This window comes from Acanthisitta chloris, unplaced genomic scaffold (assembly GCF_000695815.1).
Source record: "Acanthisitta chloris isolate BGI_N310 unplaced genomic scaffold, ASM69581v1 scaffold13316, whole genome shotgun sequence".
Taxonomy (NCBI): domain Eukaryota; kingdom Metazoa; phylum Chordata; class Aves; order Passeriformes; family Acanthisittidae; genus Acanthisitta; species Acanthisitta chloris.
Genome location: NW_008676552.1, coordinates 1,076 through 73,164, shown reverse-complemented (window position 1 = coordinate 73,164; position 72,089 = coordinate 1,076). Strand labels below are relative to the sequence as shown.

Here is a 72,089-nt window from a genome sequence, read left to right as displayed (position 1 = left end):
CTTAAATAGGAATTCACCCTTTGCTCATGGTCTCTCTATGCTGAGGGATGGAATTTTGCTACACACTTAAGCACTTTTTAAATGTGTTTATATTTTGACTGTAACTTGCTGTGTCTTCTGTGACTTCTTTATGCAGTAGTACTCTAGGATTTTTGACTCAAACATTGATTGGAGATTGGACTTGCAAAATTCACTCAGTGTGTATAACAGGTAGGCCACACCAGGAGAGAAGGCAGTGATGTTGGAGGTGTTAAGATGTGTGATTGATATGGTGGAAGCAGCTCTCTGGCTGCTGCTCAAGAGGAAATACTCCCTGTGAAACTTTCAGCCTGCATTCAGGCTCAAGTTGGGTTTATACCATTTTCAAAAAAAAGAAGTCTCTTCCCGTAGAGAAATATTTGATAATGTAGCAAATTGGCTTTATTTGTGTCTGTAAGGTGGACAAAAAACACCACAGGGTGTCTTGGTGACAGATGTAAGAGAGAAATTCCTGCTTTAAGAAAAATAAGATGAGGGGGATGAAAATAAGTTATGTGCAATGTTGAAGGCAATTCTAAACGTTGGGCATCAGATCAGCACTTGGGGCACAAACTCAAAAGCAAAGAGTATGATCCTAAGCACTCCCTCCTGTAATCCTGGGGAGAGCAGAGACTCATAATTCTTGCAGTTCAGACCAAAACTGTAGCATCTCAAATCTCTATGGCTTCTGATGTAAGTGTAGAACCTGAAAGTACAAGCACCTCTAAGATAAAACAAATCCCTCCCCAAACTAAATGCTACAGCACAGATCATTTCTTTTGAGGGAACAGGACAAGAATTGAGCACAGTTCAGAAATGTACTCAGATAGTACATAGATAAGGCCTATATAAGAACTTCCTTAGCAGAACAGAATACAAAAGTGTTGGACAAACCAGAGTAAATTAATGCATTGCAAAGTGCAGAGAGATTGTTTCTGAATGTTTGATCCACTTGTAGCAATTCCTTACGACATCAGGACTTAAATCTTTAATCTGAAAGAGGTTCAGGACTGTACTTTGAAAATTTGACGTAAGATGTGAGAGGACAGAGAGAAAGAACATGAACCATTCAGCTTAAACCAGAAGGTTACCCCATCTGCTGTCTTGCACAAGGATCTCTATTGTATGCCCTGGCATACAAGAAGAGAGTCTTTAGTTATGTAAACTCACCAGCCAGGTTGGAGGGCAATGCCATGTGGAGGAATTGTCACTTTCTGTATGCTATGAAGCTCAAATAAATTCTGTTATATCTTACTAGTATACATCATGCTGGACAGCAGAAGCAAAAGTAATCTTACCTTCTACCATATAATATATTGCACTGTTCTTGTGCAATATAGTTTTGGGTTACTGCTCACAAATGCACTGTTACATATGAGCAAGACCAGACAAAACTAGCAAAAGAAATCCAATCCTTTTTCAGCTTTGTGGAAGTTAGGAGATGTCAGCCAGGTGATAGCTGAGCTCTCTCAACTTGTATTTTTTTATTTAATGCTTCTCCCAGCTTAGTCTTAAATCTGATACTGAAACTCAACTACTGGATTCAGAACTGAAAGGCTGTTACATTTTTCTGAACATGCCTGGCACAAACAGAAACGGTGTTTTTAATTTCATCTGTCTGAAAACATCCCTTAAACAAGTAATAAATAGTTCTTAAGAAGCACAAGTAAATTGGGCAATAGGCATGTATCTTTAATTACAATTTTAGCCTTAGCAATTGTTCTTGAGTCAGCTGTACTGCATTATTACCATGACAAACCCAGCCTATTTAAAAATCTAATGTCACAGTGCAATTGATTAAGGTAAAATGAGATTATCCAGCAGTAAAAACTCAAGTGACTGCTAAGGAGAGCAGTCAGCATGTATACATGTACGTTTGCCAACACTCCCAGCATAAAACAAATGACTCGTTATATGGTATCTCTGTTGTGCCTGGATTCTGGTTTTCTATGAGTCATCCCTTGATTTACTGAAATAGAATAAGATGAGTAAGAGAGTCAAATTATAGGGAAAAATGTCTGCAAGTTGCATAATGTCCAATACTGTTATAGAGAAGAAGGATTATTCAACTTCTCTGTGCTCTTTATTGGCTCTGAATTTCATACAGAATCCTCTCATTGGATTTCTTGTACAAGGAGGAGTTTTAGAAAAACTTCATGAATAACCAAGGTCAGACTTTATTACTGCATAGACCATAACAGTCTTTTTCCTTTCTGATTACCCTTCTCTATTGAATTTGGATTCATCTATAACTGCATCACATGTAACAGTGTAAAGATATGCATGGTTGTGCAATGAAGGGGATAAAAGCAGTTTTCTATTACCAACACATTAGGTTGGGATTGGATTTGGCATTATGAATTATCATCTTATTTTACATATTGCTAAACAGAAATGCAGTGTTCCATTTAGATGTGACTGAACTGCAATGTTTTTTTTTAGAGGAGGAAGCACATCTAACATTTTTAGTCTTTTAGGCTGCCCTCAGTGTGGAGCATCCTACAGTTATGATACAGATGTTTTCACTTAGAGAGGTAAAAACCTACGAGGTACATTTGATTATGGCTGTCATCAGGGGCAGTTTGAAAAATCCTCAATTGCTGCATTCAGAGAAAGAAATAGCAACAGTGTCCCACAGAGAAGTGTCAAACCTGAGACTTCTCCAACTGTGCAAGGGGTAACCACATACAGCTCCAGTTCTAAAGGGTATAAAGCCATACTACAGAGATATGTTCTTCAGGCTGAAGCTTTAACTCAAGACTTTCTTTTTAAATTATTTAGACCATATGGATCTTCAATAAGATACCAAGTAACTTATCTCCTCAGTTTGAGAACTAATGCTAGAGCTGTAGTTTTACGTTATTTAGTTCAAGATAAGCTAATGTGAAAAGTAATTTTTTTTTAAAAAATACTGGTTAATAATTTACCTTTGCTTTGATTTGTAAAATCTTTGTCTATTTGTGTTTCAACTGTTCATTGTTACATAACTGCTCCCCGTGGCCCATGAGAATCAGGTTCAGGCTGAGGTTAAACTGTACCTTGTCAGAGCAGGGATGTGACCCAGTGCGAACGACTCCTATGACTCCATTTGTTTTCCTGCTCTGTAAATCTTTTGGCTCCGTGTACATGCGTGCGTAGGAGAGGAGAGCAGATGTGAGGGAAAGGTCAGGGATGCTGTGAAGTCTGTGAGGCTTTCCTTTTACTCTCCATGAGATTTAGATGCCTCCGTAGTGCAGATACATAAAACCATTCCTCGGTGAACGTTAGTGCTGTTTATTTTTAGTAGAGTATAAACTAGGAAAGAAAGGAACAGAATAAATCAGGTAGTGTGCACATAGCAAATGGCATCCACATCCAGTGTTGATCCACTGCCAGGCTAATCTTCAACCAACCAGAAGGTTCCCATAGATATATTTTCTATATCTGTATCAAAGAACTGAATATCTAAAGCTGAGAAACGGAAATAATTTGTGTGACTGTGTGTATGCAGTTTTAGTAAATCTCAACCACCGAGTTTTGCCCACGCACTAGAGAACAGAGAATTGCTTCTTTGTGGCTGCACATCTTTTGTTAGATTTTCTGAAGTGGTGCCGAGTTCGACATTGTAAGAAAGAATAATCCTTTGAACAGTTCAAGGTACTATGTTCTATTAGCTATAAACAAGGGATAAACAGTGATCATTTTCCCATTAGAGGAGGGTTAGCTGTGGCTGTAGTGGAGTACACTGAATTTTAAGATCAATGCCAACCACAGATCAACTGTACCATATACTGAGAACACTGAGAAGGATTCCCAGTACTTGTTTTCTTCAGATGTGCCACATTCTGATGACAAGTACCCAGAAACACAGTCCTTGGGCTGAGCCTACAGCTTCTCCCCACAGGTAAAAGAAACCAGCCAGAGTGGATTTGTCTAAGGCATAGCCCAAGGTGACTGCTGTGACTTTTGATCTCTGAGTACTCTTTGTTTCCTTTTTGTTATCTAACCTTTCCCTGTAGATTAGACCTTTACATGGACTTTCAATGAAAGAAAAAAAGAAGAAAAAAAGCCATGCAGTTGGTGACTTTTATTCTGATGTCAAAAGGTTTCCCTAAATTTATTTTCATATTTCCGTGTGTGTTTTAGACATGTTTCTCTATATCTGGCAAACATAGGTGCCTATGGATCATGTTGGAACTGGATATTGTCTACTGCTTCTCTGTCTCTGGTGTCAGGTTTGTGCTTGCCATATATGCATTTTCTTTTATATCTGACTTGCATTGCACATTTGGAAAGCAATTTGTCTGGCTGAGCAGCAGTGCATGCAGTGTGTGCTGGCTGTCTGGCAGTTGGCAAGTCATCTCAAGGATACCTGTTCTGGAAGGAAAACAGCAAAGTTTGCTGTTACTGTACCCTTTGAAAGGAAGGTTGGTGTCAAACCTTTGCATGGTGCTATCATTTTTTGTTAGTGCAAGAACACCAGACTGTGCTTACATGTGGACAGTGAGTAGGAGAGATACTGCCACAGACTCAGAGGCAGTTGGACAGACATTGTTTTGGAAGGAACAGGGAAAGGACAGTGGATGGGTAACTCATGGGACAGATGACATCCAGCCCAAAGTTCATCAAATAAGGTAATTCAAACCTCACCTTTTCAAGAGTATGTTAATTATGAACCTGTAAGGCAGTTTTAATTCTTATTCTCAAGGAAACAGAAAATGTTATGGATGGAGTCTAGTTTTGACCTAATGAAAACTGAAGTACAATTGAGATTTAACAATCCAGAAACATTTAATTGGAAATGGTAAGTGAGGAATCTGAGAAGAGCCACAGTTGTTGCTCGTGTGATGTTCCCTCATTTGCAGATCAGAGATCTCATCACAGTCAATTAGTAGAAGGATGGAAATAAAAGCAAACAAATTTCACTGTTTTTTGGTTTTTAACAAAGCTATGCCTTGAAAAAGAGCCACTGAGACATCCACTGGTGAAATCTGTGCAAACATATTTCTCCTTCAGTAGGCCATTGGCAGAAAGGATTTCCAAGGTATTTCCAAGGAGTTTTAGGAATGAACTCATGTTCTGAGGTTAAGCACACCTGACTTTGAGTGGTTACATACACCCTGTAGTGCATGGCAGCAGACATGAATGGCATGAAAAACAGTAATTCAGGGAGAAAAGTTGTTTATTCAGCAGTCATATGATTCGAGCATGGAGGCCACTGGCATAAATAAATGAAAGCAGTTTATGTATGTACATAAAGAACAGAGTATGAGATTCCCATTTGTAAAGTGGTGTAACATCCTACAGAGGCTTTTTAGTGTGAAAGAAAGGCATCAGAAGCAATTCTGAAACATATAAAGCTGACTGATTGTGTATAATGCTCCCCCAAAAAGAGCCATGTGAGAAAACAAGGCATCAGTAAAGGGCATTGTAAAATATATTAAAGCAGCATAGGAACAGCAAACCTGTTGTGTATTGAGGCCAGGATTTACAAAAGGACTTATGCTGCAGAATTACATTCCAGCAGCACAACTGTGGGGTGTCACTGCTGCCTAATATTCTTAAAGAAGAAATCTTCCTAATTTAAGCTACACTAAAGCCCTTCAAAAAACTTATTCAGGCAGTGAATTCAGGTATTATTCAGACAGTAAGTTATACTCAAAAGCATTCACAGACTACATGAAGCAAAACAGACTTTTCTTCAGCATGAGAAATGGATGTTTCCCCCCAGCAACTATAAAAAGATAAAATCAGGAAGATGCACTTACCTTTCATCTATTTTTTTGTATTCCCCAGGTCACTTTATAAATACAGTTAACACAGTGCTATTTCTTGGTGGAGATTTATAAAAATCAGCTCCATTATTTATTTCTTAAGGTGTTGGTGCAAAGCACATTTGATGTTTCTGCTTGAGATTCTTGCATTTTCATCTTCATGAAACAGGTTTGATTTTTTTTTTTTGCTTTTCATATTAAACAAAATGGCCTATTCAATTTTGAGACAAGTTTGCAGCAAGTAAAATAAATGCATTCAACAGCTGTGTAAATTCTGTAAGATTCAAACATCTGACAAAAATAAAAGCCCTTGTTGTAGAAATACAAAATAGATATATCTTAGAAATAACATAGCTAAAAGTTTTTAGTTTTTAATGTATTATGAAATACAAATCAGATTCACATTGTCCAATATGTAACATTTTGTAACCATATTAAGAACTAGCTTCATGCCAATAGTCTTGAACTATAATTAATTTTTAGTAAAGCAATAGAATGTGTATATTAATATTTTAATATGGTAAATGTTTGGAGAGACAAAGAATTTAACATTGGTAGGCAAAGATATGGAGACCCTACACTTACTGACCAGATCTTAACTCCCTTTGGGGTCCTGATTTTGTAGCCCATTAAGCACATTGTTGATTTTTACTTTACCTATGGAGCAAGGCACATAAACTCAGCCTGAATTTTGAGATAACACTTTCGTGATTTGTTCTCCTTTAAAATTGTTGGTCATTTCACTATGGGTTTATCTGGCTAATGAAGTAATGGATGTGTTTTCAGGCAGTAAAGAGGAGCTCATGATTTACCTAGACTCACATGTTAGTGTGGTGCTGTCCCTCCTTCCCTCAGCCCAAATTGATTTTACACTGGTGGAGTGAAATTTGGCCATAGCTAAAATTTAATCACTTATCCAGAGATCAAGGCAAGACATGATGGCAAATTTGATATCTTTAGTACTGTCAAAAAAACTTCTGCAAGGGTCTGGAAGTGGCAGGAGTAGTCACAGTGGAAGAGCCACATCCCTCTCATTTATATTGGTGTTACAACTTGAGTTACAAACTCAGAAAGTGCCACAGCAGAGTGACTGACAAGCTGTAGGAATGCACAGGACAAGAGGAGCATGTTATAATTATGGCTGGTCTGCATAAAAACTGAGAAAAACTGCTCTGTAGAAATCACTCAGTCTGTTGTGTAAACCAAAAATTGCCTTGAGCAAAAAACCTGGAATAACTTCCACATTAGGGAGCTTAAGCTATAATTTAGCAAAGTTTAAATTCATGTAATCCTATCATCCTTTATAAAACACTGGAATTAATATTGTTTGAGAAAATAAAAAGTTAATCAATATTGCACCTACAAAAATTAATACTGTTCTCACAAATAAGATCAGCCAAAGGCAGCATGTACATCTTAATCAGGGAACACAAAAGCAAGAGCTCTGGGGGGAACCTGGAGTGGTTGTCTAGGAAACAGCAACAAAAAACCTCAGTGTATGAATTCTGCTGTTAACAAGCAGTCAAGGTTCACACAGACGCTCCAACTTTGCAAGGGACAAATTCTGAGAATTAGAATATCTTCTGAGAATTCTCTGCTCACATAAAGTTTTGGAAATGTCACATAATTAGACAGACAGGTGTGATGCAACAAGCAAAGAACATGCAGCATTGTAGACAGTGTGGGCCACTCACCACACCTGGCATACAAGTTTTGCTTTTTTTGTGAGTGGCTGATTTATCTTAAACCATCTTAACATCCACATGTAAATAAACACTGATGAGAGTCTGACAGTGACACATTTATTGTAGGTGTTAAATCTGTGCATGGTACTTGTAAGACAATATTGAGAGCCAGCACTTAGTATTGTACTTTCCCAGTTCTAACAGGCTGGTGGGATGAGGTACTGGCAAAACATTAGTAAAATGTACACATTTCCTTGGTTTTTAATTTCGTGTACATCTTAGCCTTCTGCTGATCAATCTGGAATGTCAGACAACTGAAACACATCATATCCTTTAATATCAGATGCCCTTGGGTTTTGTACCAATCAATTATTGGTTTTACTTGTGAAAGGCAAATTGAGAGTTCATGAACAAAAATTGAATCTGCAAATTATCTTACCATCCTGGATGTCTGCAGTGTCCAGAGGTCAGCATTAAAGGATGAACTTTGTAAATTGCCTGGGCTAACACAAAAAAAAAAAGCCTGGTCTAACAAAAAGAAAGCATAGTGTCTGGGGCTTTTTATCTTCCCCTCCAATTTGCAGCAGGATTACGGAAAGTTGAGAAATTTAAAGTGTTATTGATTGCTACAGTTTTTTTGTCATCTTCTTTGACAGGTATTTTGGAGCCAGGATATCAGTACCTGAAAGGAATCTTTTGACTGTAGTCAAGAAAGAGTTCCCTGTGTGGAATCACAGCCCGTGAGTGGCCTCCTCTCTGAGCAGCAGGTGAGTGTGTTATCTCCATGGCACAGGAGGAAAGGCTCTTCTGATAAGGGGTAATGCCAGTTTCCTTGACACACTTTGTGTCATCCTCCTGAATTTCATCTCCTCTTGGATACCTGTCAACCACCCTGCCTCGTGGAGATAGGTATTGAGCAGGGATGAAATCTGAATAGAGCCACAGCAATATAGATCAGTCCCGGGGCTGGTGAGAGCACACAGGAGGGGCAGTGTTTTCACAGCCCCTGTTAGCAGGCTCTGTGATGAGCTCTGAGGCATTTCTGCCCAGCTGCAGGTGGCATTTGGCTGGTGGGAAGTGGCAGAGCACACAGATGGGTGAGTGGTTTCCAGCCCTGCTCCCACAGCCAGCCGAGCCCTCCCTCAGGTGTCTGGAGCAGGCTCATGTGCCCTTCAGCCACTTTCTTTTCCAGCTGAAATCAAAGTTTCAGGCTTTGTGGACAAGCTTTCCTCCCTGCACAAAGCAGCTGCCACCTTCTTTGCAGCACAGGGATTTTCTCCTCTGAAAGGTCACCTCAGCTCCCAGCCAGCACCGCTGGCTGCTGATCAGGGCTTCTCTGGAAACTTTTCCTCATTCATTAATCTGAAGTCTGCCCATACTTTCTTCCCACAGGGTGCCCTTCTCCGGCAACCTGCTGGAAATTTAAACTGGACTGATTTTTTCCCTGCTCAACAGTAAAGGACAGCACCTCACAGATGTCCTGGGGGGTATGTGTTGGGTGCTGGTGTTTCTCTCCCAGCTGGCTGGGTGCCATCCCAGCCATGCCTGGGTTTCTCTCACAGTGAGCTGTTCCCAGCCCTGGTGGCATCTGGCTGGGCATGGACCCTCAGAGGGATCAGCCAGGCAGACCTGGGAATGGTCTGTAGGCAGTGCTGGGGGCTCAGCCCTGGTCTGGGGGCTCATCCCTTTCCTAAGGGCTCTTCCTTGCCTTGGGGGTCTCAGCTCTGCCCCTGAGGCACCTTTCCCACTCTGCCCACCTCCCCTGACCTCTTCTGCCCTGTAGGACATCACTATTTTTAAACTATTTTTAAACCTCCAGGTTTTATCCCTAAATTTTATGTTGCCCTAGGGTAAGCCCACCAGAGATATGAAGCTATACATGGGAAAACCTGCTTTGGGAGGCTCTGGACATGGGCATGGCTGTTGGGCTGTGCAGAAAGCAGCAGATGTTTAATGTTTGTCTCTTCAATGCAAAATGCCATGAGGCTCTTCCCAGCTCAGCCCTTTCTGGCATTTCCCTTATAGCTGCCTTGCTTCTTTTGTTCTTCCTTGGCAAGCTAAATGAGGAAGGAACTCGTGAATTAATAGAGGAGGAGGTGTCAAAATTTAAATGTTTTTTTTTCCTGCTAGTATTTACTCAATTTGTAACACTTATCTCTGAGGGAAGTAATATAGTTACTCATAAAAGAGAAAGCCTGTGGCTTTTAATGTGAGAATTGGTGAGGCAGAAGGTTCTGGAGGAAACCTGCAGTTTTCACCACCTTGGGAAGATCAACAGTTACTCTTTGTCCCAAGGAGTGGGGAGTCCTCTGCTCTCACCATTAATGTCTTTAGCTCATTTGCAAAGGATTCACCTGCTTTTACAAAAATCCATAGAAGAATACTTGAATTAACTTCATAATTGGTCTTTGAAACTTACAGTCACAACTCATTTCTAAACAGATGTTTGGCTATGGATGGAAACCCCCAATAGCTTGGAGACCAGAAACCTCACAGTTCTTCAAAATTAAGCTAGAAACCTTTGTCCTTTCTCTGTTCAGTCCATGTTATATAGACTTGATGATCTTTTGTCTTTGAGTGCATTCATTTCTCCCTTGGTACTTTATTTCAGCAGCACCCACCTGGCAAATTAATCTAAAGTGAAGTTTACAACCATGTATCTGAAGTTTGCAGGCCTCAGAAGGAACTTGATTTGTGGTATGGGACAGGATTCAATTCAGTTGTAATTCTTAATACAAGTGTAGGTAACAGCCCATGATCATTCTTCAGCCAATTGGGTATTACTGCTCACAGATTACCTATCACATGTGGTCTCAGTTAATTATATAGCACCCCATTAAGTTGGTAAACACAATTGTCCTCAACTTTTGATGGACAAACAGGAATAACTTTCCTGGCATGACAGATGAGACTGCAGGAAGAGTATGGTCTTTATGTTTCAGTTGCACTAATATGGTATGGATCAGCATTACAAAAGAAGCTCCTTGACACTGTGGAGAAATAGGAAGTCATTGGGAGGCAAAAAAAATATTTATGAATACTGTTTCCTAATCCTTCACTCTAACCACTAAATTCTGTTGTCATTAAGGTCTCAAAAATAGAGCATATTGTTATTCCTAAATTGTGATACTGTATTTTTATTCAAGATTTGCATCACATATTGTAATGTATGTTGATAAAACAGAAGTTCTTAAAGGAATGACAACCTATCATGCAAAGGTTGCTTTATTTACAGTGTTTGTGACTCAGTGGACTGATGGTGCTGTCACTTGTTGGAAATTATAAGTGGAAAAGGCTACAAATAAACCAAGTCTCTGGCTTCCCAGTAATACACAGGGAATGTGCTATCTGATAACAGGAAATTATAGAACTACATCAGTATGTAATTTTTTACACAGCCCTGGAAGCAATTTTGCCCCCTGTTGTCCTCTTTACTGGAGCAAGTGAAGTGTGCATCAGATACAGGTAAGTGGATACTTAGTCTGTAAATTTATTTGGGAGAAGTCTGACCCTGACCAGCTTTCATCATGAAGGGTTTTGGACAGCTTCTGTCTTTGAAAAAGGAGTAAAAAAGTCCTCTGATTGTGAAGTGAACAAAAAATAATCTCTGTTTGGACTATAAAGAGTTACTTAATTAGTTCTCAAAGCATGGAACAGAAATTATTTTTCAAATCATGGAACAGAACTCTCCAGTGTCTGCAGTAAAATGGCCTAGAACATTTCATATCTTGTTTTCTGTGGAGGACGAAGATCCTGTGTGGTTCAGGTTCCTGGTGTCTGTTAATAGTGCTGATTAAAAAACCCCAAACAAACAAACAATCAAGAATCCTTGGTTGCTGTGCTAATTAGTGTATGGCATACTGCAAACCAGCAAGAGAACTATGGCTGGTTTAGTTAAGAAAAAAGTGTGGTGAGCGTGCAGAAAAGTCAGCTAGGGAGATAACCCTCACAAAACCCTAGACAATGCATTAACCAAGGACACAGTGAGGGTATTATTGGTCTCTGTTGCTTTTAGATGTGGGAGGATAATTCATCCATTGTGATTCAGGGAGCAGGAGCAGTCACTGGCCATATTTTCGCATTGAGTATTGATGGGCTGTATTTGTACACATTGATTGGGAGTGTTTTGGATCATTACAGCTATGCCTCTTGTGAAGTGTAGGTGTTTGCATTCCTGACTCTCTCAGAGCTGTGAGGGTTTGGAAAAAACAGTCTGAGCTAGCTTGTGTTGAATGTGCGTGTGTGGGACTTTCTTTAGAAGAACCAGGAATCTTTGCCAAGCTCTCGAGTAATGAATGAACTTGCTGAAAGCAGAGGATGTAAAGGTTAAACAGAAGAAGGAAGCTAGATCAGAACGTGTTTCTTGAAGGTTAGCTATAGAGAAGTTTGAGGATTCAAGCATTAGTCATTGGGTTCTGTGCATATTTATCATAGGCAATTATTGGGTACATTGCTGCTACCTTTGAAGTGCTGTGTCCTCTCTCCTGCTTCACAATAACCCAGGCCTGTATGCCTCTTTTCTTCCTCATTCTCCTGTGTGAATAGAAGGGTTGTGCCCTTCCTGTGAAGATCATGAAAAGGGGCAATTTTCCCCTCTGGTTTTCCTTCTGTACCACTAAAGTAGACATTGGGATGACTCCTCTTTAGAAGACACAGCTCCACCTCTTATTTCCACACTTTCTATACATAGAAAATCCACTTTTCTGTTTCTCTGGGAAGCTGGGGAGGTTTCTTTAGTGTTTGAAAATGGGTGCCCCCAACCTGATCTTTCGGCTGCAGTGGGAAGGAAGAAGTGCTGTAAAACAGTCAGGGTTGGCGTCACAGCCTCTTGATGGATGTTTCCCATGCCAACACCACTATTTGGGATCATTGCTTGAACCCAGGTTTGCATGGTTTCATACTTCCAGAGTGACTTGTGAAACTGGTTCTAAAGACACTTAGTATGAATTTTAAAAAATGGGGCATGAACAGAAGACCTGTTAATATCAGAAAAAAAGGTGTAAGTAGACCACAGAGACCAGAAATTGTAATTGTTTCTTTAGCTTTTACATTTATGGAGTCTCTACATATTCATCCTCTTGTAAGGTTTAACTTCCATGTGTTTGGAGTCCATGTGAGTGCAATTTCACCAGTAAATCTGTTGTTACCTTTGGACACCACATTTCTAAGACTTTTCCTTATTGCTGTAGTTACTTGTCACTTTGATCTCTTCCTACACTACCAATGTTTCCAAGCAGTTCTGCAATAGCTAATACCTGTGATTTAATTCTGACACTTGTTAATGGATACTTTGTTTAGGTAGATTATTTGATCATAAAGCTGCATAACAGGAATCTGCACATATTATTTCTTCTAAAAGAAGTTTCAGTTTTTATAGGGTCTTTTAAAAACAAGTGTACACACTTCCAAGTATTAGATTTTCTAAACTATGAGCTGTATGGGTAGCAGGCTTGCCATTTTGGCCGTTTTGTTGTTAGGCTTGCCATTAGCTCTGTTTGCTTGTTTTTCAACAGTAAATAGCAAACTAAATATTAAACTGGAAATGGCAAACAAAAATTGTAAAGGGGGAATATGTGATGCAAACTCTGACTTCTGGGGAGGTGGAAGGAAACAGGGAAGAAAATAAAATATACAGATTTCCCACATGTACATTTCATCCCCTTCTTGTCTGTATTGAATGTCTGAATGTATTTCAGGAAAAGATTTTTTTACTGAGAGAGTAGTCAGACATTGGAATGTGCTGCCCAGGGAGGTGGTGGATTCACCATCCCTGGATTTTTAGGATGAGACTGGATGTGGCACTTAGTGCCATGGTCTGTTAACCACAGTAGGGTTGGACTTGATGATCTTGGAAAAGACCCAGCTGATTCTATGATTCTATGACTGTAGACTGCAAATCTATATTACCTCATATTCCTTTGCCTTTCCAGCTGCCTTGCTTTTTATGGCACATTCTGAATTCAAATGAAGACTAAGCTTTGTGACTTTTCTAATCTTTTATTTCAGATTTGCATATAAACAGTAAGTATACAGTTCCAAAAGGAATGCAAATATTCCATCTGTCATAATTAGTATTAAGGCGTTTAAGAAAAAGGGAAAATGGATTTATGGTTCTGCTATATGAAAAAGCTATTTATCATTATAGATCTTAATTCAAAGTTGTAGTCAGCTGAGTGGTGGTTTTGGAGATTGCGTGCTAGGAATGAAAGGAATTACACCTCCCTTTTGTCATAAGCTTCCCTTGGTCTACTAAGATATCAAATTGGATTTGCTTATTCATCTGTGTGGCAGTTACACTGTAAAATGTTTTAATTCATTTCACAGACCCATTAGTAACAGCAAAGTGTTGATGTGTCTAATACTACAGAGCAGACTGTCTCACAGTGCCTGTTCTCAGAACAGTGTAGGGTCAAGGAGCCTCTTGATGTGTTCTTAACATTATTTCCATATTCTTTAAATGATTTGCAAGTTTATATAAGACTTATTTGGGTTTTACTGACTTGAAAAAAAGAATCTCGTCCTCAAAAAACTACATGTTTTCTTGCAAATTTCTTTAAGACAAAGCAAGAAAAATTAGGTGTCTCCCTCAAGGAATTTCCTTTCACTTTAAAAAAAAACCTTACAAGAATTACCTTTTGATAGGCTTTTCCCCAGGGCTTGGTAGCATACAGAAATCTGAGTAGGTCTGGTTATCTTATGAGGATTGTGTTTCATGTCTTAGACTTGTCAAGCTGCTTACTGCCTGTGATAGACCTTTCAGCCTTTGTATCTTGTAACATTTTTGTGGTAAAGTGTACTGGGAAAATATTCCTGCAAGATACATTTCTTTCGTGCAACTTCAGTACATGCTCACTGGTGAGTATGCTAAATTAATTTGGTTGCTTAGATCTACCACCTGGGGATAATGAAATCCTGCAGTGCAGAAGAGAGGGAATAACACTCTACTGTTTGTCATTTCTCTGTCCATTCCTTGGGAGTTCTGTTGTGGATCATAACACCAATAACAGTAAAAATGCACAGAGAATCTTGTTGGGTGACTAGGCAGCAGCATCCCTGTAGTCTTGGTGCCATTTGTGCCATTGAGATCTCATTTCTCATGGCAATTGTATTAGGATTTGAATGGGAGAATCTTGTGCTGCACTCTACTGTCCTGGTGTTTTCCTTAAGCATCTGCATGCAGTCCCCTTCTGCTAAGTGAATTCTTATGGGGAAAATGACTTCACTCTCCATTGAATCTCTAACTGTTGAATTTTTCTGGGAAGTATCTCTGACATGTAGCAGGGTATGGCTGTAACTGGTGTGAGAGTCTGGAGAGAAGCATTCCCCTCTGATCTTTGCATTACCTGCAGACTTCACATTGACTTTTTTCTCCCTTGGGGTGGAAAGGCACCACCTGTGTCTGTTATTTTGATGGCACATTTTGACTGCTGTGGATGGAGTGAACAGGATTTGACCTAGGAGCATATGGGTGAAAGGTGATACAGTCTCATGACTATTCTTTGGGCAAACTGCTTTACCTCATGATGAACATTCAGCCAGTCACTCTTGATAAGTACTGCTGCAAGTGACCTAGAACTTCAGTTTTTTCATTTCTGTTCCTTTTATAATCAGGCAGGCAGAAACATTTGCTTTGATCATTCATCTTTCTATTTTCTTATCCCTGTACCCCCAGGTAGCAGCTTTTATCATTTCCCACTGCTCTGTGCATACAAACACTATAAACAACTAGTAAAGTGTCTGAGTCATCAGATATAGTTCCTCGGGGAGTCCTGCAGAAGAGAAGTAGATCCTGCTTTTTGCTGCTCTTGCTGTGCTTATGTGAAGAGTCCCATGACACTGCTCTGGTACTCATTTTTAAGAAACAAATTCATAACCAGATGAAGAAGTTCAGGAAAATCAGAATATTAGCCCATGTGTTATTAATTTGAAGAGAGGCAGCTCACATAGTTGTGTGCCCGTTGGGTTTTAAAGCAAAAGTGGGAAATAACTGCTGTCATTAACAACTACTAAATTTGCATATTTATTATATTGCCAATGAAGAGCAGGACTGTGAATAAACTAATGTTATAACTGACAAGGGATGTTTTTTGGCTGGTGCCTTATGTAGAATCTTATTGCTGTGACAATTGCTGATTTGATGCCTTCCCAAGTGCTGCATTTTCAAATAGCTTCTTCCAGGGAAATCTCCTCAAAGAATTCCCTCCAGATTTGGTAGCTCCTGCCATAACACAAATTATGTTTTTGCCTCCATGTCTACCCAGTGTTCCTGGTGTTAGAAAATGATAACCAAAGTCATATATGGATGAAATAAGAAACATTCAAGGAAATGTGCATAAAATGTGTACAGACAATCCTTCTTCCAATCTGTTTCTGAAGATAACCTTGCAAACTTGAGGAGTGAAAAATAAAGCCAGCATTAACCCAATATGATCTTAAAAAAACTACTTTCTGTGTCCAGAAGGCATGAAGACAGATAAAGCACACTGATAAACACACCAGTGCAGGTGAAATCAGATTTAACATCAATATCATATGGTCACCAGAATCTGGTGTACTGTAAATTATTAAACGTAATCTTGACAGTTGCTTGCTGCAGTTTGTGGTCTTAAGGTGATAAGAGCCTTTAGATAGAAGTCCTTGGCTTGTAATAATTTTGCAATGGCTCTGGACATGCGTTGCCTGTGGCAAGGGCATTAGCTTCAAAAGAAATCCAGTGAAATGCAGGACACAGCAAAGAGGAAAAAGTAATTAAGGTATGATAACATTTTTCTGATGCGAGTTGAAATGTACCTGTGGCAAACAGAGTGAGTCCTGATAGATTTACTACAGATTTCAAGAATTGCCAGTGTTGATATTTATATTCTGTCAGAAACCAACCAAAGGACATAGGTGCTTTGGTCACACATTTGTAGTTGACTAATTTCCAGAGGTCAGCACTAATGTGACATCTCCAGACTGTCGTGTGGTGTGTTAAAACTAAAGGAATGTACCTGTGGCAAACAGAGTGAGTCCTGATAGATTTACTACAGATTTCAAGAATTGCCAGTGTTGATATTTATATTCTGTCAGAAACCAACCAAAGGACATAGGTGCTTTGGTCACACATTTGTAGTTGACTAATTTCCAGAGGTCAGCACTAATGTGACATCTCCAGACTGTCGTGTGGTGTGTTAAAACTAAAGGCAACTCAAGCCTCATGAAGAGGAAAAAGTAATTAAGGTATGATAACATTTTTCTGATGCGAGTTGAAATGTACCTGTGGCAAACAGAGTGAGTCCTGATAGATTTACTACAGATTTCAAGAATTGCCAGTGTTGATATTTATATTCTGTCAGAAACCAACCAAAGGACATAGGTGCTTTGGTCACACATTTGTAGTTGACTAATTTCCAGAGGTCAGCACTAATGTGACATCTCCAGACTGTCATGTGGTGTGTTAAAACTAAAGGCAACTCTTTTCAAGCCTCATGTTTTGAGAGAAATGCCACTCTATTGCCATTATTGCACTGTTATGTCCCAGAAACACCTGTTTCAGAGCTTGCACAGCCTGTAGTGCCATCATTGTCCTATAAAAAGAAATCAGTTAAGCCATTGCCTAATGCTATAGCTGATAGTTGTTGGTACTTAGCACCAGTAGCTTAAAAACATACAGACATACCTGATGTGAGCTTTGTAGTCATCTTCAGGACCAACATCCTACTCAGGCTCTTGATAACAGCAATGTTATTTACAAAAAAATCATGTATCTGTATGTGTGTGCACTCCCCAGGCAGAGAAGTTTTTGGTTAGTACTGAATGTCACGATGTAAATTCCCCCAAAGAAGTTCTCACTCATAACTGGGGTGGGGGTGGGGGGAATAAATCTAAAGTAGTGAAATTGTGACATATGCTCTCAAAAAATCCAGGACTTTTCCCTGTTGTTTCCTAGAAGTTTTTTTCTTAACTTTGAGAAGTGTATTTATTTCACATAAAATATATGAAATGGTTTTATTATGTGAAATATGCAGCATGCACCATGAATAATAAATGCCAGAAAACAACCAATCTTAGCAGATTGAGGTTGGCCTTTGCCAATGCTGAGTGGAATCCATGGAACACTGTGCAAGGACTGCTTTGACATTGCAAAGTCAGACACTAGGCAGCTTTGGTGGGCTGTACTAATGAATATGGACCACAGCTCTTTGCTTACAACCTGAGGCAAGAATTCAGCTGGGAGAGCATTAAAGAATACATTACCTTGTAATAATAAGTAGATTATTGACTGTTACAAGAGGTTAATGAGGATAGCAAAAGGAAGATAAGAGGGCTATAGATTGAGATTACTCTTAAGCTTTCTGGTTTTCTCTGCTTGAATTCCTGGTAGTAAAAAGACAGGGTTGATTTCAGGATTGTTAATGAAACAGGGTGAAATGGGAAAGATGGAGAAGAGTGAAACTGAGATTAAAAAAAGTGACAGTCTCAATTATTATATTGGGCCACATATTTTATCTTTAATGGGCTGATTAAAGATTAAGGTTTTTGAAATGCAGCACTATGGACCCATGGATTTGTGTTATAGCTCAGTAAAAAGAAGTTTCATGTACATTTTGGAATTTTGTATGTGTTAGTATTTGTACTGCTGTCAGTGCTGTAGCTTTTGTGCTTTTATACAACTATATATACATAACTGCACAGCAACTAATTTTTGTTGAGAACTTCTATATTAGTTTTACTTTATTTGAATAAGTACCTCAAGTTCCATGAGTTCTGAGCAGAAAACTTCTGAGAACAGGCAAACACAGGAGCTACACTGGAAATAGGCTGAGCTTGACTTGGCAAAAGAAACATTTTTAATGCATGGACAGCATTGCATTGTTAGCTAGGAATGTGTTCCTCTCAATAAATACTGCAGGATACTAAGTTTGACTGGGCAGAAGAAATCTTACCCAATCTTTAGCTGATTCTTATCTCCCAAGAGAAATCTGTTGGCACTCTAGGAGCATCTTGAAAGTGTCTCTGGAGTAAAGACTTGAGTAGAACAGCTATGGAGTACTTATCCATCATGCTGGATTTCAGAAATAAGTGGGAGCAAATCCAAAAACACAATTAGTAGTATGTAAAGAGAGTAAGTGTGTGATATGCCTTGACAGCAAATCCAGCAGGTGAGAAATGTTTATTGAACTAGAAAATTATTGAGCATGAGAATATCCTTCTTGTTTCTATTCAGGTTGACATGATGTGCCTGAGTGTTTGCAAGAAAATTACTTGACATTGCCAAGCCCAAACATGTAAAAATGTGTCAGGTCCCTAGAATCATGATCAACACAACATTTTAAAGAAAGTTCTTGGTGAGTTTTTGCTTTATTTTGGGGGGATGTGAGCTAATGTGCTGCAGAGAGATGACCTCTGTAGGTTATTTCATTTTATTTTCAGCCTATATAGTGAGCAAAAACTTTCAAAAATAAAAGCTGAGATTCTTACTGAATTATTACAAAGTTAATGTAAATTATTTCAATGTTAAGGAACATACCACCCCCAATGAAAAAGAACAGGTCTTGATGTGTGTACAGTGGTTAGCAACAGATAACACTCAACCAATTTTTTTTTCTTTTATACCCTACACCTTGGTAATGTGCCTAGGCTAAAGTTTTTTCATCTAGATTCAAACATCTTCAAACAAAATCTTGTTTGTTTTGTTTTGCATCTCTGGCAATAGAAATTACCCCGGGAAGAGTGTGACAAAGAGCAAGGTCTGAGAATCTCAGCTACAAGTTTGGGTTGATATTAGGGAGTTTCAGTAGCACCCTACATCTGCCTTTGTAGCTTACATGAAACAGGCAAACAAATAAATAAGAAAAAACCCAGAGCTCTTTGATTTATCTTTTTTTTTATGTATATTTTGTGTTTCTGCAAAATTTATTAGAGAAGAAAGCAAGTCAGAATTTCTTAATGTTTGCTTAAGGTAAACACTCAATGGAATATGGTTCTAGCTGTAGCAACTTAATAGATATAAATGACTTTTTCCCAAAGCCTCATCTTGACAAAAAGGTTTGGCAGACAAAATTTTGTATGTCTACAATATTAGGCTTCTAGGAGATGAAATACAGAAACACATCTCCTTTTTTCATGCATGGATTCATGCATTCTAAAAGCTTAAACCCATGGATATTCAAAGGCTGTGATCAGTAAGATCAGACTGGCATTCTCTTTGAACAAATAAGAAAGACAGGTTTTAATGATATGAATAAAAATAACTTGCTAACAAGTAGATTCTTGCAAAATAACCTTGTCCTCATTTGTTGCAAAGGACTTCAAGCTCTGTTTCAAGTGGAATGGAATTTTCAGAGTAAAATTCCAGGTTGCAGCAGATGTCAGGATTTCTGTTTTTTGTGGGACATTATGCTCCAGTTTGCCAACTGAAAGACCAGTAAGAAAATATCTGTGAAATAACATGGCTGCCCAGAGTGGGAAACCAGGTCAGTGAACTTTTCATGTCATTGTATTTTCCTTAACAAAAATGGAGCAATAAGTGGAACTGGGATCAGAGGGTGCCAAAATGAGGTTTTATTTTTCATAAATATCTTACACTGTGTGTCAAGGGAGGAAGTGGTTATGTGCTTATTTCAGCTAAAGTGCATGCTCTGAGCAGGGTTTGGATAGATGACCTCCACAGGTCCCTTTCAAAATAAAATTTCCTCTGTTTCAGTGCTTGATGTATCAACAAAATGTGTTTGTATGTATGAAACAAAGCGAAATCATCTGTCTGATATCTTAGCATACAATATGCACAAGTAGGAATATTGTAGGAATATCAGGGAATGTTTTGTTGCCTCCAGAGATCCTTCTGTACTTGCACATTAATTAATGCATGAGAACTCATTAGCACACCAGAACAGTTCATGGAGCTCCAGAGAGGACACATGTATCTGTGCTCCTTGGTCTAGTTCCCAGCAGTTGTGGTAGGCTGTGTTGGCTTTTGTTCATTCATTAATTGAGCTTTTCCAGGGCCTTCCCACTCCATTAGATGTATAACAAGAATATTATTGACATTCATCTGCTTTCTTATTCCTTACTCCTAGACCAATCCTAGGCACTTCTGCTCAACCTGCTGATGGGCTTTGATAAACCCTTCCCTTGGTAGTTGATGTCCCTGACAATCCCTTGCTTACCTTACTTGTCACAGAGGATGTCAGTCTAGAATCACAGTTTTATGATGACTTATCTTGGACAGGAATATGCATCTTGGAGCCTGAAAGTCTTAGGATTTCTTTTTGTTTGTTTCTACTGAGATTTGGCAAAATGCAGTGACTGACAAATTCTACTTCTCTGAGACTTGAGCATGGGAATATGTTACTGACTAGTAATGTGAATGTGTAACCAGTTGCCATGTGACATAGTTCTCTAGTTGGTATATGAATATGAAATCATTTCAGTGAGCTAAGGTTACTTTCTTTTTTTTCCAGCACGTCAAGAAATAGAAGTATTACATGTGCTTAGAGCTCTAATGTGATTATGTCTCCACAGGATACCAGGATTTAATGTGTTGTGTAGAAACTTTAACATAGAATATTATGCTCTTGCTTACTGTATTTGCAACCACTGTCGGGGTGACATTTGAGCAGACTCTAAAAATAATTTCTCTTGCTTACTGTATTTGCAACCACTGTTGGGGTGACACTTGAGCAGACTCTAAAAATAATTTGTCTTTTACAAGAGAAAAAGGTGTTCATTGATTGTCATGAAAGAGGTCTCACAGTCAATGAGGCACATGGTGGAAGCATAATGAGTTGGATGACGATTTATCACATGCAGGTAGAATCTAACAGATTTCTCAGTGTGTCTGAAGCAAGTTAATTTGGCTGCCTTAATCTATGCTTCATATAATTGTGATGACAAAGAAAGTAACCCAGTTTAATTTTAATGCCCTAGAAGCCAAGAGAAATTGTCATTATTTAAAATTAAGGATAGTTTAAATCAGCCAGATAATATCCAAACAGGGCCTTGAAATATTATTCCTCATTTTTCCAGAATTCAAAGTAGTAAAAATTCCCAGTAATTCTGTAATTTAGTTATGATCCTAAGCACTCTTTAAATTGGATTAGAAGTGAAGCTCCAGATTAATGTTTCCTATTGCACCCCTTAGGCTGCCTCTTTTCACAGCATTCAGCTCTGATAGCCCCATGTACTGACAGTTCTGGTGTGTACAAAGGAGAAAGCTATTTGGAGGGCAGTGATTAGCTTTGTCCTAATGGATGGTTGTCAAAATTACTTTTCCCTGAGTTCTTGCCCTGTAATTCTCAGTGAACTCAGTGATACTCCAGGTCATACCTCTATTCAGATGAAAACCACAGTGGCTGAAGGTGGGCATTTGAAAGCAGCAATGTGTAAATATTTTTGAAACATTTAAGTCTCTAATGCCAGCATTTGCTCTCGGAAGTGTCACCTTTCATATGCAGATCCATTTTCATCTCTCTCCTTGCAATGTAAAAATAACCAATCTTAAATAATTGCAGACACTGTAGGACTTAAGTAAGCTGTAATCAGCAGACAAAATAACTTGCAGTTACTCACTTTGATTCTTTTGCTCTGTAGCACAAGGTGGTTATTACAGTGAGTGACCATCCTGAAGTCGTTATTCTGATCCTCTGCAGCTCTCCTGAGGCTGCTGTAGCTTTTGCAGAGTGGCTGAGGCTGCAGCTGTGTTAGGGTGTGTAGCTCAGTTTTCCATGGTGCATAACATCATCATAGTTTGCAGTGGTCTCTTCCCACAGAGTCCTGTTTTGACTGAAGGACTTCAATGGGATGTAATCCCAGAACTAGTAGGGGTAGCTGGTGCTTAACTGACAAGGAAAGCTTGGTCAGTTATTTAGTAGAACAACATGAAAAAAAATCAAGTTTGTCCTTGGAATTTTGAAAAATTGTTGTAAAAGTACGTGTGAAATCTGTTTTCCTAAGATAGGCAACCATCTTCTACTACTGATCCTCCCAAAAGCTTTTCCTAGGTAGCTGATGTAGAGGACTAAAAGTGAGGGTGGTGTGTTTGTATGCTGAGTAAATGCTACAACAGACACAGAGCTTGAAAAACACTTACTGGAAATGTTCTGGACAAGTCAAATTGTTCTGCTGTCCTTTGAAACCATATATACACACTGTCCTCTGGAGGTGCTTCCCTGTTTCCTCCCTTCAGCCAGATGGAATTACAGAGAGACTTAGAGTACAGCTATTGCCACAGAAATAAATGTGTCAGGCTACAAATTCTTACATCCTATTTAAGAAAACCTTTTTTTTTCACCACAGTGGTTGGACAAAGCTCGTGCAATTCCTCTTGCATGACTGGGATGTACTCTGTAGCATAGAAATGTTAATGCTTCCTGTTGGGTTTAAAATCTGTGCCTCATTTTGACTGTGGGTTTCACTCTTTTGAACAAATGCTTTTGTTCCTCAACTCAATCATACAGATTTCTTTAGTTGTATTATACCACCTGGAATGGAAAGAAATGTTTACTGAAAATTGCTGTCAGCTAGAGGTGAATTATCAGATGTACTTTTCTTGAGACAAATGTTGCAAAGAGCTTCATAAAGATTTTTACAATTTGTAGCTCATTGACAAGTTTAATCAATACTAGTGTGGAGGTTTTCAGCTGGGCAGAAAGATCCTGCAGAGTGTGAATGCTGCTAGAGGTGTCCCTGGCCAGGTGGCAATGCTGAGGAGGCTGCTCTGCCTTAAAGCAGACACTGGTGTGGTTAAAACCAGTGCATGTGCTGAACACAACTATGAAAAGGCCTCTTCCTCATGCTTTCTTCCTCCACATGCATTTATTTTCAGAAGAAATCTCCACTGCTCTTAGGCCAGAGGGTGCTCTGTGCCATGTGGCAGCACAGACAGGAACACTGATCAGTCTCACACTTAACAATCCAACCAGGTGATCCATGTCCTTTATCAACTGCCTTCAGCTGTGGATCTCTCTTGGAGGGCAGGGACTTTGTCTTTCAGCAGTGTTGCAAGCCTGTGGACCAAACAGGTCATCTGTTCAGAGCAGAAGATGGTATGGTGATCTGTATTGGTTTTGGTGTCTCAAAGCAGTGTGCTCAAGTTCCCTTAACAGAATAATCCAGCAGAAAGTGGAAAACATGCTCCTGAGAGTGAAGTCAAAAGCATGTGATGAGTGCAGCTCTGCAATTTGAAGCATACCTCACTGGGAGTTTGTCTTTGTTAGCACTCAGTGTAGTTAATGTGTAAAGATGAGGGGGAGTTCTAATTCTGCATTTACTGAATATAACATGTCATAAGATCATTGACAGCTAATCAGAAACTTCCAAACTTGTTCAGCATTCAAAGACAGTTTGTAACCAAATATAAACTTCAAATTGATGTCTTTGTATCAAACCTTATGTAGATTCTATGCTCAGGGACCTTTAATGAAAAACACAACAGAACTTTAGAGGATTCAAAACGTTGACTGGTTTCCTATTGCACTAATTCCTCTAGAGTAAGCACAAGAGTTTTTAGAAAAGCTTCAGTAATTTAATTCACTAACCAGACATACATACATCTCACTGGTGAGATGCTATGAGAAGCTGATAAGGCATTGTAAGCTCTGCTCAGCAAAAACTGAACCATCAGTGTGCTACCAACATTATTCTCATCCTAAATGCAAAACAAAGTACACTACCAGCTACTAGGAAGAAAAATAACCCTATCCCAGCCCAAACCAGGACAACAGGAAAGGATGTGAAAGCATATCTGTATCTCATGTATGAAGGATAAAATTACTGTCCTTTTATCTCTCTTCTGCAGCTCACATGAGTGAACCTTGCTATCTTCCACTGGTTCTTGATTTTGAGGTGGATATTCCATATTTTCATTAAATAGTACTGCAGGTAAAAACTTTAGAAGTATACAAAGACTGAGTAAATAATTTCTCAGCCCTGCACACCCTACTTTGAGCTTCCAACTAGAACATTTTTGCTGTGTGCATGGCTCCTGTTGTTCAAAAGAGCTCCCACCTTACCTGCTTGTCAGCTGAAGTGTTTTGGAGGATTTTGTCTAATGCCTAGTGGCCTGACTAGGGGGTAAAGGAGACAGTCATGAGTTTTGACCAATTCTAGGTAAAAATGCTTGAATAATTAGTTGGCACCACAAAATTCACAGGATGGTTTTTTGAAGAATGAATTGCCCTCGTCCTGAGGTGAAGCAGCATCACTCAGTATGCAAGACACTCCAGGTAAGTTATTCAGCAATTTGTCCAAAGCATAGTATGAAATGTGTTCAATAATGTGTTCACATAGCATTTGATTTGCCTTCGTTCAGAGCTGTAAAGTTCTAATTTAGAAGCAGGGCAAGGAAATAATATTATTTCCACAGGTTTTAGTTGATGTTAAATATGATTTCCCCAGTACCTTTGCTACTCTTACCCTGTGCTTAGTGAAATTTAACATCCAGGAGCAGAGATGATGACACGGTGACAGTCCAGCCCTTCCAAACAGTTTGATACCAGATCAAGTAATCAAACTGGGCTATTGTGGAGTATCAGTAAGATTTTGATTTCCTCCTCCACTGATGTCACTCAGAAAGGGACTAACAATTCCAGCACATGGGAATGTTTTTGTGTAATGCTTCTGAAGTCTTTTAGAGTCTTAATTTGAGTGAAACCTGGTTCTACTTTGCAAAGACTGTAAGACTATTCAAACCCATAAGGCTTTTTTTACTAAAAAGCTTTCTTTGCTAAATGGTTATTTTTATCAAGACTTTTAAGTGCATTAAAATGCATTAGTCACATGTCTTGTTCAGTGCTCATCACTGAAATATTAGCTACTCAGGGCTGAGGTGATAAAAAGGTGCAATGCACTTGAATATTCAGTAGTACATTACTTGCTGTCATGGTACCAGTTTTCAGGGAGAGTTCAGTCAAGGCAAGTTCAGTCTGGGAAAGAAACCTACCAGTCTTCTTGTCTTCTTATTTTTTTATTAAGTCTCTGAACGTGGAGAGCTGGCTGGACAATTCCCCTCACTATTTCTGGGCATAGGCATTAATTCAAAATAATTTTATTGAATCTGAGGTGCCACCATCAGTGTCTGAATTCACAAGAGCCTCCTGGCTCATCCTTGAGGCAGAAAGTGGCAACAGCCACTGGAGAGTGAGAGGTGTCATGGATAGTAATGCAAAGGATTCTCTCCCCAGGAGAGTTTGGGATCTTTCCATTGTAAATAGACAATTTTACAGCAAAGAAATACTTGGATTGAACAATCAGTTTCTCAAGCTAAAGGACACAACCAATTCCAATAGTGGTTTGTAACTTTACTTAAGAAACATGAGGTCAACTTGTGTCCTCTGCACTGTGGCCTTGGTTATCTGAGATGTGGTTGCAGAGCTGGAGCCTGAACCTGTCAGATCTCAGAGTGTGTCTTAACTATGTTGTCTGGTTTACAGCCAACTACAATTTTTCTGCTCAGCCTGTGCCAGGCTATGTCCTAGTTTCAAAACAATATCTTCACTATGCTTCAATCCCCAAGGGCAGTAGCTACACCAGATTTAATTAAAACTGGGAATGCTAATCAGCAGGTCTTCCTGTAACTGTGAGGTTTCTCACTGTCCCAAAGTTAAGTGGCTTTTGCCTTCTACCATTGTGGGAACATTGAAATAATGTTCCTGGGTCCCACATCTGAGCCTGCAGTGCCAATGTTCTTTACACCTGAAACTTTGGGATAGTGGCAAGTTCAGCTGGGGATAGTTTGTCTTCAAATACCTCAGTGCAGGGGCTGCCTAATTGAATTCTCTAACAGATACCCTTCCTACATTTGCAAATCATAAAACAACAGCAAGACTTCTACTACTGAATATGTGTAAGGAAGATGTAAAGAACCTTGAATAACTTAATGCTCTTCTTTGCAATGAATTGGATCATGTCATGCATTATAGCAGACACCTGTTTCAAGCCCTGAGACCTTGATTGGGCAGGTTGTCCTAATCAGGACATGGCACTGCTGTTGCCCTTGCAGCTTGTGCAACTGGATTTTGTTCCCAGGCTGTGTGTTACAGGAGGATGAGGGAAGTGGCAGCACACTCTAAAGGTAAGAAGTAGGAGAATGTCCTGAAGTGCAGCAGTTGCAACTAATTGTTGAAGTCAACAAGGTGAAGTAATTTACTTTGCTGCTTTAAACAAAGAAAGAGGGGAGTGAGGAGGAGGGAATCGTGTGAAAATAGCAAGCAATAAATGTAAATGCTTAAATTTGCATTGCTATAATGTTGTCTAAGAGTATGGAAATTTCATGGGGTTTCACTTTACTTCCACAGGAAGTTTTGTGTTTATATTTAATTTCTGGGAACCCAAGGGCAAAGTAAAGCAATTAAAATGTTGAAGACTTAAAAATAAACTTCAGAAGCTTCAAGTAAAATACCTTTAGCTGATTAGTAGTACAATGCATCTTTAATGAGAAATAAATGAGGATTGCATTGTTTCTTAGGATAAGGAGAGGCATTAGATATCTGCATTGATAATAGAGAGCTTGGAAATAATCTAACTCTATGAGCTGCTTTTCTAGAAGAAAAATAGGAGACTTCTACATGGCCTAATGCACAGATAAGAAACACAGTGAAACAAATAAATTTGTAAAATTTCTTTCAGTAAAAAGTTTATTGCAAGGTGAATTTTAACACAGTCCTGTCACTCTCTTGCTCTGTTTAGACTCACCCCTTTGATATGTATCCATGGTTCTCTATTTTTGTCAAACTTAGTTTGTCTTGCAGTGTGATTTTAATGCAAACTAATTCATGTAAAAAGAGGAGGCTGTAAAATTTAGAATTGATTTTGGATGACCCACATATAAACCACTACCTCTGCATTTACCCACAGCAAACAACATTCTATTAAAACCAGGGCTCAGAAATAGACTTTACAAAATATTTCTTCACAGTTACCCTATCATGGCACTGTACCAAATGAAGGCAATAGGAAAATCCTTTGATTGGGAGGATTGGCAGCATCTATGTTTTTAAATCAATTGAATTTTAAATATGCATTTATTGTCTGGGTTAAATTGCTGCACAGTAAAAAGGAATGCTGTTCTCCAAACAATAACTGGTGTATTTGAGCTTTCAAATTGGGTCACAGTTAACAGGCAGCATGTTCTGTTATTTCTCTTTTTCTCTTTCTTTTTCCTTGCTTTCTTGGAAAAGTGATTGAAACTGTAATCATTACTGCATTGAGGCAATGTACTGATAAAAGAATAATATTCTTCATGAATGATAGATCCTCTGCCTTAGTCCTGGTTTTGATGGTATTGTATTGTAGAACACTCAAAAGAACAATGTAGAAATCTGCAGTCTGAACAAAATATGCTGAAATGCACTGAATGAGTACAGCAATCCCAGTCATTGCTGGAGTTTATTTTGGGGAGTGAACACTTCACCCTCTGTATGGGACTGTGGTGACATGAAATAAATTGGAACTATTAATCTTATACCATTTTACAATCATCATATTCCTAAACATGCTTTTAAATAAAAAAAAAAGAAGGACCAGGGGGTGGGGAGACAACAAAACTGCTCTAGAAAGCTCAGGTGCTACATCACTTCTCTCCAGTCATATCTCAAATTGCTTCCACAATTAAATAGGTTGGATAGAGCTCTGTAGGTGGTCATAGCTATTATCTTGTGAGCCAAAGCAGCAATGCTGTGCATCAGGCTGCCTTTTCACTGAAGTGTGTGCACACTTAAAAGGTTATGATGGGATCCATGGAGTGTAAGGAGATCCTCTGCCCTGGTTTGGCTACAGTGACCAGGGCTTTAGGTTTATGTTTCAAAATGAGAAAGTACTGAAAGTGAAAAAAAAAAATACACGTAAGAAAGTTAAGCAGAGTTTTTAAAGCAAAACATGTATCTTAGGCTACTTTTTGTTAGGCCATTTCTGAGGTGAATTTCTGTAGGCTGCAAGAACCACATTATTCTGTGATAATATTCTCTTTGCCTTATGTGTATCCAAACACAAGTCATTGGTTTCCTACCTGGTGTGCAGCTGATACCTGACTCAGATGATTTGTGGACAGGCAGGTTGCTGATCTTGGGTCATGAGAAACTCACTATGAGATTCCTTCCTGTAGGGCTGTGCATTTTTTATATGGAAAAGAGTGAGGAAGAGTTGAATATACATAGATAATGCCATTTCCAGTTAATTTAAAAGGCCAAGCAGTGGTTTTTTTAAACAATGCTATACCTTTCTAAGCAATGTTCAAGAAAGATAGGGATATATTTAGAAGATAGATGTTTCAATTTCTGGCTCCCCAAATGTGACATAACAACACTATAAATTTAAATAGGATGAGGCTTTAATGGGTCTCCTAGAGGAAGAAAAAAAAAAGGTGTTTATTAGTAGAAATGTACTAAACTACCTGCATTTGACAAAGTGCTAATGGAGGAAATTAATTCTAGCGAAACAAATGAAAATGTCAATTAAAAAAAAGTAATGGCTCTCCCAGTTGGGGGTTGTGGTTTTGTTTTTGGGTTTGTTTTTTTCTTAAGAGAAGTGCTGGGTATGTTTTTTTGTGTTGCTTGAGAAGCTTTTGATTTGTCTGTGTTGCCTTAATTCTGTGCACGTTGTGGGGTTTTTTTGGGGACATTTCCCCCTCTGGATCTGTATTTCATTTAGACTGGGGGCTAATTTAATATTCTGGTCTAATGCTTTTTCTCTAGTATATGTTTTATTTTGGCAAGAAAAGGTGTCCAAGAGCACAGTGCCTGCACTTACCACCTTTGACTTACATAATGCTCAAATGACTGAGGAACAAAGAATTAATAAACCCCTTTAATGCTGGGGAGAATGGGATTAGAATGGAGACAAACAGCTCATGAGTCCTCACTCTCTAATACAAGGAAATAATTTTAAGATGACACTATCTATCTCAAGGTGCCACTGGAATAACGTGGTGGATGTGGGAGCTGCCAGTGACTCCTTGTCTTGTGTGTGGGGCTACAGCAACCCATTCCCATCTTGGGCCTTACATATCTGGCCATGAAAAGCTTCCTTGTCTGTTTTCAGTAGCTGTCTCATATTTGCATAAGAAATTTGCCTATCAGCTGGATGTTGTTTTGGTAGTGGCAACTGGGATTGGCACAAACCACCTTGCTTTGCACACCCATCTATACCTGTCAGGGATGTGGTGCATATCTATCAGTATAGAGCAAGAAGAGAAAGACATTCCTAGTAACTAGAGAATATTAGTGAAGTGGAAATTCCCTCTCTGCAATTCTCTAATGCCAATCAGCATTTCTCCATGGTGACTGTTTATCATGAAGTCACAGGTAATGTCAGGGCTTGCTTGGCAGGCAAGCTGGCTGCTAACTACTTCTTTGAGGTGTCTTCCAACCAGGTTGATTCTATGATTCTACTGTGTGTGCAAATGTTCCCCTTGCTTTAAAGGCTTTTGCTGTGTTCAACTGGTAGCTGCAAAGGCTTAATGAGAGCCTTAAGAAAAGCAGCTTCTTCCCAGCACTAACAGAAGTGAAGCAGTGCCGTGTTAGCCTGCAGTGGCTAATGCAATGACACACACAGATGGAGGAACTGTGCATTTTTAGGCTGTGAAACTCTTTGGTTTTAATGCTTTGTAAATTTGCTTATGTTAGATACAGCTCTAATTTTTGTTCTCCTAGCAGAATAAAACCAGGTACTTGAGGAGAATGTCTGGAACAAGCAGACACTAGAAAGCAAGTGGCTGTAAAGAGGCAGTCAGAGGGGCAGTGAACAGCACATGATGTCTGTGAGCAAGGATGGCAGGGGAGACTTGACTTCTGCCAACAGAAAATGTGATTAAGTTTTAACAAGACATCAAGCATTTCTTTTCTGTCTGTAATCTCCAGAAGCTGAATACTGCAGTCCTATCAAAATATTGCCTCTATTAAAGATGAGATGGTGGACCCAAATGCACTAAAGGCAAGCAGCAGGCAAAGGGAGTGAACTCAAGGCTCAATGAGTTTTTAGAAAGGTTCAGAAGCAGTGTGTGCCTAGATTTACTGCTCACACCAAAGCTGACAAACCAAGACTTCTCTCAAAGACTGTTTTTAGTAATTTGCCTCATGTTCATAGGTCACCACCTCAGACTGTACTTAATGATGCAGTATTTGGTTACTTTCACAGGTTGCTCTGGTGCTCTAATACGAATTTTTCACACTTAGTAAGAGTCATCAAGGTTTAGCTCATCCTTTCAGAGGCTAAAAGACACCGAAATGAATTGTGATCACTTGATTTTTTTTTTCCTCTCTGCAGTCCTTGAGTCCTTAGCAACACAGGAGGACTCCCTTGCTCTCTATTTCATCAGCACTTTGACATTTTAGTCACATCTTGCTTTGAAGTCAGTCATGTGCTGACAGTGACAGAGAGTTACAATTACCAACCCTGCTGGAGATATAAAAGCAATGTCCTCAATTGCAAAGGATGTTTCTTAAAATTATAATTAGGGTCTCCATGGGTGAATTGTTTTATAATTTAACATAATACATATTGTTTTTCTTGACATAAACAAGATGAGGCACTATGGCAACAAGGACCTCTGCCACTTCAAATTAGTAACTGTGTCAGTATTAACTCTAAATCAGCTAACTGCACTAAGAAAAGTGATTTAAAAAGCACATTCCTAGTTTATTTTCTTACCTCTATACTTCCTACAGTAATGTCCAGCCACACACTGTAGTTATAAATCCTTCCCATGATTGTACTGTATGAGCAGTAGGCATGAGACTTGTGAAAACATCCTCTCATTTTCTGTATTTCTCCTGAAAATGAGACTGCAAACATTCAACTGAACAAAACCAGGTGGAAAATAACAGCCAAATAACTCTCTTTCTCTCTGAATCAGCCACTGCCTGTGCTCAGGCTGCCCCAGCTGGGCCTGTCCAGCTGCAGCTTCAGCTCCTGCACTGGCACAAGGCAATGCTAGAGAGGTCATTTCAGAATCTCACCAGTTCCACAAATCAGGCTTGGAGGAGCCTCCTAGTTAAACTGTTGTGTCTAAAATGTAATTAAACTGACTCTTCAGCTCAGTATTTCATACCTCTCACCACATTTAAATATCTGTAACACCCTCTAGGGAACAATCCTGTATGTGAGTGTAAAAACCTGATAGGATGCATTGCTCCTCAGGCAGCAGGAGTAATGTTCAGTGTGTTCCTCCCTCTTCAGGTGCTAAAACTAACTCTTTTTTCTAGATAACCTATGGCATGGATTATAATGTGCTAAACTAAATATTTAGGTAATTAAAACAGGTTAATTGCATGAATACTTTTTTTTAAAAAAACAAATCTGATACACTTGCTAAAAAAAAAAGAAATGGATTGTAGCACATAAACTTCTCTTTATAGAATTTATTTATAAAGACTTATTCCAGTGAAGAAAATACACTTTTTAGGCACTCTACATTGCATTTGAAAATCAAAGCTCTCCCCTTGCCTAGGAATCAACAAAGTGACTTCTGGAAACTTTTCTGTACAGAACATCCTCCCCATGCAATTATTCCAACTTCTGAACTATGGCAAGAATATCTGTTAATTGAATGGTGCTTACATTTAAAAATGAAAATACTTGCTTCATGTTCAGTTTCTGTCAGTGGTGTCTCTATTAGCCTCATTTACAGAGTTTTCATCATATGAAACTATGTAAGAGAAACTATAAAACTATGTAAGATCATAGAAAAAACTTATAACCAAGATAACAGAAACTCAAGCTGGGACTGCAAACCAGAATGTGTATTGCTGCTGAGGAAATAAAGCCTGGGCAATGGGAGAAAATATGACACCTAGGTAACAAAATATGATTCAAAGGTTGAGAAAAGACAGTGGAAGTCTGCTTATTTCATATTTTTTAGATTTTTCTATAGAGTAAAAATAATGCCCCACTTATATTGTCCAGAGAATAACAGAAACTACTAAATTTGTTGATTTTAAAATACCCTCTCAAATATAAAAGCACAATAGAAGTGAGTTAAAGGGTTATGTGGAAGCTAAACTCCCACACTTTGATACACTTTCTCTCTGATAAGAAAGTCTTATCTAGGAGCAAAGTGAGAATTCTCAGAACAGTACTTTGCAGTGATACATTACCATATTAGCTCTGCTCTTCTTCCATATTCCTCATAGGTCTCATTTTCAAAAAGCAAAACATGTCAACAACTTTCTTGTTATTTAGGACGCTAACAAACGTTGAGCTGTTCTGGGACACAGTGCAGGCACAAACCTGTATTTCAGCCCAGGGAAACTTTATGAAACTGGTTTTATTTATCTAATATGGGGAAAAAAATATCTTTTGACATAGCCTACTTTTGCTTAGCCAGCATATCCAGCAGCTCCTTCTCTATGCCTTGGCTGCTCAGTTCATCTAAACTGTAATATCTGTGAACAACCTTCTCCTCTGTCACAACCACCACGCGAAGGCCGTGCGTGTCCTCCCCCAGCTGACAGCCTATGGCTGAGGAAACCACCATCTCCATTCCTTTGTAGGACCCTCCAGCATTCCTGTGGTAATGTCCAGAAAACACAGCTTTAATGCCTGTTAAAACAAAAGGAGAGTATGTATTTAGTTAGTAGTTTACAGGTGTCATGTTTCCCTTCATTCTTCAATGGCTCATCGAGCTGAAAATGAAAACTAAACCATTAACCCAAACTTGCATTTCAAACAAATAATTAGTAAACAGTAATAAATAATTCTAATAGTCATAAATAATTAGTAAAACTCTATTCTGCTCCACCAGCTCTGTTTAGGGTTACTGGACTCTGACTTCTTTATTCTTACTGCTAGGTATGTCTGTCATCTCACTGCTCCTTTGGCTAGAAAATCAGGAACAATCTAGAGGAAGCTGATTAAAATGAGATATCTGCCTAAAGAATGATGAACATGACTGGAAAGGCAAGGAGACCAGAGCTGTGTTGTCAATTAACATGAAGAAAATTCACTAAGGAGAGCTTAAACCTGTTTACCCAAGGCCAGTGACCTTAAAAAAATAAAAAGGGCAAGACAAACAATAAAAAACAAATGAGAAGATAAGTTGTAATGTTTTCTCAAGACATTGGGGGTTACACAGATGGAATGGAGCCAGGTACATCAAAGAATCTAATAAAGCAGAAGAGGTGGTGAGTTATAAGAAGAGAGAAAGAAAGATGAGAACAGCCAGGAAAGGAATGGTTGGCACCTGCAAGAAGAGTCCAGCTTGGAATGACACGAGTTAATATTTATCTAGCATTGGGTATGAACAAGGCAGGTTTATCCTCATTCCCTCTGTGTTTTTAATGACTTAAGGCTGTTCTGTTTTGGGTTTTAAAATTTTTTTTAAACTAGATTTTGGACGGTTTTAAAATTTTTTTTAAACTAGATTACTTATATTTTGGACTGTACTGAAGTAAAAACCCCAAAACACTCCCATTATAAACTCGAAAAGAAAGAAATACATTTGATCTGTGCAGGAGATGACAATATGCTATTTATAAAATTTCTGGGGAGGTCACATGCAAGTACCATCCAAGCTTGGTCAGGAGTGGCAGAAAAGCTAAATGCCAAGCAGAAGCAGGTAAAGAGGACAAAGATATATCTAAGGCTTTAAAATATATGTGGAAATTCCTGACTGAATCATTGCCTGATTAGCCAAACACATGTTTAAGAAGTTCTACCATTCTTCCCCTTCTCTCAGAATATGGTAATTTAACAAAAAATTCATTATGTTTGCAAATGTTACCTGATTTTGACCAACTTCTAACTATCCATATGCCAGGTCTGTGTTCCTGCCATGCTCCTCAGTACCCAAGGGATGTTTTCAGAAATTTTGGAACAGTTTGAAATGAAATGAATTATGTGATCCTCACCTTCAAACCAGTAATTTCTACTTTTTGTTTCTTCTGCCTTGCAAACATGAACAGACAAACTGGTAGAAGCTGTATTCACTGCTCTGAACAGCCTTTCTGATTGTCTTTTGAAGTCCAATTCAAGCTACCAAATAGATTATTTTCCCCTTCATACTTACTAGTTTATAAATTTTAATCAAATGTTTTTATTACTACATAACAATGAACTCTTCTTTAGTCCCACGAGTCCAAAAAATAAAGAAAAAGCAATTTTGTTGCTAAGTACTTATCTTTCCTGCCAAAGTTGGCAAACCCATTAACAAAAGAGTTGAGAATCTTTCTTCCCCAAGAGAGAATGCACTACCACAGAAAAAGCTTTTCATTTCCAGCTTCCTCCTTCATCATTTAGAACTTCCATGCACTGACAGAGAGACCTGAGCATCACAGTCAACAGCATTCACAGTTTGGTCAAAGAATATTCACCAGCATTCTTAATAATTTAAGGTGGTTCACATTTTATTTTGAATGAAAACGTGGAGTTAGTATAAATAGCTAATTTTACAAACAGGATTTGGGATTATGTTCTGGCATGCTTAGCCTAAAATCCTTGGATTTCAGACTCTTACAGCTCCCTGAAGCTTCATCTAATGCTATTTTATACTGTTGTGAAGCAGAAAAATTGCTGGACCAGAGGGCTGGAAACACTGGAAATTTTGTGGTTTATCATGAAGTGCAAAACATGTAAATTAAATTTTACATTTTGTTACAGATCTGTTTAGATCAGATGTTGATTTATGATAATACTAATGACAATCCACAAATTTTCAAACCCATCTAAAGCATTTAGGTCTGATTTTTTTATCGAAATACAGTAAGTTGCACTAAACATAATGACACTTTAGTTGTACCACATAAAGCATCTGAAAACACGGGAATTTAATACTGAATGACTCAAAGTAAGAATTCCTTGACAACTCTGACTAGAGAGTCAGCAGGTTATCAAAATAACTGGCTACTTCATCCACCTGAGTCCTTCCTATCAGTTTGCTACGTTGGCTACAAAACTGCTGTGCTACAATAGAAAAATATGTCACTGGTGTATATATCACAGAATCATAGAATTTTAGGGACCTTACAGATCACTCCAGATGCTGTACCTTGCTGAATGGAATTTGTGTTTAGATTGAAAAATAAACTAACAACCAAAGGTGTAAACATGTGCCTTTTCCCAAGGAAAATGGCAGAGTGAAGCTCAGCACACATGAGGACACTTCTTTCCTCTGCACACAGCCATGGGCTTCCTCACCCTGGGCTAAAGGCTGTCCTTAAATCCACAGCACTGATAATCACCTTCCCAACCTCTGTTTTTATCATTACAGAATGAGGAAGGAGCCTATCGATACCCAGGAATGGAAACTGTGATGACAACTCCAAACTTCCTTTGGTACTGTTCAGAGATTCCAGCACTCTACCATTCCATGCTTAACACAGAAGGTAACAGTTGCTCAGTCCTGTCCCAGTGGTAGGCCAGAGTGGATAATTTGTGAGATACTACAACCTGAAATGAGATTTGAAAAAAAAAAAACCCCAACCAACCTAACAAAAATAAGGTACCAGCAACTGTTTTGCCCTGACAGCAAAATTTTGGGAGATAGAAGACACAATTTAAAGCCAGAGAGCTGTGCATAGAAACACACTATAACTTCTCTTGGAATTCCTTATTCCTCTAGCCAGAAAAACCTTCCACATCTCCTGCAGTAGATTTAGACCTCTTTCATCATGATTAAAAGAAAAGGGAAGTAGGTGAACCTGTCCTAAGACAGTTGGCCAACATCAACCCTTTGCATCTGTGGGAGTGAGTGATCTGAAGACTGATATAAATATACATAAACTAGGCTCAAGGTATAGTTAAAAATTAAGCAGCTTAGAAAGCAAAATATAAATTATTCTGCTGTGTGCCTGGGAAGAGCTACACAGCCTTTCATATTTCCAAATCCAAACCCTTCTCAAATAGCAAATGAGTCAAAGTGGAAAACAGAGAATGAAGCTACCTTTGCACTGAATAGGGGTATATGGTCCTTGTCAGCTACAACTTCTCTCTTGTCCTATTTTAGTGCATCAGTACTAATTATCCTTGCCAGTGTAACCTATTCATCTATCTGCTGTATGAGTTACAGCTGGATCAGGAAAATACCCTGACCAGATCCAGTCAGTGGTAGTGCTACTGTGGTAACAAAGCCATTTCAATAGTTTCTGCTTTTCCTGCAGATAAGCAAAACTCCTTTAGTCTATGAAAAAGTTTGGGAAAAGTAACAATCATAAAAGTGAGGCACAATCCCATGGGCCACACTTCTAGAAACAGAAATAAATACTTCGTAACGGAATTAAATGCTGCCTTTTTACTGGAAGCATCTGTGTCCTGAAAGTAGCATCTTCGTGCCATCCAGAGAATTTAACTTTTGGATTCAAAAGAGGAAAAGCCAAGGCTTCTGTCATCATATATGTAAACCAAACCCTGACTAAGTGTAATCAGAAAGACAGAAGATACAAAAGTAATAAAGCAACTTTAGTTACGCTAAAAATAAAGTAAAATTCCCCTTGTCTGAATTCAAGGGAAGCTTTTGAGAACCCCATCCTAGGCAGACAGACACCAGGTAAGAGGCTTGGCCTATCAATAAAGCACCTTTTATATTTCTGTGGCAAATACCTCAACTTCACTACAATCACATTTAAAGTTTGCTAACTGCCTGCACTCAGGAAGGTATTTTGGTATGGAACTGCAGTGAGTTGTAAGCAGTGTAAATATACCTGAGGCCAGCAAGGATGTGATTTAAAACCTCTTTTATCTCCTGGTGGCTACAGGAGACAGATTCTGCCTAAACAAGCTGGTGTTTACAGGCACAGTTCAGCCAAAATCCTCCTTTCAGCATATGTATGTTATTCAGATCCTAATTGCACTAGACAGGTGCTCAGAGCTGAAATGCCCTTGTAGATCTAACTACCTCTGCTAGAATTCAGTATCTGCTTTAGGTATCTCCCAGGGAAAATTCTGCCAGGAGTTCAGTTTTCAGGTATTCTTTATTTCCAGAGCTAGTATTAGTTATTGTTGAGTTACAGTATGCTACAAGTTGAACAAAGAAACACAGGTCACTGCTGTGTATTAACAAGAGGTCTCACTGATGGTGTTTTTCCTACAATAGCACATTTCTGTTCCCTCAACTGTATTCCACTCACTTTTGTTAGTTAGCACAAGAAGGAAACCTGAACCAGTCAGTGCAATAATACTAAGATGACAAGCAGGCAATTTGCCTTGCTCTTGCTTTTGATCTTAAATACAAAAAGAATCTTAAGAGATGTATGCACTCAAATTTAATTTATTCACTTCAGATGTTTTTCTGAAGTAATATTGTCAACATTCTTCCCACGTTTCCCCCCCACCCCCAGCTCTGTGAGGGAAGAACAGTGCCCTGGTAGGCCTCATTTTTACAGCCTACTTTAATATTTCCTTGGGTCAGTTAACTGCATCCAGCTATACACTAAAAGGTACAGCCCTTTTCCCACTACAAAAGAAGAGAAAAAGGTAGAGCAGTGATTTGGTTTTAATCCCTGGTTTCTTAAACAGCAGCTGGGAAAAGCATTGCTATAAAAGCTGTCTGAAATACTAACAAACTCCTGTGTAAATAGATGTCCAAAGGATGGCACCTTCACAAGCATTCATTATTTCACTTTTTATGAAACACAAAGTGATTTGAATTTAAATGTGACTGGAGGTTTCACAATATCTATTCACTGAAAAAAGCAGGATCCATTACTGCAAGACACTATTCAAACCTAATGGATTATTCATTAAAGAAAAAAAATGGATTAAAACCAGAATAAAGTAATAAACTGTGCACATAGTTACTCTAAAGACAAAAAGCAAAAGGATCCACATATACTGTCTCTGTGATCATCATCATCTGATGTCAGACTGCATAACAACACAACACAGAGCACAGAGTAAGGAAAAAAGGTCTGAACTGCCAAATTAATTTTTGATCACAACAGGACTGGAAGGCAGAGACACAGGACAGACTCCATCCAGTACTGGACACCAGGTCTTGCCCCATCTGTTCTAAAACTGTACTTGGTTCATGAAAACACCTAAACCCAATGAGCTTCATTTCTGTATACCAAACATGAGTCTTAGGCCTCAATCAATCTGCAAAAACTATCAGTGTCTTTGTAAAAAAAGTTTTAAATACAGAAACTGATTCTGGTTTTAGTAAACAGAAACTGTCCTCCTGCCATGCAAGTTCCCCTCATTTTCTGACCGAGCACAAAATGTCCTTTTTAGTTCTGATTTGACAAAGCTGAATCTAAAAGACAAATGATTCACCTCTTTCAAAAAATCTGATCATAACTCTTTTCCTCTGTAGGATAATTCATCCCTATTAAAGAATGAAATATATACTTTGGCACAAATTCTGTGGGCCCAGAGTAGCCTGTTTAGCATAAATAATTCATGATGTAACAACCAACCAAAACATGGATTGTGCAAGAGTCATCTGATGAGGTGTAATCCTTAAGAGATCTTGATAAACCTTAGACTCTTTATTAGCTTCACCATGAAATGAAGCAACTGTGTATATACAACCATCACATCCTGGCAGACTGCAGTACCTACGATTGAAAAAACTGTCTGTAACAATGGCCATTTTAGAGCACTTCTGACTTCCCAAACCACCCAAAGCAGTGTAATGTTCTGAAAGAAACCAAGTCCTAAATTAAATATTTACCACCTTTTTCAGATCTGGAGATACTGAAAAAAAAACAAACCAGAAAGAAAACTTTATCTACCCCAGTGTTGCTAGCATGCTGTTGGTTTTACTTCTGGCAAGAACCAGATGAGAAATAGTTCTTTACACAAGAAGAAACTACCCACTGAATATCACACAGAAGGCAGTTTGGCTGTTAGCAGGGGAAGCTGAGGTTATTTTACAGAATTTTAAAAAGTGTAGCATCTTCTTTCTACAAAATATCATTTATCACTCCGAGAAACCCTTCTGTGGCATGAGGGAAAAGGGTCAGCATGATTTTGACATAATTGCACTGTAAGAGAACAAAGACATTTAGCTATGTCTCATGAATAATTCCCCTGAGGGGGATTACATCCCAGTCGTAGCTTATTGTGCAGTTGCCATCCCAGAATTCCCAGAGTCATCTCCCTCACTTGGTGCTCTACTGTTGTCTTCTGCAGTGTAGAAAAATGTAAGGACATGAAGACTGGGCATGGTTTCAACTCCATTTGGGGCAGGAAAGAAAGGGGACCATAGCCTACCTTCTCTGCATGGACCAACAAGCAGCCACCTCTCTTTAAACCAGAGTTCTGCCCAGTCTTCCTCTTTCAGGAGTGCTAAAAGTCATTTAAAAATGTCTCTATTTTAAACACGAACTGCTGGCCAAATCATCATTTTGCTTTAGAAAACAGACAAGCATATTCCATATCAATACAACATTAAGATTTTGTGAATCACATTTGTTTTCCTACCTTCTAGAAAAATTTGATATTCGCTGGTTTGACTCAAGAAATGCAGACTGAGCCCCAATCTCTAGGGAAATTTAGTTGCAGTGATTACAGAAACCCAAACAGGTTAGAACAGGATGGAAAATAATGCTCCCACCTTTATTTTGAAATATAAAAATAAGTAACAAAGAAACATACACCTAGAAAACAAATTTTCTCACAAAATCAGATGATATTGGGGTGGAATTCAGACTTGAACTAGTTTAAATTCCAGGAGTGTCTGACTCCAATTTCCGTAATTATGCTCACTCTCGTGGCTTAATTCCAAAACCCTCTGAATTCAGAAGAAGCTGTTTTCCAACTCCAGTTCCTCATGTACAAAACCCATTTTTGAGGCAGGTTTGCTGTGTCCAAAATGTGACTGGCCTAACCTCAACTGGAGATCAAACTGCTGAACACAACACTATGGACACAGTAAAAACATAGGAAGAAAATTACCAATATAAAATAAAAAGTGAAGAAAAGCAAGCAGATTTTCCAAATTAGGAGGAGAATGCCTGGAATAATCAGCATAGGCAATCAGTAGCATGCTTTATTTAGACTGAGCCTTCAATTAAATAAATGCCTTTCTCAGCAAAAGCAAATGAGACTGTAAAAGAAGGAGAAGGCTAAATTAGTGCAATATGAATGACATAATAAATATGTAATGGGTACAGTACAGACCTTGCTTCTCTTCCCAGGCACTCTGTAGAGAATTTTGGGGAAAAAAAAGTGGTTCTGACTGAGCAATGAAATTTATCACATGGTCCAGATTATCACCCTTTCAGTGATGATTAATGAACTATTTTTTACAGTAACTGCAGACATGAATCAACGTTCACTGCATTTCATTTCCAGGTTGTTGTCTCTCCATACAGACTACAGGTGAACTTCAAAGCACACAAAAGGAGATATTTCTTCACAGAGCTGTGACACCTGACCCTATCTCCTGCAGGCCATGGTGAAAACTGGCAGTTATCCCAAATCAACTGAACAAATCTATAGACAAATCACTAAATTGAATCACACTGATAACTTTAATATGATACAGTAAGTCCCTGAAAGAATAATTGCTGGAGGTGGGAAGACTTAAAAGAAATACCATTATGCAGTTTTCTGTCCTGTGCTCTTCACAAGGGTTTGGCTAGTAGGAGCAGCAGGAGACTAGGATATAGGGATGGTCATTCTGGTATAATCACTCTGCTTTATGTTATTCAAGATTAATGATAAAGTTAGATTTTAAATAGAATTATGCTTATCTAAAAAAAATAAATCACTGATTCACTAGACAAACCTCTTGCTCAATCAGGGACTGAAGAAAGAGGATATACTAGAAAAAGCTGATCCTATATATATTTGTCCCCAAAACTCCAGGAGTTAGGGACAAGCAGCAGTAGAGCCAAAAAGGAAACAAACAGGTGGAGAAGCAGCTCTGTAAAGCAATGAAATTGTATTGAGTGGAAACCCTGAAATGTTATCAACGCTCTTGTACCTGCTCATAGTTTTCATAGGCAGGAGAACAAAACGAGGAGTACCCAGCACAGGGAGATGCTACTATGAGATGTGTTTACACCCCCACACATGAAAGAGTAGATAGATATTTTTTAAAAAGCAGTGTTTCTGGCAAATACAACCATTTAAGTCACACGGATAAATTGATCTTGAACATTTTCCCTGGAGTATCAGGCACAAATGGGCTTTTCTTTCTACCTTTCACTTGCAGCTTACAGCTGCTGTCTGAAGTGCTGAACAATGTGGTTGGCTGAAGAGTATTACCTGTTCTAGGAACAATTTTGCACTCCAAAATGATGTTCTTTCAGCTTCCCTACAAGAGCCCACATTAACCATTGGCATTTTTTTTTGCTGTACCTTTCTTCTCCCACGGGCTGATGGTGTACCTCAGCTTTTCAAGCCTCCAGTGCTACAGTGAACAATAATATTTAGCCTTTGAAAACAAAATCTCTTCAGTGGAATAGAATTGATTTTATCTCCTTGCAATTTGCGAGTGCTCACATCGCCTCATCTGCCAAGCAGGTGTTACAGCAGCAAACAAAGATGTGAAAGCATCAGTCACAGCACTGTTAACAGAACTGCTCAGTGCTCAGGCAGTTCTCAGACTCTGTTATCAAAAAAAAATAATCCCCAATAATCTCCCACCAACAGAGCTCCAGTAGAAAGAAACAGTCCCACTGGTAAGTCCTGGGGACCAACACCTTCCATTTCATAAGATCTTTGGACAACCCTAAGTAACATTATAGAATGATTTTGAGTAGCCCTTAAGAAGCTCTGTGTTACCCTTCCTTCTTCATCAGAGGGGTTGGGTGAATAAAACAGGACTGAGTAATTAGAATTTACATCACAGCACTATAAGCATCTCAATAAAAATATCCCATGTACTGTTGTTTGCAAACATGATCCTACAAACGTGCAGGAAAACTGCCTTAAACTTGTTTCATGCACTAAAGAATCAGGAGTTTGATGCAGGTGGTGGTCAGTGGGTCTGTGCAAGTAGGAGACAAGGTATTATTTTGCAAAGTATATCTATGCCAAAAGTATCTTTATATAGGACAATACTGAATAGAGCTATCAAGAAAAGGATTTTAGTGTCACTTGCTTTTCCTGTATAATCAGAGGCACAGCCAGAGGGTGATTCCAGATCACCTAATTAGAGCACTGGTCTAAACAAGCATTTGGAGGTGCTATCTGTAGAAGGTCACTCTGTCCTTCAAGTTAATTTGTATCAATGCTTCTTGTGATCTCAGTGGAATTTACTTCCTGGTTATGTTATTTTTTTGCACTTGGAAGTGAAGCTTTCTCAGAGACCTGACACGACCCCCAAACAATCCTCTGGATTGCTGTGTGCTCTAAGAAGCAAAAAGAAATTTCAGCCCAGTGGACAAAATTGATTTAAAAAATGTATCTAAGAACAAATATTACTTAATGTCCTTACAGAATAGATGGATTTAGAACTTACTGCTGAACTTCTGAAAAGAAAATAAATCTGGGTGCATCTCCATGCTAGATGGCACCACCACACCTGGGGAACAGTCTTAAAAACTACTATTCTTACATAGTGACATGTATGATATCAAATTTGGTCACTCCACCTGTACCATAAGAAACAACTGCGACATGGAAAGAGGTTGATCTAAATTATTGAAGTTGAGAGTACTTAAATTATATTAAATACTGACAAAGTGACACATAAGCAAGCACAAGATTACTCAGAGTATGAGCTTTGCCAAAATCAAGGCCTCGATGGCAGGAAGAAGAAAATATTACTCCCCTGTCAACTTTGATTACACAACAAGGAAAATAATGAAACATAGCATATGTTGTCTGGTAAATTTTAGAAACAACAGCTTTCAACACTCCATGCTTTAATTTTGTGCTCAAATATATCTCAACTGTGGATGTTCTGAAAGCTCCTTCTTCCTTTAACACTACTCTCCTGTCACAACATTTCTAAGAGGAGAATGTAGATATCACACTCTTTTAATGAGTGAAGGTGTTGGAAGTTACAGCACCTACAGTCACAAAAATAATGAAAAATATACCGTTTAATAAAGTTATATTGTTCCTTTTGCCTCTGTGTACACAATAAGTGTTTTTCACCACACCTGAAGAATTGCTTTGATGACATTTGGGTGAATTTGAAACTTTTTACCTTCAAGAAGCTGAAGATTGCAGGGAATTTCCTTGTATATTTTTCTATATATTATCTAGTGATTCTCTCTGGGATGCAAAATCTCTCAACTGGACAGATCACCTATACTCATCATCTAACTCTGAAAAAAAAGTACTTTTTGAAACTTGGTTGGTAAAAAACAGTTATTCATTTAGGTTTTATCCAACAGAGCTCTTAAAAAATTTCAGACGTGTATTTTAATGTTTTAGTCCATTCAGGCCATTAAGGAACATTTATTACTATATTGTACTAAGCAATACAAGTCATTTCAGTGTGTCAGTGATGGTTCTCAGGAAAAAAAGTCTTCCAAAGATTGTCTACAGCTCAACAAAAATACCCAGACTTTTCAGGCCACAGGAAAAAAATGTTTAACATCCTAAGAAAATGTTACTGGAATGAGATATGTAAGAAAAAGTAGGTCTTCCGTTACATAAACTGCTTAATCTGAAAACTAATGTATCACTTATGTTTATCAAAGACACATGACATGCAGACCGGATTTTTGCCTAGACCACTACTACTTCTTTATTTTTATGCTATGAGGAAACCTATTTATATCAGCACTGTAAAATCCTTAAAAGCTGAATGTGCACTTCATGCAGGAGTGGAGTGACTCCAGCAGATCTTACAGATGAGAACGTCAGGTCAGCTCTTTCACAGTTCTTGCACACAGGTTTTTTTTTCGGTACTTAACTTCTGCATGTAGAGGAGACAGAGCTTTGACAACTTAGGCTAAACTTGCAGAAGTTATACAAATACACCTTCAGAGATGTGTCTTCACTTCCAAGCTAAACTCTGTTCTCAAATTGAGTTGGTTATCACTGTAACAAACAACATTTTCAAGGATGGTACCTGTTGTAATGCATTTGGAGGCAAACTGGGCTAGCAGACACGCAGCTTACGAGGATGGTTTAACTCTGCATAATAGTGATACATATTTACAAGTGCCAGATTTTCAATTTATAAATATTTATCATAAGGACATGATTTTATCTTTAATTAGCCCAACTGTTAAGGACACTTCTAATGTGAGAAATGTAATTCAGTATTTCGTACCAGATGTAGCCTCTACAGCTAGTCTTTTATCTCTGCTTGTAATGAGCAGATACTTATACCAAACCCATTATGTAACATGTAAGTGATTTGAAGAGAATAACTACAGAAGATCTGGGGTCTGAATTTAAAATGAGAATTTTATCAAGTTGCATACCTCACTATAAAGCACCTGTGCAGTATCACCATACTTAAAGCATCTGATTATTTCCTACACATATCCATATGAATCTCTTTGTTCATATAAAGACCTGAAGATTGTGCTTCCTTTCCTGTCTCTCTCTAACCTGGTGAGTTATGGCTCTGGGTTTGACACTTGTAGAAAAAGTATAAACATGAAAACTGGGATAATTCCTGGCCTGATCCCAGGTTATCAACACCTCAAGTATGATGCCCATGTAATAACACTGCACTACCAAACACAGCAATCCCTAAAACATGTATGTTACACTGAAATTGTACATAATGACACAAGAAACCTTCAGTGGCTAGAAACAGTACAACAGCAAGAGAGTAGAAGCAAGGAAGGACTGGTTGGGGGAAAAAGAGTGGCAGCATGGACTCACAAAAAGACTTTCTTCTTCCAGAATAAACAGTTACACCAAATTTCTAAATGAAGTGCTAGACAGGGTTAGCCTTCTTAAACTGCAAGCCATAATTAAAAAAACAAACAAACCAAAAGCAAAGTAGATAGGGATTTCATTAGCAACATTCTGTGTTTTGATCCTCCAAGAAGTGAACTGAGGGAAAAACAATTTCATGTCTAATGATATGCTGAAATTGATTATTCTTTGGCAGAGCAGAGGTTCAGAAGGTAAGTGGTGTCTTTGTCTATCTGTGCATCTCTCCTACCATGCTAACTGCCTCTCTGCAATCCACTGACACTGTTCTGTGGTCTCACAAAGGCTGCTCTTCAACTGAGTAATAGACTGGAACCAGAACGCAGCCGTTACTAGGGAAACTCTGAGCCAACTTTTGATTCAGCTCATTTTTCTCAGCACTCTGAGCTGCATGGAGCTGCGTCCTCTCTGTGTTCATTTCATTAGCAAAAGGTTTGATTATTGGATTGTGAATGTTACCTATTGACTCACTGTATAAAAGAGCAAGCAAAAGATCAGTGTTTAAACACATTCATTAAGGAACCAAACAAAGTGTCGTATTAGAGATGGGAAGGAAAGACACAACGGGAAGTGATGGAGGGAACAGAAAGGTGGCACAGAAAGGAGCTTGGGAATTTTTCCATAGAGTTGTACTGCTGGCTGCCCAGTCTGCCTTCCTTTCCTCCATCATTTGAAGCCTACCCAACTTCTGGTTAAGCCTCTGGACTCAAGTTAGGAGAATCAGTGTGAAATATCCTTCTAAGAAACACAATAACATAACAACGTTACAATGATAATGTTTTGCATCATTTCCTTCACCTGTTGATTAATTACATTCCCAGTACTGAGTGTTAGTAAACCATCTGGATGACCAAAGACTCTAGAAGAGAACTGCTTTGATTTCCACATTAATGCTTATTTACTGGGAAACACCTGTTTGGCAAAGTCTTCTGCTGACAAGCTCCCTGATGAACTAGATGTGGGTTAGTCCACAGCACATGGGAAGGCCCAGAGCTGCTCAACCTTCCAACAGCAATACTTCCCACTGTATTAACACTGGCACAAGAAGTTAAAAATGAGGTATTCTCAGCCTGTCTCCATATGGGGAAAAACCCAGTTGTAAATCTTGAATCTGCAAGTATGTCAGCACCCTGGAGAGTCCTCAGATAGCTATGAATTTTGGACCCACTGATTGGAAACAGTAGGATATTCCGAGCTTGGAAATTAGGCTGAGTTTGGCTGAGTCCAAGCTTAACAATTATATGGTAAATCAGGAACAATATCATAAACAATTTGCATTGTTCAGTAATCCAAATAATGTGCTCCCTTATAGAGACAGAAAATGACACTCTGATGCAGTGATGGCAGGAAATTTTGAGGGACTAGCACACTCCAGGAACACGAAGGCAATTAGCAGAAAACAATGGGAACAGTGTGGAGGAGTAGCTGTGTACTGTGTCTGTCTCCATGGTGTTCAAGTGGCATCAAAGCTAAGGGATTTGGTACAATATACCTGTTTAGCACATGTCCCACCTGCCCTTCATCCCAGAGATGGCCTCTATTAGCAATGGGTATGCAAAGGATTGATTTTAGCAGAGCAAGACTCGTTTTAACACTGAATAAATCTGGACTGCATTACACTCTTGGTTTAAAATTGGCTCAGTGTGGGAGAAAGCAACCTCCAAGGTAATTCTGAATTCTGTTTCCATGTTTTATGTAAAACATAAATTCTGTGTTTTTTTCCTATGGCAATACCTGATCTTCCATTCTGGAGGCAGGAAAACTCATGTTGTCTTCTATCTATCAGTACTTGCAAAACAGAATCCTTGCTATTTATCTTAAAGAATCTTTCATTTTTAGCTTTTTTACTTTTCAAAGTTTTAAATTTTGTTCGGTACTTTTTAAAGGTGATTAGATTCAGTCGATAATTCCCATTTGCAGGGAAGAGTGAGGCTTATAAGCAGTATTTAAAGTTCCTTGAAAACAGTACCATTTAGATAAATGTATTTTGTCTGGCAGCAAAGCCATTAACGATTTGAAACAGAAACTGAAAACTAGGAAAGTTTGAGCACATACCTGCTCTGTGAAACTTCTCCATTATCTCCTGACGAATGGATTTATCCAAGTTGAAATAATCATGGTCTTCATCAGGATTTCTCAGAAAGAGAGGGATGTGCTGAAATACTATTATGTGCTTGCATTTCTGCTTTTCAGCGAGAGCCAACTGCTCGTCGAGCCACACATCCTGGGCTTGCTTTAACTCAGGGCACTTGGAAGAATCAAAGTATAACTGAGAATTCAGCACAAGAAAGAGAACACCTCCAACCCAAAAGCTGAAGTAGTCATCTCCCCAGTTCTCACAATACTCATCTATTGTTTCTCTGGTTGGAGTATTGCCAATATCATGATTTCCACTGACAAACACCAGTGGAATGTCCTGGTCAGTGTTCTTCAGAACGGCCTTTAAATCTCGCTGTTGGTCCTGTCTCCACTGGGTTCCTAGAGGAAAAAAAAAAACCAACAAAACATTTGAGTGCTTATATTATCTTTTCCTACCCTCATTGTTAGCCTTTCTTTATGGAACTATGCACATTAAGAAAATATTCTATGTTAGATGTGATCATGAATACATCTTTACTTTAATATTGTATATCCACTGAATTCTTTCTCTCCCACTTCCCTCCCTTATCAAGTCCTCAGCCGTTTTCCACAGCCTGCCTGAAGCAAGGCTCTGGACAGGAACCAAGAGACAGCACAGCAGTAGGTGGTACCATGGTCACTGTTGTGCACCAAGAGCTTTAGCAGGCTGAGTCTTTTCACCTATAGTCTGATGATGTGGTGAAAAAATGCAGCAACCTTGGCTGGTGTAACAGCATAAGGGTAAAAACCAGGTCAACTTCTAGTTTACATTTTATGGCTGTGCAAAGGAATTAAGGGATGTTGGGTTGGTTGGTTGTGTTTTTTTTTTCATTACAAGAACTACTTTAACAGCAAAAATATAATCAGTGTCTTGTGGTGACTTATTTATATGATGAGTCTCTTTTAATAATAAGCATGCCATTAATTTCAAAGAAAGGTAATTGTGTACTTGGCTAGTTTCTCCTGCATCTCTGCCTTTACAGCAATCTGCATAGCCACAGTCACTCTTCTGGCTGTCACAAATTTGTACCTGTCTAGGGAGATTTATCTTCTTGCCAGATTAATTTACAGTCACTGCAAAAAAAATTAGAATTGATTTAAAAAACCCCAAACAGTTATTTTATTCTAATGATGACAGAGGCTTTCTTAGGTTTCCTGAAGACTAATCTTTAATCCGAGGCCATTGAAATGTTTATTATTCATGAAATGAACACGTATAAATTGTATTTTGTCCTACAATACAGAACATATATCTAGCACAGACCCATATCACAAATAATAACTGCATTTTTTTAACCAAGAAGCTGTGACAGGATTTTTACCAGAACTTCCAATTCAGATTTCTAACATACATTTGCGTACAGGTCTGCAAATCAGTCAACAGGTACTTTTAAATTGTGTTCTATTTTTGTAACTACACATTAGACACAGAAGGGGTTCCTGTAATGTAAGATAAAAAGGTTTTTCACTGTTTCTTCAAAATACTCATGATCAATATGTTGACAAACACTGACTCTTAGTAACTACTATTACCTCTTTCCACAGCCTTAAGTACCACCTTACTGACATCACTAGAATTCTACAGCTCTAGAAAAAATACTGGGAAAAACACATAGGAATTCCAAATTATGGCTAAACATAAAGAATACATGTTAGATTCCATGTGAGTTGCATTAAGTCAACATCCACAATTCTCTTGTGTTTAACTGCTGCACAGGGTATAAAGTTATTGCAGGAAACTTTGAGTAACTTGGGCATATGATACCCAGGGCAGTCTAGAAACTACTGGACAGGAGATCACTTTGTAGGGTGTATCAATGTACCAGGCCTGTGGTCAATTTAGGCTGTCCTTCTTACTAACCTCAGAAAAAACAGGGCAAATGACAACTCATGTTACTTGGAGCAGCTGGATTTTAAAAACAAACCCCAAAATTCAAATAAAGCTAGCACACTGCTGTCCATGGGGTAGGGAACTTGGCAAACAGCCCTGCTTCCCCTGCCACTCCCCACTTCCCTATGCAAAGAGATTGAAATTTCAAGCTATAAACAGGAAAACGTATGGGGGAGGAGGGTTGGGAAAAGGGGAGGGGGAAAGGCTCTCTTCAGATCTATGTAAACACATTACACCATGTTAAACTCCATGCTATCACTTTGGGAAATTTAGCTAACAGTTGCAGAGTATAAAGACATTTATGCATAAGTTACAGAAATAATTTGTAGAATTATGTATACCTCTTCCCAGCGGTGAAATTCAAGCTCTAGAGACTAACACTTAGATTAGATTTGTCGACAGCAGGGCACTGATTCCCTCATTTAATGCAATATTATTTCTATAGCAACAGAGAAACATATTCAGTGTTTTATTGCAGAAAACAGATTGCTCAAAATGGAAAACAAGGTCTCTGCCCAAAGAGGCTAGGAAATCAGACTAAGTAAAGATTGCTTTAGAACAACTGTATCTTGGCTTGACCTTTTCTGGGTAGAAGGTCAAAACAACTTCAAAAGAGGAGAAAGCCACAGAGATAAAGGTGGGAAAAGGTGGAGTAATGTCTCTGTAGCCCTTGGTACAGTGCTGGAGAGGAAGGGCTAGGACAGAGCAGTAACCCTGAGCTGCACTGCTGTACAACACTGTGCCACAGTGAGCCACGCTGTGCCCTCCTGGAGGCTCCTCCCTCTAAAGTTCCATCTGAGGTAAGTAATGGATGAAGATAAAGAAAGTGGTAAAGAAGGAAGACACTAGAAAACTACAATGGTCACTGCTATAGCATAAAAAAATATCCCCTTAATCTCTACCAGGCACAGAGCTGCCTATGATTGATTATTCCAATTATGATGAAGAATATTTCTATCTGATTTCATGCATTTCTTTAGCTTAGATGGAGGTTTGGTGTAGATGAATAGGGAAACAATATAGTGCCAAGAGGCAATGTGAAAACAAACAGTTTGGGAAGTGTCAGGGTAGATGCAACTGAAATAAATTCCTGGTCTGTTTATCCTGGCATCATGTGCAGTGACATTTTTAAATCCCAGGCTACAATTTTCTCTCTTTATGTTAGGGTGTGTAAATACAGTCTTGCCCTGAGATAAATGACTTCACAAATTAATAGCCCATAAAGGGCAGTTTGCCTTTTGTGAAAAACATGAAAGTGAGAACTGTTGCTAGTGTAGTTGTCTACAATTTTCCACCGCTTCCCAGTCTATCAATTTTGGAAAGCTGAGCGATGTGAACAGGAGCATAAAGGTGCAATGTCAACGTGTCTGTTGCAGTACATCTGTCTATACCACTGCCTAAACACTTCTAGTGTTCTTTCCTGCACTGCTTAAAGACAACCAGCCTTCTTCACTCACTGAAAGAGCAGATTTAAAGAAAGCACTTTCAAGGCATTTTTGCTGAAGTTGCCTTCAGTCAGCAGAAGTAGAATTCACAGATTATTGTGTCAAAGAAATAATCCTTTAGCTACTAATCCTTAGTTACAGTATACTTCAGTATTCCACAATAGTGCACCTCTGTAAGAGTTGGGTTTGGTTTTTGTAATGCACTAGGTATAAAAACAACTCAAAGCACTATTTACCCCCAAACCCTATCTCTGCAATGCATGCTGATTGCAATTTTTGTATGTGGCAACTCTTCCCTTACATTAACCTCCGCCAATATTGTAAATTTTCCTCCAGAACTATTCTGAATGAAAAACTGTCAATAAATTAACAACAGCGCCTGATAATAATCAGGAGAGGGAAAGGGGGAGGTTATGATGGTGTTATAAGGTGGTACCCCTAGGTGTTTCTGCGCTGGGGTTAGGAGAAGCCTAAGTACTCCCCCCAAGGCAGGAGGAGCCTGCCTGCCCCTCCAGGGGGACACAGCTGTGGTAGGAGTGATGGGGATACTGGCCTGGATCTCAAATCCATGTCATTTCACAAGATACAAAACTCTCTCCGCCCCTTCCACATCTCATCAATACTGCACTTGACTGCCATGGCCAAACTCTTACCCTCTTCTCATTTGTTTACATGTTATGTTCTCATAAAAGCAGTGAATCTCTCATGATCAGTTAGAACAAAGCACTGCGGTCTCCACTTCATGTTCCTTTTTTCTAGGATGCTCCAAAAATGTGGTAATAGATGAGGCACTGGCACAGAAAGACAAGACCTCTCTGGCCACCTAGCTCAATCTTCCTGGTGCTTGTTAGTCTGAACTCTTCATTGTTTCTTATTTTAAACTGAACAGCTTCCCCTCTGGTGTCTGCTGTAATGAACTAATGCAAGACACTGCGTCATTCCAAATTATTACATGCAAGAATAAGCTGATCAATTTTAATAAACCCATTATGGTCATGTTCTGAAATAGGTTTTTTTGGTTTAGTCTGTGCTGTAATAGCTAAAATGTCTTCTCTCTCTTCTTTAGACATATATATTTCTAATCTTCAAATAGCCCAAAGACAATTTTATGATGAACAAAAAATTATGCAGTTAAAAATAATGTAAATACGACTATATTCACTACTGAACAAACTGACTGCTCAATCTAACTTATAAAGAACCTCATCTCATTAGTTCCACTGAAAAGCAGAATCTGGAATACTCATTTGTCTCCAGCTGTAAGCAACTGATTTTTTCAGTACATTCGAAAAAAGTAACAATCTGTTCTGAGACACAAAAAGTGATCGCACTAAAGAATTTCCCTGCATGAAAACACGAATTAAATTTCTTATACAACTTTGGACATTGAAACAAGAAGTAAATTTAACTCTAGTTTAAGCTAATAATTAACAATTATTACATTAAAGCAATGACAAAACCCCAAAGTGAACAAGGAAGCCTATTAGGGGATCAATGGCTCCAAGTTCCAGCACACGACAGGAAAGGTAACGGCTGTGAATGGTGACATTTTTTGGAGTGCCACACACACAGGTGTCCACTTAACAGCTAACTCATGGCACTTTACTGCTCCATGTTCTGCTGTGAAAATTAGTACTGTCCTCCGCTTAAGCTCAGCTCTGCTCTTATCCTCACTCATCTAGCAATGCAGAGCTGTCACAGCAAGCACAGGCCATCACTGCCTTTTGGTCTGTGCTGCTGCTGAAATCATCACAAGGAGGAAAAAAATGCCACAATGCTAGGTTTTCAGTACTGAATCTAGTACTTGCATCATAACATACAAGATTTGAGAAAACAGTGTAATTAATTTGTGCTCAGTTCTGGGCCCTTCAGTTCAGGAAGGATATTGAGGTGCTGGAGCAGGTCCAGAGAAGGGCAAAGAGGCTGGTGAAGGGACTCGAGCACAAGTGCCATAAGGAGAGGCTGAGGGAACTGGGGGTGTTCAGCCTGGAGAAGAGGAGGCTCAGGGGAGACCTTATCACCCTCTGCAACTCCCTGACAGGAGGTTGGAGTCAGGGGGGGGTTGGTCTCTGCTCCCAGGCAACCAGCAGCAGGACAAGAGGGCACAGGCTCAAGCTGTGCCAGGGGAGGGGTAGGTTGGATATTAGGAAGAGATTTTTTACAGAGAGAGTGATCAGGCATTGGAATGTGCTGCCCAGGGAGGTGATGGATTCACCATCCCTGGAGGTTTTCAAGATGAGACTGGATGTGGCACTTAGTGCCATGGTCTAGTAACCACAGTAAGGTTGGACTCGATCTTTGAGGTCTTTTCCAACCCAGATGATTCTATGACAATTACTCTCAAAGATTGTAATATTTAGAGAGTCACTGTAAGATTTCTTAGCTCAGCTGTGGACTAGACTAGAGAATGAGGTATAAAATACAAAGAAATCTGCACTTGCTGAAGATTTGCTTCTGACAGCCCAATGGTTTGTTTGCAATATGTGACTGCAATGTATTGTCAAACACGCATGGAGAATCTCTCATGCTTCCCTACTCTTGGGCCGATTAGAGCAAATTAAATTTCACAGTAAGCTTTTTGGAGGCTTTGAATGCTCCATTAGGTTTTACTAGAATCAGATAATTACTATAAAATGTTTATTTATGCAACTATAGTGACATTCCTTGAAACAGTTATTATTAGATGTTTAACAAATAATGTGCCACTTACCCAAATTCTTAGACATTATTAACACTGGCATAAGAGTTTGGAGAAGAAAATAGCCAAGAATCATTTTGGTCTGGGCTCCATCCTACCAAGCACATCAAAGTTAGGTTACAACAGCAAAAGAAATGGATGCAGTGAGTTTTGGTAGATACTATTTGGTACTATTTGGTACTATTGCAACAACACATCATCAGTAGGGTAAAACTAACCTGTCTCACGACGGTCTCATTGTCAGGAAATGAGATCACACCTAAACATTGCCCCATTGATCAGGCAGTGACATATTAATAAAAATTTTATCTTCTCTTCAAACAAATAACAGTTTTACCTATAGTTGAATTCAGTGTAAACATTTCAGTGCCACTGCTTCTACCTCACATTTAGAGTCACTCTGTGTCTTTTCTCCTTCATGCTCTATTACAAATCTCCACTGACAAAGATTCAGGAATTGGGATTTAGCTGACAAATTTGCTGAAACTGCAAGTGGCAGTAGAATACAGCTGCCTCCTCCCCAGCTGTGCCACTCTGATGGGAGTTTAAAAAACCACACACCAACTTGCTTTTGTTAGTGAACCAAGCAGCCAGTTCAAATGGCAAAAGCAGCAAATACAGTAGAAGTGACATGCTTACAGTCATTTTTAAAGCTGGAACCATATTTTAAGACACCATTTCTTAACCTGCTAATATGCCTGTTATCCAGACAAATCAAATATCAGCATTTATGCTATTGACTTCTAAATGAGAAAGGGAATTTTTAAAGAGTTATTATATTTTTAGTCAAACTTAAAACTTCACAAAACAGCTCCATATACACATGGCTCCCTTAAGGACTAGCAGAGCAGCTTAATTTTATCTGGCAAGTTTTTTAAAAAATAATAATGTTCCTTTGTTTTAGCAAAATGGGTTATTTAATGGTAGTTTAAAAGCAATAATAAAAGCAGTTCACAGCCAGCTTTACTGTGGTAAGATCACTTCCTGAGAAAGATATTAAAGATTATCAAGCATATTTTTCCTTTGTAGAATGTCTTCCTAATTCACTGTATATAACATTAAGAACTTGAATTGGACCTGACATTTCTCTGTAATTTATTCAGTTCACAAATGTATAAATGGCAGCTAGTGCATTTGCATGCAGATTTCAGCATTACATTTCTCTCGCATCTTGTGTGCAAAACCCACCAGCAGCAAATCTCCAACCTCCCAACAACTCAGCTCCTGAAATGTGAACCAGCTAGTTCCTATCTGACGTAATAAGGCCCAAGCCTAGAAAGGACTCTGGGCTGAATCAGCTGCAAAGCAATTGCAAATTTACAAGCTTGTGCGTTAAATGTCTGTGAAATATTTCCTAAGAAGGAAGAACATACACATGCAAATGACTGTGGACTTCATCAAATAAAATAAAGTTGGGAAACTCAGCATTATCTCAATGTTCCTTTTCAGATGATCCCAAATCAGAAGATAGCTAGGACTTCCTGGGAGGTACCAACTACAGCTCTTACAGAAACCAAACATTCACTGACCCTTCCTGACTAGTTTTTTATGCTAATTTATACACTGTAGCCTATGATTTAAAATTTAGTACCTATAAAAACTACACTTTCGGAGGAAGTCATATTAATGCACTCAATGGTTAACAGGAACAAGAGACAAATATTCTGGACCATGGCAGCTGCACATCGAATTTGGGCATAGGAAAGAGGATCAAGATAATCCAGTTAGCAATTCTCTCAGGAAGAGAGGATGCCTTCAACTGTTCCAGTGATTATAAACAGAAATGAAGCCATACTGCTGTCTGGTCACCAGAACCATCAGCTCTGATGTTCCTCAGCTCTGAAGCTGTCTATTCTGAACGTAAATAACTTCGCTCTCTACTGTGTACGTGTCAGAGCTCATAAGATGTACTGATTGTATAAAAGCCATTATGCCCATCTCATCTTGTATTCTGATCATCAAATTGTCAAGCAGGAGTCAAATGGAGAAGTGCTGATTTGAAAACCTGTCCCTTAATTGCTGCCTAAAGATGAACTCAGAATCCCAATATTTGGCACCTGCTTGTAAAAATCTTGCTGCACATCACTGCCTGTTTCATTGTATGAAGAAACGCTGCATGGAAGACAGGATAGGGTATATAAATTTGAGGAGACATGCAGCCAGCAGTTTTGCTTTTCACATAAAGCACATACTGCTGCCCAAAATTGTAATTAGCTGAATTGAGCTGATATGCCTTATTGAGGCTTTATGGAGGAGTTAAGAGCGTTAGCGAAACGTGCGTATTTGGGGGGGGGAAACAAGCACCAGAGACACAAACACACACACAGAGCACACTGCAGGCAGCCACGGGGAGCTGGCTGGCAGAGGAGAAAGTACCAAAAGAGCTGGAGCCCCTGGAAGCAGCACCAGGACAGACACACATCCCAGCTTGCAGGCAGGGGCCCACGATGCTTGATGCAGAGACAAAACAGGGAAAGGGAGAGAGAAATAGGAAGGGACTCTGGGACAGGCAGTGCACTTGTATCTCCTGCAATCTCACAGCAATTCTGTGACAGTGACAATTATCTCCCAAATTCATGATCTTGCTTTTTACAGGACGCCAGACCTCATAAGCAAGTCAGTGCCTTTACACCACTTCACACTGCAGGCAGCTCAAGGGCACAGCTTTCCCCAGGTGCAGCAGGTGCCTTGCCCTGCTACTCAGCTGCCTTTTTAACCCTGTTATGCTTGAAGTAGTCTTTTTCCAGCCCTCAAGGTTGCACTGTCTCAATGACCAGTAGCAGATCATCAATGAGCTGCTTATAGTTTGGGGAAATCTGTTTTCATCTTGTCTACTGTCAAGGTCTTTCCTGTTGCCTCACATTGAAACTGTTCACAGTAAGGACATGTGCCAGCGCTCACAGCCTGAAATATACATTAGATGGCACAGTAAAAAAATGAAAAGATGTATACAGACAATCCTGGAAGATGTTACAATCCAAGTTTGGCCCCACAGACAGAGCGAGACACAGATAGCAAGCACAACAAGAAGCAGTAAGAACACATTATTACATATGACTGCAGCTCTGCAAAGCTGACTGAAACAGATGTTTTAACTTGTTTCATCTACAAAAGATACATTTATAAAAGCATGACTGATAAATCACACTTTAAGGTACCAATATTCTGACCAACTCCATGTTTACCAACATCGAGAGCCATAGAGGCTTTGGCTGACATTGGAGGGTTAAACAAATAGCATCTAATTATCCAAAAGGTTGGACAAAATTCAGAATTTGGGTCTACCAAGTAATAGGCTCTGTAAAGAAATAAATGTAAACATGGTGCAATTTGTTTTGTTGAAGAGCACAGTTAAGTGTACCAGTTTCAGGGCCACTGCTTGGGGTCTAAAATAGCACAGAGCAGCTCGATCTCCAGCAAACAGAAAACAGCTTCTTGCACCTTCCCTCCCTCCCCACAGCCTTGGCCTTAGAGGGGAAAACACAGCACTAGTAACTGAAGAAAGATAAGAAAGGTAAGTTTTAAGAAAAGTACTCCAAGTGTCTGAAATGAGTAAGATCACTTAAATATTTTTATCAGCTCTAAAATGGATAAAAAAATCTATGCCAGAAAGGCCACAACACCAGAGCTTTGGAATGAGTAAGGAAACATGAACAGGCACAACTGCTTAAATATTGTGCACAAACTAAAAAGCTGGATGGAAAATTGATTCTGAAGCTAATGAGAGAAATGAAAGCATAGGCAGATGAATTAAGGAGGAAGAAGAACTACCATCATAATTAATCCACTGAGCATACCAGAAGAGCAGACAAAGAAATTCATGTGCTGGAATTCAGTGTATTGCAAATACAATGGCTTAGTCTCCTGCCATCACTTACACAACTGTCTACCCTAACTTGCTCCTTGCAAATGGATACAGAAAAAGGAGGATCCTTCAGACAGATGACCTGAGAAACAGCAGATGCAAGTGATGGGGGAATCCTCCTCCTCCCCACTCTCAGCAAAACAAAGAAATTCTGAAGTAGAGCACAACCTTTACAGCTCTGACATTAGGGTGATGTTTCCACTCACGACAGCAGACCTAAAGATAACTTCCCCAAAATTAAATGTTTCAGAAATGTGTTATAAATACTCGTTTAAAACCCCTTAACTAAACAATTTAATAATATAAAACAGAGGGGGAAAGGGGGGGAGAAAAATGTCACTACTTGGACTTAATTGACAGAAAATGCTGATGTCAGATTATAGAGCACTGCATGACCTGGACAGGAAATGTGTATGTTAGAAATTATGTCTTAACTAAGGGAATTAGTACAAGTATTCACAGTGTATTTCAAGTGCTATTATACTCAGTTATAGTGATTTTGATTTCTTGTAATTAACATATACACACAAATGAATCTAAAACTGCAAGTATAAACATTACTTGCTCACTGATCCATTATCACACTACTAACAGATCAAGCTTAATCAAGTTCTATCAGGTTTTTTTTGATTATACACGTTATTAGACCAGTCTCGTTCCATTTAGTCTCTAAACAGCTACATTTTATTACAGCCAGAGCTAAGTTTGCAGGAAACTTGCTGTCTTACTTGTTCTCTTACCCATGTAGGCAAAGCAATTAATGAATAATAATTAAACACCTGGTCGAAAGATACATTACATAAATAACTTTGCTGTCTAGAACTATCAAGTTACTGACAGCAGTAGCATCATTTAAAAATGCAGTTAAACAACTTCCTCCAAAGGAATTTGGCCACTTAAAAATAGCTGCTAGATTCTCAGCTTCACAGTCAGAGCTTCTCTGTGGCTTCAGCAGGGTGACCTTGGCTGCAATCAGCTCAATTCTCTGCTGTGGTAAGAAAAGGTGTTGAAATGCAGAAGCTGTTTTCTCCACACCAACTTACACTTGAGGTATGGGATGGAGAAGGAAGCACAATGCTTCACGTTACACTGGAACAGGAAGGACTGACAAGAGAGAAGGCACAGGGGTTTGCCCTCAATGGTTGAAGGGCACTATTCTATGGAACTGACACCAGCCTTGTGGAACTCCAGTCAGGACCAGAGGAGAGCTCACCCAACAGGGTGAAAAAGTCTCTGGGTCATCCTGGCTCTTATGGGAGACTAATCCCCCTGATCCCTGCTGACAGCCACCCAGGAGCACACCTTGACACAGATGGGTCAACCAGGGCCCACTCTCCTAGTCCTGCTACTCACAAACACAGAAGTGCTGGGAGGTGTCTTAATCCCTGGCAGCCTTGGCTGCAGCAGCCACCAAAGTGGAGTTCATTATCTTGAGGTGTATTGGTTAATGAAACAATATGGGAAGTTTTCACAAAACAAAACAGAAGGTTCCAACTTGATATGAGAAAAAATACCATTAGAAATAAATTTCCAGAGCTTTAGACAAACGCAGGGAAACAAACACATTATCCAATCAACAATATTTTGCAGACTACCATTTTTGTCACACTAAATTATATTACACTTCATGCACACAAATGCCTTCAGAAGGAACTGTCATTGTCATGGTGTATATAGGCATAAGCATCAAGTCTATAGAAATTATATTCAGTAACAGTTGCACTATAAGGTATTGCTTAAAATTCTTGATTATGTACCACAATATTAGTGTTACCAGGAATAGATATTCTATTCTTGATTATGTAATCAAGAAAAACTTCTGAAAATAATATTCAGAGTACAAACTACTTTTAATCAGCAGCTAAATACCAAGATGTGATTACTTCGTTGCTCTAATGACATCTGTAATGGATTCCAAGTGCTGTGCCTGATTGCTTCCCAGCTGATCAGGATTCTGTTCATCACTTCTAGCTGCTGGAATGCTGAGATTTCTTGGAGTTCCTTTGCAAAAGGCTTCAACATTGGTTCAGCTAAATGGCTACAGTGCATGCTGTAAAAACATTCATCAAAACCTTTACACTTAGCGCTCCACCATAAAATCTTTACAGACTGTTCCCCCCTCCCTTTTTATTGGCAGGCATTGATTATGAAGCAGTAGAATCCAAAGAACTTGACAGACACTGAACAATAGCTCATAAAATAGAGCTGAATTTCAGTTATCAATATCCATGCTGCAGCACTAACTGTGATACACCTTCAGTAACGCTGATGTCGTCAGTTTAACAGAGGTGATATACCCAAGTGATTTAAAAGGCAATTTGAGACATTAAGATGCATGTACAGGCCAAATTCACAATTGTTAAACTTACATCACTGTCTTGTCTCATGTAATTTCTGATTTTTGCCTACTGAAAAATGAATTTTTAATCCTTCCCTTCCTTAAGGGAATTGACATAGCAATTATTCTTGGGAGAGACTCCTCAGTCGAGAAGTATGAAATGATTACAGAACTATTGTACTAGACATGCATTACATAGGTCTAAACATCCTTAGCTACAACAGTGAAAATACTTAAATTACTCCACTGAAAGAAGCATTACAACTGGTCTCCAATTCTGCAAACATTTATATGCTCAAATTATCTGAAAATCTATTTGCTATGAAAATCCACAGATTCTCTGTTTGCTCTTTTTAATTAATACAGTACTGCCAAAAGGCAACTTACGACTTCTGATTTTTTTTGGTAACAAATAATGAGAGTGCTGGTAGATGTCAATATTGCTCTCATAATTTTGAAAGAGAAGTATTTCCTGAAAATTTTAAAGAGTTTAATCAGTTGCTGACAGCTTTTTAACTCGTTGTGTCTTCACTTTAAGTTGAAACTATTTAAATGGGCTCTGTAAAGAAGTATGAAATCTTGAGCACAGTGTTAGTAATGGAATTAGTGGAGAGAGACTTGTGCCATATGACAGTGGAATACAATGGCTCCTGCTTTTTATTTGAGTCATGACTGGTGCAGAAATACACTAGTGGTGCAAACTCACGTAAGAGAAGAAATTTAAGAATTCACTCCTCTGTGAGCAGGAACTCACCACAATCCCTAGAGTTTAGCATGATGTGGCAGAAAACCTGAGACTATGACTGCAGTACTTCCAAGTTTTCAAAAAACTCTCACTGCAAAAATGTGGAATGTTTTCATTTCAAGCATCAGAGAATTCCTACTTTGATAAAAAGAATATGCAGCAAATAAGACCCTCTAAGACCCACACAGTGGCTTCTTAATGCCAATGCCTTGCACTGGCTCATACAGTGCCATGGTTTGACCCTAGCTGGCACCTTGGCCCCATGCAGCTGCTTGCTCACTGCCCACCAGTGGGATGGGGAGAGAATCAAAGAGCAAAACTCATGGGTTGAGAGAAAGACAATGTAACAGGTAAAGCAAAAACCACACACACAAACCAAGCAAAACAAAACATTCATTGCTGCCTGTGGACAGGTATGTTTGGCTATCCCAGGAAAGCTGGGATGTAACATGTAATGGTTACTTGGGAAGACAGAATATTCTAACTCCAAGCATCCTCCCTATCTTCTTCTTCCCCAGCTTTATGTACTGAGCATGATGTCATATGGCCTGGAATATCCCTTGGGTCAGCTGGGGTCAGCTGTCACAGCTGCCTTTCCTCACAACTCCCTGCACACCCCCACCCTCCTCCTAGCCAGGTGGTACAAGAAGCAGAAAAGGCATTAAAGCTGTGCAAGCACTGCTGAGCAATAGCTGAAACATCTCTGTATGGAATTCTGTATGAATACCATTTTTGGCACACGTTCAAAACACACTCCCATACCAGCTACTGTGAAGAAAATGAACTTCATCCCAGCCAAAACCAGCACATACAATAACAGCTATTGACAAGTCAAACCACAAAAATTGTCAGTAATTATCTTGATAAGACATTTTTAAAACAGGATTTGTCTTGCTTTAAAATATATTTTCTTTGAGTTTTCTTTAACTGTTTGGAAGGAGATTTTATTCCAGAAGCTAAGCAAGCAAGAGGAAAAGGTAGGAAAAACGTCCTTCTGAAAAACCTATTATTTCACTGCCAAAATATACATTCATGCAGTTTAAGCTATAGTGTTGTTTTGGATTCTTTTGAACACACAGATGTAGATTTAACCTCTTTGAAGTATTTTTTCCTGCTCTGTATTTCTGTCTCCCTTGTAGTAAGACATATTTCCCATATTTGACTAGGCAACTAGTCAAAGACTGTTAATCCACAGGTATCTGCACCATTGAGTGATTCACTGTGATCACAGTCATCAGTTTAGACAGAAAGACAAATGGCTCACTGCAAAATTGTACTTATCTGTAAAAGTTAATGGTTAAATTGCACTTATGTGTTTATCAACACATGGCAGAGCAAGCCCTTTGTATAAACACAAAGGCAACACTGAAAGAAATAATTGAGTCGAAGGTAATTCCTTTCAATAGTACATTTCCTTAACTACTTTATATAACCACATGATAACACAGGCTTGCAAAGTATTAGCATCATTTCACTCAACAAAACATTATGGTGGCTCAAGTGATGCAATCATAGAATCATTTAGCCTAGAAAAGACTCTTAAAGGTCATTGAGTAATGAACTGCTCTTTCTTGCAATTTCTTGGAAATTGCACTAGGCAACTTCAAATATTTATACAACGCACAGCGCACACATCACACAATGGAAGTGATCTCAGCAGTATCATCCATTCAGTTTCTTTCACAAGTTTCTTAGCAAAATGAGTAATACTAACATTTCTAAAAACCCTGACAGGTTTGTACTTAAAACATTCTGAAAGTCTGAGACACACACTGGTAAAAGGGACAACAGTGACTACAGAGATCCATTACTAGCAGAAACCAAATACAAAAAGTGCCACAGGCAAGTGGATTGCATGTACTGTACTCAGCATTGAGTGCCCAGTGGAAGTCAGAAAACTGCTGCCTCTCTGTAGATCACACACTCTACCAACAGAGAAGCCTTACAATAATGTTGCTTAAAGTCATTATAGACAAAAATACTCAGAACTTTTGCAGTGTTTCCTGAGTCTTCGAGAAATATCCAGGTAAAATCAAATTAACTTCCTGGTTTATTTCCATTTGTGAGTGAAAGATGTCTTCTGAGAGGATGAAGAACACCCATTACTTGTCCTAGATTTTCTTCCTCTTACAAAGGCTACTAAAGACAAAATATTTGCAACACTCACACTAATTAAAAGTCCTAATCGAAATAGTTATTAAAACTCTGTTATAGGTAGGACAGACTCTTAAAAAGAGATTATTTTATGATTCTGGGTTAAACTTCTAAAATTAATGGAAGCACATAAACCAACACAATTGCATAATGGCACACTATCATCAAGCTACTGACATGTCACACAGTAGATTCAATCAAGCTTAAATACGTTGGTTTTTACACTTTCCCACTCTTTCAGTAAAATTGTGTTCTGATCAAAAGAGAGCTTTATAGCCTATAAACAATGTCAATCAATTTGACAGCTAAGGTTTTAAAATGAACACTGCAGGACACTGAAAGAATGAGGGAAAGGTCTCCAACACACTCTGAACCTTGCTGTGTGAGCAAGAGTTGGGAGGCAGCACCTCAAGTGCAAATGGAGTGCAAACCAGAGCACAGCATAAAGCACACAGGACTATTTGCAAGCTCCCTTGGTGGATTGTTGTGCTGACAGCTACATAGCTAAGGCTGTCTGCAACTCTGCTTCTTAACAAGGCTAAGAAATGTAAGACACTCTGCTTAGATGTGCTTTTCAGACCACTCGTCAGCAGGTAACACCACTTTTCCTTTCACTTCCACGAAAAGTACTTATCTTCTTAAAATAGATATTACCAGTCTATTTTAAAGTTAGGACTGTCAAACTGTAAAACACCTTTCTAGATGGTCTGTTGTTCTTCCTCTGAGTGCACACAGAAACACACTGAGCTCAGAGTCCCACAGCAGCAGGAGAGAATGCTAAAACTTGAATGTACTGAGTTTTAGGATTTTAAGAATTTAAATACTAAAGACTTTGAAGTTATTAAGCATTAGAAAGGCAGGGAATTCTCTGAGCTTCACCCACTTTAGGTACTCCAACAGCCACATAGATTTCTGCTATTTTCTTGGCACTGTTTTCCCCAGTGCCTAGAGCCCCTACTTGTCTTCTCAAACCAATGTCTTTGAGAGAAAGAATTTGAATGTGTGGTCTTAGGACTTTTATTTTATAAAAAAAAAAAACCCTGACATTGAAAAGAAAGCAATTAACTAATGAAAGTACAGCCCTAAAATGAATGATACAGGAAGTCAGATGAAGAAATCAGAATAACATCTCAAGAACCATGAACAAATCACACCAAACACCCCAAACACCAAAACAGTAGCATACCAAGTCCTACGAAAGACTATTTTAAAGTCAAGGAAATTAAATTAGCCTTATGGCCAATCTGAAATATAAAGAAAATGGAGTTATGACCCTCATTCTGCACTTCTAACAGCTTTACCTGGCATCCCATGGATAAGGTCTCCACACAACACAAAGAACTTGGGCTTAGGATTCAGTTTGTTAATGGCCTGCACTGCTTGCTCTGCCAATTTGATTTCTTCTCCCCATTCATCATCACCATTTGTAGTGTCTCCAACTGTCCAAGATTTCATCAGGCCAAACTGAGGATCTGCTCCTTGGATGAAGTAGAAGGGCCCCTTCCATTGGTACTCATCATCTATGAAGGAAGAAGAGAAAAAAAAAGAGAAAAGTTAAGCAGTAGAGACACTTAAAAGAAAAGTACATCATTAAATTGATTGTTCTTCACCTAAGTAATTGGAGGCCACTTTAATGAAAGTACAGAATTCTGTAGTCATTCATCCAGGACAAATATAAAGGCACAAGTACAAAATTTTCCTCTAATGGGTAGCTGCAATAAATGAAAGTATATTAATCTAATTATACCACATAGTAATTACACACTGATTAGAGGAAAAGTATGTGAAGAATTCAGCAAATAGTGCTGGAAATTACAAGACTACAGCATAGCACAAGTGTGTAATGTTAGATTTCAGTTGATTCTTTTAAGACTCCAATTATTGCTTCTTTAATTAACAAGTTAAAACAAACACAACAAGTTTCACATCTTATGGTTCCAGTAGACTTTTCCTTAAATTATTAAGGAGTTAGATGGTTTTTGTTCTTACACTTTCAGAAGTTGGATGCAGCCCATCATTTGGAGGTAGAACTGAAGCCACTCTACAGGACCGAGGTCAGCAAACACAAAATCCAGCAACATCACAGTTAGCAACAACAGTGAAAATCCTAATTTAGTGCTGCTGCAATATCTCCTGAGACTTATGTCTCAAGCTGGAACTGAAGTACAAACACGAGTACACTGTGGTTCCTCCAGCTGTCTGTATGCATTCATTTGCAACCTCAATATTTCACTTTTGACAGCTGTATTTGGCTTAATTCATTTACTGTTATTGGAGTTCTTTTAAACAGCATTTAAACTGTTCAAAACTCACTGTCTACTTCAATCTACAGTTGAACCTAAAAAAAAAAATGATACAGCACATCATTTAAGATTGAAATATAATACATAAATATACTCCCATATTATGTCAGTCTGATCTGAAATTCAGTTTGAGGCTAAACTAGTCTTCCAGTAACAGCACAGAAGCAAGGAGTGTGTCAACTGCATGGATGGGCTTTTGGTTTCCTTCCAGGTGATCTAGAACTGGAGCTTCTTACTTTGCTAGAAAGGGGGCTGGTTTCTTTCAAGGTTAAAACAGAGGTCAGAATTCATCTCTTGCACCATGGATATGGAAAGGCTGGAGAGAAGGATAAGAAATGTGGGCAGCTCCCGGAAGCTACTCATAATTGTCATCTGTTGCTATGGCATCAGATCATTTTGCCAAATGAAGACATCTACACTTCAGTTAAAGGATCATGGAATTTCTAAGCAAAATTATTTCTATTCCAGCATTGACTTGTTCTAATTAATAACAATGTATTTTATAGATAGAAACTTTTAGTCACTCATTAGCTTTTTAATTGTGAAAAAAAAAATTACTCTTTCCATTACATAACTTACTCAGAGAAGTGAAATGCTCTATCCATGAGTTTGCAACAGAAGCCTTATGGAACCAGTTGAATGACACAAAGTAAGTTATATTTTTATTTCATGAGTTGCATGACAAAATATGACTGCCATAAAAAGCAGCTTACATGCTGCATCAAAGGCATTGTTTGTGCAGAGAAATCAACTTGTAAGTGGAAAGCTATAGGATAAAAGTCAGTTAAGGAAGTTTGCATCAGAGGTCCTTCATGACCCATGCAAAATGAAACTGAAAAGGAGAATGTCTGAAACAGGAACTTGGTTTGGAGGATTGCCACCATTCTCAAACTCATTAAATGGAGAAAAGATCAACTCTTTGAACAACATGGCAGGATTTTTTACACCTGTCCCTTTTCCAGCAACTCTGCAGACAGCATTGATAATCAGCACTGATCAAAATCTACTTGTTTTGTAGCGACTGATCTGAAGCCAGAAATTTTTACCAGAGTAACCTAAGCAAATTTATTCATTTTTACAGAAACTACTTCAAAAAGACAGCTAGCCTTTGTTTTAGAAGACTGTGTTTCAAGTGTGGACAGCCTGTGTTTGCCTTTCAGAGCCCCAGGGATGGTGTCTGGTGGCCAAAGGCAGCTGGACCACCTGCAGCAGTGCAGGAAGATATCAGGCAGGCTGGCTGGCTGGCACAGGGAGCAGGACTGGACCAGCTCCCAGGTAACAAGGAGCTTCATATATAATGCTTGAACACACAGAAGTCTGGCAAGCAGACAATGCAGAGTCAGGGAGCATGCAGAGACGATGCAAAGCAGGTTGAAAAGCCAGACCAGGGGTTATTCTAATATATGCTTCATGGATATTTTATTTTCCTGACTTATATTCATGCCAATACAGTTGCTCTCTAGGTTTTAAGTACCTGAATGTTTCCAAGACTGTGCACAGATGCTCTGGTTTGAGTGGGTGAGTGATGGTCATGTGAGGCAGAGAGAGAGACAGATAAGATGAATTTGAAAAGAGAACTTCAGTACACAGACAGAATCAAGAAGTGGAAGAAGAAAGGAGAAACAGAAGATGCAGAGGTGGAGGTGGTGAAGAGTGGGGAGAAAAGGAAAGAGATAGGAGGTGAAAAGAGAAAGGAACTGAAAATGATGCAAAGGTATATGCTATATTCTCCTGTAGGAAAGAGAAGGATGAAATGAAGAAAGTGAAGCAGAAGAGAGCAGAAGAGATCCAGGAATCAGGGCTACATAAATAACATTTACTTAAAATGTTAGTTTAATTAACTGGTCTTAGTCAAATAATTCAGTCAATAGCCACTTCTGTAGTACTCAAAAGCATCAAATAATTACAAAAATAACAGTAAGGTTGAATAAATATTTTCTACCTTTGTCTGGCCATTTGATCACTCCAGCTAGAAACACTATTTAAAAACAACCCTAGTCCATAAACCAAATTCAATTAGCTTATTACCTTCAAGTGGTACTTACTGATTTTGTTCCCCACAAAACAAGTATATGGGAATAAAATAATATAAGGGCACTCTTTTTAAACTTCAAATTTACCAGGCTCTTTTTAATCAGGAATGTGCTATAATTACTATAAATTACTATAAATTACTATAAATAAAAGCAGAGTATCATGAAGAAAGTTGTATTGGTTCAACACCATTGGTGCAAACTTGCACCTGCACCAACTCTTAAGTCTATTCTCAATTCAGCTCATTGAGGGAACAACTCTTAATTGCCCCCACTGGTCTGTCTTCAGGGAGTTTATGCAAGCTTTTCCTTATGTGTGCAAGGCATAACACCAGTCCAGCTGATGTCTGCAACTAGTTCAATTTCACTAATTTTGCTTACAACTCCAGGAGTAGGCCTGCAGCAGTGCTCTTTCAACAAACCAACATGGTAAGAGGATTGCAATGAGAAACAGATGTTTAAAGCATATTCCACTACCACAGATGGATCTAGAAGTCTTTTGCCTAACAATTAAATGTTCAGATAATTACTAACAAAACTTCTGTACACTACTTTTCTCCCTCACCAGCTGCTTGTTGGCATCCACAAGCAGAACAGGTCCTGTAGGCTGTGCAAATGAACCTTGTTTGCTCAATGTCAGGCACCACAAAAAACTGTCTGAACCATTTTTTTGCTCTTTGCTCAAGAACAGCGCTCAAAGAAATCATCCTGCTTCTATGCCAGGGGAATGCCAAAAGTCTGGCAGAGGGGAACTAACATGCAGCATTGGGTGCAAGTGGTGGGAGGGGAAACAGCTGTTTTTGCAGTAATCATCTAGTCATGATCCAGGTCCTGGATGCCACTCCTGAATGTACCATTGCTATCATCCCTTGAAACACAGCAAGCAACGACTTCTGTAGAAATAACATTAAAGGCACCTTTTACACTAGTTTTTTTCATGCCTTTAGATGAGCTATGCAGTTGTGTCAGTGCCTGCCAGGTAAAGTAACAGAAGATTAGGATTCAATTAATAATTTTTCTGCCTTCTCCACTGCACCACAAAACTGAGTGGAGCTGAGAATGTCTGCAAATTGGCTCTTCACCCCTATCAACACAAAGCCTGTTTGCAACTTTTGCAATTCACCACAATAAGAAAACACAAATGCTGAAAAAAGTCAGCAGAGTTCTCCAGTAACTGATGTACATACAGTTTCCATTTCTGAAGGACTAAGTATGTCTGTGGAGCTGCACTGACACACTAAGCCACAGAAAACTCCAGTTTCAAACCTGCTTTGTTCCCAGGCCTCCTTAAGAGCTGCACAGCTGATTGCCACGGAAGAAGTTCAACTTCAGAACATGCTGCTGTGCCTCAGTTTCAATAGCTGCCTACTCTTTCTCTGCTCCCATGCATGCCAAAGTACACACAGAGGATCAATGCAATGTATTTTTAGTAGCATCGGCTGAAAAACGGCGCCAGCTTCTAATTTTATCTAAGGATTAATTCTGTGAAGGACCGAAGTAGTCAGCAGCAACTCATAAGAGAAAACCTCAGGCATGTATTGTGATCACAGGCAAAAAGACACTTCAAGGACTTAGATGGGATTTAAGCTGAACCTCATGATTTCTAGAAGACCATAGCTAATATCTTGCTGTGCCTTTATTTCTTCCCCTTTGGCTTTTCCTAATTTTTCCTCCCCAAGGATCACAAAACACACATCTACAGAGACCACTGGCCTCTGACAGCCACATAGTACTGGGGGGATTTCCAGTACTTCCCTGGTTGGTTTTTTTAAGAAGTACATTGGTTGGTTTCAACAGTATATTGGTTTTCTTCTTCCTCTACACTGTACAGCATTTACTGGAAACAAATTAGTTATGCAAAGTTACTCCTGTCCATAGTCTCTCTCTAGACACTATTGCATGGACACATGGCCAGTGCCTGCTCAGTCCACCATGGGCAATAATGAATATGAAAATGTCACTGTCACGTTGGCTTTGCCAGGAGAATCAGTTTCACAGAGAATAGCAGGAATAGGTACATGGTTCTCTGCACTGAGCTGCCTCTGCCTACCAAGTGTGTCTGTGACTCTTTTTCTAGACAAAATTGAACAAGAAGCACAACCTTTGTTTTCCAAAGAAGCTATACACAGGAAAGAAAACTGAATCTGTTAAGTGAAGTCAGGATGTACACATCACAGGCCACAACAAGCAAAAAAGTGTTTTCATTACTCTCAGTCCTGAAACACCTTGAAAACCAGTAAGTGTCTTGCACTAAAATCTTAATAATTCCTTGTTATATAGTAAAATGTTATCAATAGATATGGTTTTAAAAAACATCATTATTGCCTGTATGTCCAAATACAAAAGATTTCAATCTAGTGAAAGGTGCATTTCCTTCAGCTGAATTTTCCATGTGCACCTGAGAGACTACCAAAGCTATGCCTCTTGGAGGTTCTGCCAAATGACCAAGGCAACCTGTCATGAAAGGGAAAAAATCCTTCCGAACAAGTATCAAAAGACAGTTTCACAGAAAAAATAAAACCTTTAAAACAGTAATTATTTCAGAAATTATGCACTACAGGAACACTGTCAGAAAGAGTTTATAACAGAATATGGTTTCTCAAATAAATCAGGCAGTCCTACTATTTTCAAAAGATGTACTTTCAAACTTCTTAGATAACTGTCAAGGTAAGCAATGCCCCCTCAGACACAGTTTATTTGTACTGAGGGCTACAGAATGCTAAATTCTAGTCATGCCTTATGCCCACCCCCAAATTTAACATGTAAACTCATTACAAAAACTTTACAGCCCAGAACTGTAGGTGTGAAGGGGGGTGGCTTGCATAATGACAAGGTGAAGTCACAGAAAGTTGCTCAAAACCCACGTAGAAATTTGCCTAATTCATATGAGAGTTGGAGACAGTACTGGGAATGGAATATGCAAGCTGGGAAGAAGTTCTGATCAGTGCTCAAAAATATTACTGTTGAAGAGCTCTAGAACAGTAATCGTAATGTGCCAAGAGCCAACACTCATGTGAAAGCAAGAAAAAGTAAGAAATCAACTGCTGTTGTATTTAATTTCAAAGGAAGGAGAATTATATGTAATTATGATGCTTTTAAAAAGTACAAAAATCCTTGAAGGCAGTATGGAAACTATTCAAAGACACTATCCCAGAGGCTCAGACCATGTGCACTGCATTTACTAAGAACTTCAGAAAGACCAAGAAGAATCCAGACTGTCTAAATGACTCAGATGACAGCCATAAGGAGGCTAGAAGAGCAGGACAGCATCCTTCAAAAAACTAAAGCATCCAAATAAAGAAAACACAAAAGATTTTATACACTGGAAGGTTAGATACAGAAGTCCAAGAAGGTGAACTAAAACAAAGTGAAGAACTGGAAATAGCATAAATCTGAAAACTAACAAAGCCCTTTTAGAGGAATTAGGAGCAGGTAGCCTGCCAGACACTCACTAAGGTTAACAGATCTTCCAGACATGCAAGATGCACCCAAAGATAAAGGCAGAGCAGAAAAACAAGGTATCCATGTTAATAGTGAAGGAACTGGTGCACATCTAACACAGGAATTCTTCCTGACAGTGCATCAGATCTGTCTCAAATCAATATACCAGTCTGACTTAACAGACAGACAGGGACACTACCAAACCACTCAGGTGAGCTGGAACCCACAGAACTCAAAAGTGAAAAGCAGCTAACCTCTGGGGAGTTACCTCTTGCTTAAAGCTGTCTTTGCATTGCGAGGGTCAGTATGACACCTACATATAGAGGAGTTCCTGAAGCAATCTGGTAACAGCTGACTGCAAAATTGGCATCTGTACAGGCAACTGAATGGAAACTCTAGCAGACAATAACTACTGTGCTTACTGATTCTTCAGAAAAAATAATCAACAGCTGTTACATGGACAGGAGAGATCCACTTCATACTGTCTTCAAGATGCATCTAACAGTTTCTCACCAAAGACTCTTCAGGAAACCAAGCTGTCTTCAAATATGAAAGAAAGTCCTTGCGTGCATAGGAAAGTGGTAAGAAAAAAAAGAAATTGACAAGACACGTAAGTATCAGTTAGATCTGTACTAGGACCTGCACTGTTCAACAAATTCAAAACAATTTGTAACAGCAACTGAATAGTGAGGGAGTGAAATTTACTATTTGGCAGCACGAGAATCAGGCCTGGATGTGAAGAACTGAAGAGAGACTTCTTACACAGTGATTGTTCAAAAAAGCTAATGAATCCCAATGCAAAAAAAAAAAAAAAAAAAGCACGATAGTGCACATCAAGTTCATCACACCATCAACTTCATCTAAACTCTGATCGTTCTACCAAGTACTACAACGTGAAGTCACCTCAACATTCAGTAACGGCAAAAAGAAGCAGATTGGAAAAGAACACAGAACAGAGCAAAATAAAAAATATGAGAAGCAACTGAGTATTCTTAAAGAGCTTGCAAAGGATTGGTGAGGGAAGCATGACAGAGGAACATAAAACTACACGTGGAGCTGAGAATGTTAGCACACAATGCTAGTTATTCACCCGTTCCAGATAAAGGTTTTGGAACCCTCAACTAATACTAGCAAAAGACAAGTTCAAACAGACACTTCTCAACCAGTTAGACTGACAGTACTATCACTTGTTTAGTGACTTGGAAAAAAGTGTTCTACTTCCTTTCCCAGACATTCTCTGCACAGCGTGCTGCTGACATACTCTGGGCCAAAAACACACCTAACCAACCAAACCAAAATTACCCCATGACTTCTGGAGGGAAGTGGTGGAGGCAGCATTTATGCAAACATATGGTCCTGTTTCTCCACCAAATACTAATAAAAGTAGTAGATATCTGAAGCGTAATTTCACATGAGTAGAAAAGACAGACAATTTATTTTTTAAAGTAAAGCCAAAGCACACAAAGGTCTCTTGCCAACAGGGTATTTATGCACTGTTTAATGCTATGCCTCATTGATTACACAGCTGATTTAGATCCCCAATCTTGAGCTTCTGATTCATGTGTCCCAAATCAAGAGCAGATTAGAGCAGGTATAACCTCCACATTATGCAAAACCAGACTGAACAAATTGCCATGAGGGGATGGTTTTGCAGAAAGGGTAGCAGGAAAAGAAGGTAATTGAAGTCTTAATAGTGGCTCTCAATTTTTCAAAGGAAGTGGTGTGTCAAGACACAGCAGCGGCAGCAAATGCTTTGTGTAGCTACATGTTTAACAGAAGCGAAACCTAAAGACTGAGGAAAGCAACAAAACACAGATAACTGATTCTCATCTTGAACTGCGAGAAATTTTGCCTCAATTTCATCAGCCCTTTGTTCTGTTTTCCCATTTAGTTATTAA

At 38.9% G+C, this 72,089-nt stretch overlaps 1 protein-coding gene across 1 annotated transcript; it reads right to left on the bottom strand.

Moving 5' to 3' along the window:
• Positions 1–32,735: 32,735 nt before the first annotated feature.
• On the bottom strand, positions 32,736–63,927 carry CPPED1 (calcineurin-like phosphoesterase domain containing 1). Its single transcript, XM_009076192.1, has 3 exons — positions 63,716–63,927; positions 47,216–47,638; positions 32,736–32,968 (listed from the first exon to the last, which is right to left on the bottom strand). The coding sequence occupies exons 1-3, from the start codon at positions 63,867–63,869 to the stop codon at positions 32,736–32,738; spliced, it is 810 nt and encodes a 269-aa protein (XP_009074440.1). The 5' UTR covers positions 63,870–63,927.
• Positions 63,928–72,089: the final 8,162 nt, after the last annotated feature.

Bases quoted from the DNA above. Each gene is read 5' to 3' on its own strand.
- CPPED1 (XM_009076192.1), bottom strand. From the start codon at position 63,869: ATGAAATCTTGGACAGTTGGAGACACTACAAATGGTGATGATGAATGG. The intron at 47,639-63,715 runs GTAAAGCTGTTA...TTTTTCCTCTAG, and splicing joins CCTTATCCATGGGATGCCAG to GAACCCAGTGGAGACAGGAC. The intron at 32,969-47,215 runs GTATGTGCTCAA...TTGTTTTAACAG, and splicing joins GGAGAAGTTTCACAGAGCAG to GCATTAAAGCTGTGTTTTCT.